The sequence below is a fragment of the Patella vulgata genome, chromosome 1 (genome assembly GCF_932274485.2).
Source record: "Patella vulgata chromosome 1, xgPatVulg1.2, whole genome shotgun sequence".
Lineage (NCBI taxonomy): Eukaryota > Metazoa > Mollusca > Gastropoda > Patellidae > Patella > Patella vulgata.
In genome coordinates, this window is record NC_065879.2 from 87,559,543 (window position 1) to 87,631,631 (window position 72,089).

Here is a 72,089-nt window from a genome sequence, read left to right on the forward strand (position 1 = left end):
CAGACTTTCCATTCATCTTTTACAAGTTTTGTTCAAATCGACCAAAACTGTAATTTGAGCTTTTTTCAAGAAGTTAATAAACATATATTATTGTACTCGTATCATTTCCAGATTTATTGCCCCTGATGTTTGATTATCCTACTAGAGCTCTCTCTCTCCCTCTGGACTGTCCAACTTTCACATAATCAGGATAAAAAATAACTACTTTCAGAATTATTGTCCATTACCTTCGGAAATCATCTGTCAACATGGCATCAACAACTTTTCTTATGCTGACGATACACAACTAATGTCATCTTTGAAAACAAATCAGATTACTAATGCCATAAATAACATAACACTGTGCTCTCAAGATATACAATCTTGGATGTCATCAAATAAATTAAAATTAAACGGTGATAAGACTGAAGCGATCATTTTTGGAACAAAAAAGCAACTACATGATCTATCGGAAATTAGTATAACCATTGGAGATTCCATCATCCTAGTTTCTGATGATGTTAAAAATTTTGGCTTAGTTCTAGATTCATCTCTTACTTTAGAAGGACAGGTCGATCATCTCTGCAGATCATGCTACTTTCAGCTGACACGTATAAGCGGAATACGAAACATCATCACTGTGGAAGCGGCTAAATCATTAGTTCAATCTCTTCTAAACTACTAGTGTCAGAAACAGTTTCGTTTTCAATGTTAAATTCATTGCAGACCTTCAACTCTGCCTTGGCAATATGCAACATTTTCTTCTTCTCTAAGATCTTCATCCTCGACAGCACCTCAGCCTCCTGTTCAGCAAATTCTAATTCCACTCTTGCAGCCTGTGCTTTCATTTCCATGTCAAGCAATAGGGCACTAGCCCTACTGGCGAGGCTAGATTTTGAACTGCTTTTCGGTTTAGATTTAATCTTGCCAAAGGCATCTTCTACTTTCTTAATATCGCTATTCGCCTTGTCTATGGCTTTAAATATAGTACCATTTACTTCCCTGACTACTTCCAAATCTTCCTGGCTCTGTTCTGTTTTATCTCTGGTCAGAAAAGATTCAAATTCAGCTGAAAGCTTGCTTAGTTGGTCTAAATTTATTTAGATTTACTTTTATGTCTTGTACAACATCTTTATCTTTAAACCCTGGTTGTTCAGGAATACTTTAAATGCTCAATGAAATATTATTTCTTAATTTCTCTAATTTGCTGTTAAATTTAGAAGTTGTTTCTTCATACTTTTCTAAGCCAGCTTCTGTAAGAGTTATTTTTCTACTTTCCTTTTCACTGGTAGTGGTATCAATTTTCTCAGCCATGTTAACCTTTGCTATATAGGCCTAACACACTGATGCTATCTATATAATATCTATCATTTTTTTAAACTGTGGGCCACATAAACACTATATCTATACTTTGTATGGTGCATACAAACTGTAGAAAATGTACAAATAATTGTCTAATAACATTAATAATGTCAGTGTGGGACACACTAGTATTATTTTATTACTAATACTACGGTAATATTTAGTCTATTTATAACCACAACATTATATTAATATTGTCTTCTACAGTTTTCTAAAATGTCTAAATGTTCATATGTGGGACACACAAATCTGTTTTAAGTTCATAAATTAAGCTGTGGGACACAGCATAACATCACTTTTCTTCCTAGAAATTATCAACAATACACATCTGACATCGACTGTTGTGGGACACAAACAGCTGCTGTTTTCAGTTTTTATATTTTTAATAATGTGGGTCACACAAAACCTCTAAAAGTTCCATATATCTACTATGTGGGACACACAAATACACATTAACAACTGTCTGTTCTGTTTTCTGATATGATTTGACTCCTTTTTAAAAGCGCTTTGAGCATGCTTATGGATGGATTTGGCACTCTAGAAATCGATATTATTATTATTATTATTATTATTATTGTCCATTACCTCTGATTGATGATTCTTACTAGGACTTAAATAATAACATTTATTTCTTGACTGTCCAACGTACACATAATCAGGATGAAAAAATATAAAGCTACATTTAGGTCTCTCAATGTCGACTCTTTGCTTCTCATGTATCGTTGTTGGCCCAACGTCTACTCTTTGCTTTTTTGCGTTTTTTTCGAAATATCAAACAGTATTTCGACTACTTCCGGTACACGGATTGTTGTTGAGATTGCTTTATCCAATGGTCTGACAATATAGCTTTATGTTCCAGGACTTTCAGAAACATTGATAGGTGCTTTAAAAAAAAATAAGGGTTGGAAAATGGGCAGAAAATTAAAAAAATAAAGGGCTATAACTCGGAAGGAAACTTATATTATTGGAATCGGATGGACTTAAGGTTCCAAAAATGTAGGTCAAATTTGAAAATTTTGAAAAATAACAAAAATTATCTCTTAAACAACATTTTTTCATTACTCGAACGCTAGAAGTCGGCGGCCAAGTTATGATATTTAGAAATTTTCAACTGCTATCGTCCGAGAAAAGACTCAGGGTTTCCGAAAATTTCATTTGTATGAAAATAGGTACAGAATTGACGGATCTACAGCCGTTTTTTAACTTTTTGGCACCGCACGAAATTCAGCCACTTCGGTCTGCGCAGAAGTAGTTTCAAAAATAGTTTATCAAGTAGCCACCACATGTTTTCCCGAGAGAAAATTAGGTCCCAGATTGGTATCTGTTACAGGCACTGAGAAATAGGTTCCTGCGGAAAAAAATTGTAATAATAATAATTTTAGTAAAAACAAGTCTTTCAGACTAAGTCTGAAAGCCTAATAACTGCTATTAGTAAGACCATCAGTAACATTAAGATTTTTTATCAACATGATAAATATGATAAATTACACAGACACAAATTAGCAGACACAAATCTACATTACGTGTAAGATATTTATCTAACCGTTTCATTTTACCGGTTCGTTCATCTTTAGAGTAGTCATTGGCTTCAATGGTTGTATTGTCTGGTCATTTGCTTTTTATTAATAATAAATTGTGTTCATTTACTTGGGCGTTCGTAGAAAAAATGTGCATTGCGTCTATTTCTTTACCAGTTTCTCGGCTACTGAATGAATTAATATCATCAACAGACATTCGGTCCGACTTCTTTTTCATACGTACTGTGTTTAGTGCTTGAACAAATGTCAAATCATCTCATTGTCTCATTATTTCTGTCAGTTGTATGATTTTAAAATTGTCCTCCCACAGATTATCTATTTCATTGTCGTTGTATAAAGATCTATCTTTAACAGGGGGAAACTGATAGAAATCTCCAACTGCAATAATAGAAACGTTTCCAAAAGGAACATGGTCAGGTGTTTGTTTGATTTGTCTTAATCTACCGTGAATGTAACATGATAATTTATGATCTATCTACCATAGATATTTCATCAATTATAAGAATTGGTAGATTACCAAGAGCGATTCCTTTCATTCATATATAAGCTAGAAATTAGACCTATTTACCATTTACAAAATTACTATATTGTTCTGGGAAAAAGATTATTCTATTTTCTCACAAGACATGATTGAAAGTCAAAACAATATCATTTCAACTCAAAAATCAAGCCACATTTTTCCTTACCTCTATCATAGTATGGCAAGTGCTATTTAAATCTTTTTTATTATTATATTCCCTCACTATAACACTTTTAATCGTGACCCTTGAACTTTGAGGAGGTATTTCAATTGATAAATGCTCCTCTCCCCATAGCTTCAATTTTATTACTTCGGTGTCATCTAGTACTTCCTTTACAGGAGATATCTCAATAAACTTTCTTTTCTTTTTGTTTTCATTTGTAAAGGTATCACCAATCTAAAATATAAAATTCCCTATTAAGACAGCCGTCTCTCTCTCCTAACTTAAAATCATGACATAAACATACATTTATTAGAGCTAAGTTGTTAGATCTATTGCAACATACATGTATAGATCTATTTGGAATAATTATAATATTGCCAATGACGCCATCATTCACTGTAACAATTCTCACTCAATTTCTTTTCTTTGCATGGAAAATACAGCAACGATCCATCTAATGGGTTTGTAAAAATCTATATTATTAAGTTGGCGAATTCCTTCTCGAATATAATCTTCTCTGTTCATTAAAACTATTTTCTCCATTATCCGCGGGTTTGAGAATACCTTTGTTGTTTCCGAGTTCTTGAGAATACCTTTGTTGTTTCCAAGTTCTTTGAGCAAGTTTTAAAGGTCAGTTTTTGAATTCCTCCCTGGTGTTGGTTTCTCATAATGATAGTCTCTCTCTCTCTCTCTCTCTCTCTCTTTTTAGATCAATACTTGATATGTATCAGATTGTTCTTATTGTTATCAATCGATAGTCTCTCCTCTGTTTTCCTCTCTTTTATTTCTCGTACGAAATGTTTGTAGCTTTTTACCTACAGTACAGAACATTTATCATTTACTTTAAACAATAAGATTATATCATTTACTTTAAACAATAAACTATCATTTACTTTAACAACTTTAAACAACAAACTTATATCATTGACTTTAAACAATAAGCTAATATCATTTACTTTAAACAATAAACTTATATCATTTACGTTAAACAATAAACTTGCATCATTTACTTTAATCCATTTAGCTTACATCATTTACTTTAATCCATTTAGCTTGCATCATTTACTTTAATCCATTTAGCTTACGTCATTTACTTTTAACAATACACTTTTAACATTGACTTTAAACAATCAAGTTATATCATTTACTTTAAACAAAAAAAGATTTCAAATACAAATAAAATATGAAGGGGGAAAAAAACCCAATCCACATTAGGTAGTTTTTTGTAATCTGAATTCTTTGTATGTTTAGAGAATAATTCTCATGGATCTTTATGTAATCAGTTTGTATCATTTTTTGATATCTGAATCTGAACACGTATTTTTATCCTTTTTTCTTGATAAGAAAGGTATTTTTTTCCTGATATCCATATATCTTCTAACTCAGAAAATGTTAAGATATGCCTAAAATGTTTATATTTTATACAATTATCTTGAATCATGACATTTCCATGTATGTTTAGAGAAAAGTTCTCATTATTATCTCATAGTCACATTCCGACATTTTTTAATGTCCGAGTTTGAATTTATTTGATCTTGATAGGAGGGAGCCGCTGTGGCTAAGTGGTAGATCCCTGCATTGACTGAGAAAGCTCATCAGGATTTTCCGACATGGTTTCCATGTGTCGGTGGTGGAGGCCGGAGAAGGTCGTTAAACCTCATTTCGTTTCATTTCATTTCCAACTGCCAAGGGATCTTTTACGTGCACGCCAATGTGTACACAGGACCTCAGTTTTCCGTCCTGCATCACTGACAAGGGGAAACCACGCTGGAAAATCTGGATGAACTTTCTCTGCCAATTTTTATTCCCCCGATTTCCATATATCTTCAAATTGAGTTTTCTAAAAATAGATTAAGCCGTGCCTTTATATAGTGTTAAAGGTGCAGTCTCATATTTCACAGGTATCCATTAATAAAAACAGGTTAAAGGCCAATCTGATTAAAACACAGATCCAATTTCATTTCATTTTTTACTTCAAAATAGATTAAGATGTGCCTTTGCATAATGTTAAAGGTGCAGTCCCATATTTCACACAGTAATAAAAACAGGTTTAAGGCCACACCATTTCAATTTTCAGGAACACCTGTTTAAAATTTTATTATTATTACTTTGGGGGAAAAAACTAATTTTAAAACCAAAAGAACTTGGTTCTACTTTAAGTTCCAAATTTAAAATGTTTGTAATTATAAAGTAAACATCTTTCGTAATTCAAGTGCTTGTTCAGTTATTAAGACCCTAAAGAACTGAAAATTAAATTCATTTGGCCTAAATATTCAACTAACACCAAAATAGTGAATAAATAGCATTATCAAAAATTTCAGCTCAAAATATTGCTTCAAGGGTAGTGTAACTGATTTAAGGAAATCCATTGTATTTGTGACTTGAAATGAAATGAAATGAAATTGGGTTCAACGTACTACTGTTCTGCTTTAAACTGGGGTAATGAAGACGAGCATACGCCATACAGTATGCTATGAGGGATATTTTGCCCGAACAGCGGCGCTATGGCATCAGTGACTTGAATAGGTCTCATGTATCTTATTGTGGACAGATTGTTGTATTTTTTAATGTCAGAATTCAAATGTATTTTAATCCTCTGTTTAGTAGTTCGGATGGGACGAAAAAACAAGGTCCTGTGTACACATTTGCATCTTGAATAGGTCATGTGTATCTTGCGGTAGTCTTTTTCTAACATTTTATTTAATGTTGAAATCTGATCCTTTGTTCTTGATAGTAAGAGTGCTGGATCGTCTTTTTTCAGCAAGAAATATTTACTATTGGTATAGTTCACATGTCTCTTTATATAATCAGATTTCAATATGTCTCTTATGCATGAAGTCAGATACTATTGTATCATTTACTTTAAACAATAAATTTGTATCATTTACTTTAAACAATAAACTTGTATCATTTACTTTAAACAATAAATTTACGTTGTTGACTATAAACAATAAACTTGTATCATTTAAGATGGCGGGGATTCTTTAATTTTATATATCCATAAAATGTTCATATTTTATACAATTATCTTGAATCATGACATTTCCATGTATGTTGAGAGAAAAGTTCTCATTAGTATCTCATAATCACATTCCGGCATTTTTTAATGTCCGAGTTTGAATATATTTTAATCCTTTGTTCTTGATAGGAGGGAGCCGCTGTGGCTAAGTGGTAGATCCCTGCATTGACTGAGAAAGCTCACAAGGTTCCGTAGTTTGGATGGGACAAAAAAACAAGTTCCCGTGTACACATTTGCATCTTGAATAGGTCTAATGTATCTTGCGGTAGTCTTTTTCTAACATTTTTTTAATGTCAGAATTTTAATGTATATTGATCCTTTGTGCTGGATCGTATTTTTTCAGCAAGAAATATTTACTATTGGCATAGTTCACATGTCTCTTTATATAATCAGATTTCAATATGTCTCTTATGCATGAAGTCAGATACTATTGTATCATTTACTTTAAACAATAAATTTGTATCATTTACTTTAAACAATAAACTTGTATCATTTACTTTAAACAATAAATTTACGTTGTTGACTATAAACAATAAACTTGTATCATTGACTTTAAACAATTAACTTATATCATTTACTTTAAACAATAAACTTATATCATTTACTTTAACCCGTTGTACTATGTTCTAAGAATAGGTTGGGGAAAATACCTCCAAGGCGTTATATTACGCCCTACACACAGTGAGTGGCAGTTGTCCAGGACGTAATATAACGACCTACGCACTTAACGGGTTAAACAATAAACTTATATCATTTACTTTAAACAAAAAAAGATTTCAAATACAAATGGAATATGAAGAAGAGGGAGAAAAAAAACAATCCACATTAGGTAGTTTTTTGTAATCTGAATTCTTTGTATGTTAAGAGAATAATTCTCGTGGATCTTTATGTAATCAGTTTGTATCATTTTTTGATGTCTGAATCTGAACGTATTTTTATCCTTTGTTCTTGATAAGAAAGGTATTCTTTTCGTGATATCCATATATCTTCTAACTCAGAAAATGTTAAGATGGCGGGGATTCTTTAATTTTATATATCCATAAAATGTTCATATTTTATACAATTATCTTGAATCATGACATTTCCATGTATGTTGAGAGAAAAGTTCTCATTAGTATCTCATAGTCACATTCCGGCATTTTTTAATGTCCGAGTTTGAATATATTTTAATCCTTTGTTCTTGATAGGAGGGAGCCGCTGTGGCTAAGTGGTAGATCCCTGCATTGACTGAAAAAGCTCACAAGGTTCCGTAGTTTGGATGGGACAAAAAAACAAGTTCCCGTGTACACATTTGCATCTTGAATAGGTCTCATGTATCTTGCGGTAGTCTTTTTCTAACATTTTTTTAATGTCAGAATTTTAATGTATATTGATCCTTTGTGCTGGATCGTCTTTTTTCAGCAAGAAATATTTACTATTGGTATAGTTCACATGTCTCTTTATATAATCAGATTTCAATATGTCTCTTATGCATGAAGTCAGATACTATTGTATCATTTACTTTAAACAATAAACTTGTATCATTTACTTTAAACAATAAACTTGTATCATTGACTTTAAACAATTAACTTATATCATTGACTTTAAAGAATAAACTTATATCATTTACTTTAAAGAATAAACTTATATCATTTACTTTAAACAATAAACTTACGTTGTTGACTATAAATAATAAACTTACATTGTTGGCTATAAACAATAAACTTGTATCATTGTTGGCTATAAACAATAAACTTGTATCATTTACTTCAAACAATAAATTTATATCATTTACTTTAAACAATAAACTTACGTTGTTGACTATAAATAATAAACTTACATTGTTGGCTATGAACAATAAACTTGTATCATTGTTGGCTATAAACAATAAACTTGTATAATTTACTTTAAACAATAAACTTATATCATTTACTTTAAACAATAAACTTACGTTGTTGACTATAAATAATAAACTTACATTGTTGGCTATAAACAATAAACTTGTATCATTGTTGGCTATAAACAATAAACTTGTATCATTTACTTTAAACAATAAACTTATATCATTGACTTTAAACAATAAACTTATATCATTGACTTTAAAAAACTTATCTTGAATCATGTTATTTGTATGTTTAGAGACTAGTTCTCATGAATTTTCTGATTATAGTCGGCTTTAGGCATTTTTGTATCCTTTGTTGCTGATGGGAAAGATTTTTTCCAGACTTTCCATACATCTTCGACTCTGAAAAACTTGAGATATACCCCCAAAAAATTTCTTAACAAGTTTTGTTTAAATTGTTATGAATTGTTATTTTAAGCTTTTTTGAAGAAGTTAATTATTAATAATCCTATCATGTAAACATTCAGGCATTTTTTAATGTCAGAATCTGAATGTGTTTACGATCCTTTTTTCATGATTGGAAAGATTTTCTACTAGTTGTGTTCAATTTGTGAAGAATTGTTTTTTTGAGCTTTTTCGAAGAAGTTAATAATCCTATCTATTTGTCATGTAAACATTCAGGCATTTTTTAATGTCAGAAACTGAATGCTTTTTTAGGTTAAGATATTTGGAGTGGATTTAAGGTAGAGAAGAAGTTTTTTCCTGAAAAGATAAAAGTTATTTTGGGGATGCTCGATTCACAGTCCAGAACATCCCGAATTGACAGAATTGCAATCGAGTAACGCGGAATTCAGTTCTGTCACAGTTCTGTCAGTCCCGACAACGGAGGTGGTGTGAGTAGAATCGTGACGTAATTAAAAGGTTTCGGCTGCATGGTTGGTTGAGATATTAACTTATTCAGTAGACGCATGCATTGTAGCCCGAAATCCACCTTTTCACTCGATTGTCACTATTTTGGGGATTGAAGGAATTCAATTCCGGAACGTTCAATCGAGTACCCACTTAAAGTTTTTAAAGTGCGTGGCAACAAATTCCAGCTATATTAATATTTGGTTTGAGAGTAGTAAGTTCATTATTTACTTTCCAGAGTTTGGTTCCTTTAAAACGTATACTGCTTTTAGCTATATTAATATTTGGCTTGAGAGTACTAAGTTTATGGTGTACTTCACCAGAGAGACGCAGTTGATGAATGCTAAACAGAGTTTCCTCCCTTTCACCATCATAAAATTTTTTATTTAACAATGGGGATAATCGATTGAACGTTCCAGAATTAAATTCTCGCAATTCCAAAAATAGTGTCAATTGAGTAAAAAGGAGAATTTCGGAGTACAACGCATGTGTCGACTACATAAAAATGATATCTCAACCAACCATGACAGCTGAACTATATTTGTTACTTAAAATACGTCATGATTCTACTCACACCACCTCAACTGTTGGGACTGGCAAAACTGTGACATGGCTGAATTCTGTATCACTTGATTACAATTCTGTCGATCGACAATCGAGCCCCCCCAATATGTATTAAAGCGTATAACCCAGCTAGAGCATTGTTGTGTCTCATGTTTTTAATGCCGCATTTTCAATCAGCAGATTTACATCATCTGTTTTGCCAAGGTTCATTTTAATTTGGACATGAATTGTTATTAAAAATTTAGTTCAAAAGACAAATATATCTTTTGGGGTTATTATTCGATTCCTAATAAAAAAAAGGGTTTCTTGTGATCAATGTGATCTCTTTTCAAGGTGGGGGCACGTAAGTAATCTAGCATATTCCCTGTACATCCACATGATCTGTCATTGAGTCAAGCTGATTGATTTCTATGCATGCCTTCCCTCATGGGTTTTCTCTGGTTTTTTCATGTTTTTCCCACTGCTAAAGACTGAATGGCCGTTCCCTATCTTTTAAGGAAAGTAAGTGGCTATTATCATTTGTAATGTAGCAGCATTTAATTTTTACATTGATATTGATTTTCTTTCAGTTTTAAACATGTCGATGTTTGGATTGCATTTCCTTATGCGCTTTTGCCAACTCCGATTTTAATCATCTGTTCTGATTTGTCAGTGATGCCGGACAAAGAGCCTGACAAGGAACAGTGTGTGGTTGTTCAACCGAGGTCCCGTGTACAATAGAATTTTTATTTCCATCCAGAGACATTGATTTTCTTTAGATTTTAAAGATGTCGATGTTTGGATTGCATTTCCTAATGCGCTTTTGCCAACTCCGATTTTAATCATCTGTTCTGATTTGGAAACTTTGTTTCTTATGCTAAATTCCCACTGTCGTGCAATGCATTACAACAGGATTGTCTCTATTGAGTCCATGATCTGGTGAGTTTCGATACGATCAACATGATCGCGAAGACTGACCTCAAACTAATTGAGTGACAATTGATTCTAATTAAGTGACAACATTGATTGTAATTGAGTGACAATTGATTGTAATTGAGTGACAAATGAAATGGCTTTTAATGTATGTCCCCTGATCATTCGTAATTTAGCAGCATTTTATTTTTATTCATATCCAGAGACATTGATTTTCTTTAGATTTTAAAGATGTCGATGTTTGGATTGCATTTCCTAATGCGCTTTTGCCAACTCCGATTTTAATCATCTGTTCTGATGAGGAAACTTTGTTTTTAATGTTCTCTGTTAGTTCTTTCACTACTCTTTTTGTAAGGCCCACTTCTGCTGTTCCCTCTTCTTTGCCAGTATAAATCTGGAATTCATTTACATAACCATTGAATGGGTCAGCTCTAACCCAGGTTTTGATGCCATACTTCACGGGTTTTGCCGTCATATATATTGTCTAAATCCTATTCTTCCCCCAAAAGGCAATCATTGCCTCATCAATTGATGTGTTCTGATGGTAATTATACTATTTCAAACAGTTTCTGGTTATCATGTCAATCAATGGTCCGGTATGATGTAACTTGTCATGGCCAGGCTGACCTCTTGTGGTATTGGTTGCATTATCGTTCACGTGTAAATATAGCTACGAGAACATAACTTAAAACGTTGAGATATACTGATGTGCTTGTTTTTAGCTACGATTGGATGCCTTTAGTTCCAAGTGGCAAATTCAATTTCTTTATTAATGTATTTACCATCTTAAAAATATGTTAATTTTATACTATTAGTACTTATTACACATACACAGTCCAATCTACTGAAACAACATTCATGTATCAGCAAATATTGACAATAAAGTAAATCAAGCATTGTTTTTATCAAAATTGATTCGGACGTTCAAAATTACGTCGTAATACCTACTGCGCAACTCTGATCAGATGGGTACTTTGATTGGCTATTGCACACGAGGCCCCGCCTTTATGTGTGTACAGACGTAAATTTAAAATGTCGGAAAAAGCGATCTACTGTCGCTTTGATTTAAAAAGAGGGGATTTGTACCCGTTTCAGGTAGGATTATATGCTTAATTGTAGTTGGGTGTGGCAGAAATATTATAAATAACAATAACCAATCGTTGTTTTGTTTACAAATGCCTGGTGCGAATCGCTCCCGCATGTGCTACATTGAAGGCAATGGCCTCATTGCTTATCTCAAAACACGGAGGGTTGAGAGATTAAGGTTTGTTATCTAGTGTAAATATTGCGAAATTTTATTAAATCGGTTTCTTACCATCTAACTAGAAATATCATATTCTTTGAAAATTGTATCCTCTGACCAGTACATAGAGACTCTCGGTAGTTGAAGAATGCTGATTAGGATTCTTATTCCCAAATAAACTTTTAACTTATCCTGCAGACACAGGGTACCATTTCATATCTCTATCGGCCAAATTCTTAATCGATTCGTATCTGTTAGTTTCGTCAGCAATTAGTTGATAAGTGGATGGCTCGAAAAACAATTCTACAACCTTTAGTTCACTCTTCTCTTCGTCCATCTCCGTTGCTGGGCCTGGTATGGGTACCGTTAAAATCAGCGACTCAATAGCTTGTTAATTATTACTCCATTTTCCTGTTATTTCTAAGTGTTGGTTGTCGCCAGAATTTTCCTCTTGATCTTCACTTGATAGCACCGAAAATTGAAAACTAAACTCGTTAAAATCAATAGAAATCAGTTGATTGATCTAGCGCTTTTGTTCGCTAAAGCCATTCCCACGTGTGATGGGTGCGCAAGTTGATTGGCTACCATCTTATCTTCATAGAGACGGGGTGGCCAGTAGAATCTATCACCCATCTTTCCATTTAATCTACATAGGTTCTACCGGCCACCCCATCTCTATCACCCATCTTTCCATCTAATCTTCATAATATCTGTCAAGGGGCATGGTTTCAATCACACACTAGTACCTGACAAACAGTGTAGAATCGGCTGTCTAACCTCGTGGGTTTTCTCTGGTTCCTCCAGTTCCTTCAGCTGCCAATTAAAGCCCTTTACATGTGCATCTAATTATTAAAATATAATTGAACGATATGTTAGTTCCAAAATGACCTAGTACTTACCGTTGTACAACTAGCAACATCACCAGTTCCAATACAGATTTGATCATCGCAACAAACATTGCCAATACATTTACAATCTCCCTTGTCACATGTCAAAATCTGAATGTATTTTGATCCTTTGTTCTTGATTGTAATAGGCTAGCATTGATTCAGCACCTGATGTAAATCTGGTCGGACCTATATTTAACATCTTGTCCTAAAAACTAGACACATCTTTCTTACAGGGAGCACCCGTGGCCAAATGAGCACCAAACTTTAAAAATCCTAAAAGCTCTCTTCTAATTTATTCCAGCACTTGGGAGCAGGGATGCGGCGGTTGGATGGCAGAATGGTTAAACGTTTACCCCACTAAATAATCAGAAAATGCCTCATGGCAGCCGTCTTGAATATTTGATATTCTTTGAATGGCATTTAGTAATTGGAACATAATCAAAAACACACTTTTATGGATAACAATTACTATGGTTTATTTCACTGCGACGTTTCAACAAGGTTTCACAAGTCGTTATCAAGCATATACACAAATAGATAAAAAATGAGAAAGATATGAATATATATATACAAACATCAGTGCGAACTATCCAATGGATATATATATATATATATATATATATTCATAAACCATAGTAATTGTTATTCATAAAAGTGTGTTTTTGATTTTGGCTTAAATATTTAAATTTCCCCAAGAGTGCCAGGGTGGCACATACTGTAGATATATAATCCATCAAAAAACATTAGGTGGACTATATTTCCAGGTTTGACGACCTGCTGCCGGACTAGGTTGTTCCCTACCTTTTAAGGAAAGTAAGGGGCTAATGTCTTCGGGCACCTCTGCGTGTAATAGCCTATTTTTTTTTTTCCATCATCTATTACAGTGACATCCGTTACTATATAGAGAATGTTCCCCAGAGCACTTTTACCAAGTCAAGTATTTGATCATCTGTCTGATTTGTCAGTGATGCAGGACGAAGGGCCTGACAAAGAATAGTGTGTTGGTTGTTTAACCGAGGTCCCATCTACAATCGAACGTCCAATCAATCTTAGAGATCTTCATGCACGGCTAGAAATTTGTCATCTTTTACAAGAATCTTAAGAGAATTCTCAAATATGCAATTTTTGACGTTTACATGACGGATCTCCGGTTTCCATTTCTTGGTATTTTATATGGCCTGCAGATGACATATGTCTTTCTAAATTTGCCTTCAGTATGTGACATGTGACGTTTTCACCGTAACTCTTCATATCTTTCACCAATGTACCTTTGTATGAGGCCTCTATTCATTTATGGTGCTTTCGGCACACCTTGACTGACATTCATCCTTGTAGATTCGTAGCGTAAGTTTTTGTGAGAATCCTTGCGCAAATTAGATTCAGAGATTCACTTAAATTTCTAGCCCTGTCATGAGGTGAATTTCTTGACTGACTTCGATAATTGGCATTTACATCATGATGCTTTGGACGATAATAACTTTAATTCTAATTGATTGACAATAACTTTAATTCTAACTGAGTGACAATAAATTTAATTCTAATTGGGTGACAATAACTTTAATTCTAATTGATTGACAATAACTTTAATTCTAATTGAGTGACAGTTGATTCTAATTTGGTGTCAATTACATTGATTCTAATTGACTGACAATTGATTCTAATTAAGTGACAACATTGATTGTAATTGAGTGACAATTGATTCTAATTGAGTGACAAATGAAATGACTTTTAATGTATGTCCCCTGATCATTCGTAATTTAGCAGCATTTTATTTTTACTTCTATCCAGAGACATTGATTTTCTTTAAATTTTAAAGGTGTTGATGTTTGGATTGCATTTCCTAATGCGCTTTTTCCAACTCCGATTTTAATCATCTGTTCTGATTTGTCAGTGGTACAGGACAAAGAGCCTGACGATAAACTTGACAAGGAACCTGCGTCTGCTTGTTAACCGAGGTCCCATGTACAGTAGAATTTTTATTTCCATCCACAGACATTGATTTTCTCTAGATTTTAAAGATGTCGATGTTTGGACTGCGTTTCCTAATGCGCTTTTGCCAACTCCGATTTTAATCATCTGTTCTGATTTGGAAACTTTGTTTTTAATGTTCTCTGTTAGTTCTTTCACTACTCTTTTTGTAAGGCCCACTTCTGCTGTTCCCTCTTCTTTGCCAGTATAAATCTGGAATTCTATGACATTACCGTTAAATATTTACTCATCTTTGAATGTTTAATGATTTTAATCATCTGTTCTGATTTGGAAAATTTGTTTCAAGTGTTTCTTATGCTAAATTCCCACTGTCGTGCGATGCATTACAACAGGATTGTCCCTATTGAGTCCACGATCTGGTGAGTTTCGATATGATCAACATGATCGCCAAGACTGACCTCAAACTATGATAAGACCTGATAAGATCACCATGATTACTCCATTAGCAGTGATATTATGTAATAGATAGCTAAGGGCTATTTCTTATGTAGGTATAGGCTTCAGGCTAGAAGCCACACTACAGGGCCATGATCAACATGTTGCATTGAGTGTTTTGCTAGTTTCCCCGCTGTTGTGTGACGCGGATGATTACTACATTAGCTGTGATAATATGTAATAGATAAAAGGGCTATTACTTATGTAGGTGGGTTACAATAGGATTGTCCCTAGAACCTATTACCCATCTTTCCATCTAATCTACATAGAGATGGCATGGCCGGTAGAACCTATTACCCATCTTTCAATCTAATCTACATAGAGATGAGGTGGCTAGCAGAACCTATTACCCATCTTTCAATCTAATCTACATAGAGATGGCATGGCCGGTAGAACCTATTACCCATCTTTCAATCTAATCTACATAGAGATTGGGTGGCTGGTAGAACCTATTACCCATCTTTCCATCTAATCTACATAGAGATGGCATGGCCGGTAGAACCTATTACCCATCTTTCAATCTAATCTACATAGAGATGGGGTGGCTGGTAGAACCTAATACCCATCTTTCAATCTAATCTACATAGAGATGGGGTGGCTGGTAGAACCTATTACCTTTCTTTCAATCTAATCTACATAGAGATGGGGTGGCTGGTAGAACCTATTACCTTTCTTTCAATCTAATCTACATAGAGATGAGGTGGCCAGCAGAACCTATTACCTATCTTTCCATCTAATCTACATAGAGATGGCATGGCCGGTAGAACCTATTACCCATCTTTCAATCTAATCTACATAGAGATGAGGTGGCCAGCAGAACCTATTACCCATCTTTCAATCTAATCTACATAGAGATGGGGTGGCTGGTAGAACCTATTACCTTTCTTTCAATCTAATCTACATAGAGATGAGGTGGCCAGCAGAACCTATTACCCATCTTTCCATCTAATCTACATAGAGATGGCATGGCCGGTAGAACCTATTACCCATCTTTCAATCTAATCTACATAGAGATGAGGTGTCCAGCAGAACCTATTACCCATCTTTCAATCTAATCTACATAGAGTAGGGGTGGCTGGTAGAACCTATTACCTATCTTTCAATCTAATCTACATAGAGATGGGGTGGCTGGTAGAACCTAATACCCATCTTTCCATCTAATCTACATAGAGATGGGGTGGCTGGTAGAACCTATTACCCATCTTTCAATCTAATCTACATAGAGATGGGGTGGCTGGTAGAACCTATTACCCATCTTTCAATCTAATCTACATAGAGATGAGGTGGCCAGCAGAACCTATTACCCATCTTTCAATCTAATCTACATAGAGATGGGGTGGCTGGTAGAACCTATTACCTATCTTTCAATCTAATCTACATAGAGATGAGGTGGCCAGCAGAACATATTACCCATCTTTCAATCTAATCTACATAGAGATGGGGTGGCTGGTAGAACCTATTACCTATCTTTCAATCTAATCTACATAGAGATGAGGTGGCCAGCAGAACATATTACCCATCTTTCAATCTAATCTACATAGAGATGGGGTGGCTGGTAGAACCTATTATCTATCTTTCAATCTAATCTACATAGAGATGGGGTGGCTGGTAGAACCTATTACCTATCTTTCAATCTAATCTACATAGAGATGGGGTGGCTGGTAGAACCTATTACCTTTCTTTCAATCTAATCTACATAGAGATGGGGTGGCTGGTAGAACCTATTACCCATCTTTCCATCTAATCTACATAGAGATGAGGTGTCCAGCAGAACCTATTACCCATCTTTCAATCTAATCTACATAGAGATGGGGTGGCTGGTAGAACCTATTACCCATCTTTCAATCTAATCTACATAGAGATGAGGTGGCCAGCAGAACCTATTACCCATCTTTCAATCTAATCTACATAGAGTAGGGGTGGCTGGCAGGACCTATTACCCATCTTTCAATCTAATCTACATAGAGTAGGGGTGGCTGGCAGGACCTATTACCCATCTTTCAATCTAATCTACATAGAGTAGGGGTGGCTGGCAGGACCTAATACCCATCTTTCAATCTAATCTACATAGAGTAGGGGTGGCTGGCAGGACCTAATACCCATCTTTCAATCTAATCTACATAGAGATGGGGTGGCTGGTAGAACCTATTACCTTTCTTTCAATCTAATCTACATAGAGATGGCATGGCCGGTAGAACCTATTACCCATCTTTCAATCTAATCTACATAGAGATGGGGTGGCTGGTAGAACCTATTACCCATCTTTCAATCTAATCTACATAGAGATTGGGTGGCTGGTAGAACCTATTACCCATCTTTCCATCTAATCTACATAGAGATGAGGTGTCCAGCGGAACCTATTACCCATCTTTCAATCTAATCTACATAGAGTAGGGGTGGCTGGCAGGACCTATTACCCATCTTGTCTCTGGTTCCTCCAACTGCTTAAGACCATGATCTAAATCGAATATGTTAGTCCCAAAATGACCTAGTTTGGGCCGAGTGGGCGTTAATCCCTTTCTCTTTCAAAGTACTTACCCTCTTTACAACTGGCAACATCACCAATTGTAGTGCAGATTTGACCATCGCAACAGACATTGCCATGACATTTAGTCTTCTTCATCACATGTTAGAATCTGAATGTATTTTGATGCTTTGTTCTTGATTGTAATAGGATAGCATTGATTCTGAACCTAATATAAATCTGGTCGGATCTCCATTTAACATCTTGTCCAAACAACTAGACACAACTTTCTTACAGGGGGCACCCGTGGCCAAATAAATAAGCACCAAACTTGAAAAATCCTAAAAGTCCTGTTCATGTGGTTTTTGGTATTCTGAATTCAAAAATATGTTTTTAATATCAAAAATATGACATTTCCTCGTATGTTTAGTGTATAATTCTCACAGATCTTCCGATAGTCAGATATTTGCAAATTTGCGGAGGGAGATGGACGACCCTGCTGAGTTGGACTCTAGTGATAGGATAGCTAATCGGTTTTTGTGTTCTCCGTTCTATATCAAATACCCTTTCCCCAGCACCAAAAAGAACAAACAAATAACGGATGGTGTACAATGTCATTTATTTAATGACTATTAAAATGGATTATGAATTTAGCAATATATAAAAGTATTTAACATAATATAAATATATACATTAAGAATAAAAATAAACTCATAATTCCATCCTAGAACTTTGGTTGGGCTTAACAATTTAATGAATGAATGGCACTTAATGAATGAATGGCATATATGGCATAAACAGTGAAAAGTTTCGTATAAAATTATAAAACAAAAAGAAATTCTAGGTGGAGCTGGGGAGGTGGAGGGTTATTAGAAAATATTGTTACAATTTACACATAACTTGTCTGCCTCGAAAATCTTTCTGTTATGAAGAGCGGGAATAAAAAGCGGGAAACTAACTCATTTGCATAAGGTGTATACAAAGAACATACAAGGACTGCACATGGTATGTCCAAACAACAGACGAGGAAAGACTACAACACAAAGATCATTATTAACATAATGTTTATTTGTGTTCTCCGTTCTATATCAAATACCCTTTCCCCAGCACCAAAAAGAACAAACAAATAACGGATGGTGTACAATGTCATTTATTTAATGACTATTAAAATGGATTATGAATTTAGCAATATATAAAAGTATTTAACATAATATAAATATATACATTAAGAATAAAAATAAACTCATAATTCCATCCTAGAACTTTGGTTGGGCTTAACAATTTAATGAATGAATGGCCAAACACATCACTTCTCGTGATGTCGTGCCCAAAACCAAAAAACACCATCCGAATTTTCATCTGAGAGATTAAAATTACAAACACAACACAAATGAGAAATAATATTGATGGACATTGTACAAAAACTAACCACACTGCGTCAATCGGCCCACTTTGTACTTACTTAACAAATGACAAAAAGCCTAAGCCTAAACAAGTTGCAAATAAAAGGAAACATTATCAATCGTAATATATAACATGCATAACAATAAAAGATAGGTGTGTCACTTGTCAGAGAAACCTAAAACCCACTTAAGCCTACGATGTCAATAGCTGGATAAAAAATACAAACATAAATACACTAAAACAGCTCATGGATAAAAAGAAATATGCGTTGGGCATCCTTCACTTTACTGGTTTCATAACTAAGAGAAAAAATCTGCCAGTCAACCTACGTTGTACTGGCTTCATCAATAAGTCATCTCAGCCTACGCTGTACTGACTTTAACATCGCAATATACAAGGAAAAAATTAAAAACTCGCTTAAAATATAATAACAGGCGTCATTCAGCCTACAAATATGTACATAAAATCATCTAATACAAGAAACATATAATACAAGCTTCAGCAATTCAATTACAAACACCGGTGTCAGTCAGCCTACGCTGTACTGGCGATGACGATCGTAACATAAATGAAGACAATCACAAAAATATGCATCAGTCATTAGTGAATACACACATAATAAAGTGAATACACAATAGGAAAATGATAATAAAATGCCAACCCAGTCCTTACTAACATAAATGACCCTAAACCCCGCAAATTCAAAAGTATATTTGGTCTACATCGACAAAACAGGAAGGCGGATGTATGATTTAACTGCAGAGCTTTTCCAGCGACCCATTTTTTGGATTGCCTCTTCTGAATGGCCCTGAATAAATGCGGTTGTTGCTGCACCAATTCTAAAGGAATGCAATTTGTATAGGCTAGTTGGCAAACCCATGAATGTCAAAAGTTTTTGCAACGACGCATTAACAAAGTTATATGTAACACAGGTGGAATTAGAAAACTGAAATAACGGGCCTGAAGAATGGGGGCAACGTTTCATGTATTGGAGCAAACAATACGGTGCACAAATAGGATTATGTGTACCCGAAACACATTTACAATAAATAAAAAGATACATAGGGGATGCTGTTGTTTTATGTTTAAAATTCTCCATAGCAATTTGAAGGAAAGTGAGGTTATTATGATCAAAGGAAAACTGTACCTTTTGGGTTAGAATGATATTAGCAACTGAAGAGGTAGTTTTGAAAACTAATTCACCGAGTCGAAAGAAACCAGCAAACGCTAGAGAAAAAACTGCTCGTAACAAAACACAATGAATTTCCAAAGATATAACTATAGGAAGAGCTTGAATAATTCGGGTCAAAATTTCTGAAGTAATTGGCAGGCGGGATTGTAAAGGGACATGCATTTTACGGGCTCCCTTTAAGAGATTTTTCAACAGAAAGGAATTAATTGTGTCGGGGTAACCTAACAATTTTTGAACAAAGGCAAGAACAGATGCGTGTGACGCTATGGTACTTGGTGCAAAACCTGAATCAAACATATGAGCAAAGTAATTAATAACAAGTTGATTAGGAAGAGGGAAGCAAGGGGACAACTGTCGTTCCTTACAAAAATCGACAAACCTCACCCATGCTCGGAAATAATTTGCTTTGGATGATGGGGTCAAAGCTGCACCAATTAATGTAAGTGCTGTTGGAGTTAAATCTTCAAAAGATCTTGATTCAAAATTTGAGGGTTGGTCTCTAACCATGGAGCCCAATGTCTGGCTTGCTGAAATTTAAAACGGGACAGACAATCAGCAACCAGATTTGATTTGCCTTGAATATGTTTAGACCTGATTAGTATATTATATTTTATCGCAGCTAAAATTAAACGACGGATTAACTTCATTAAATGTGGACATTTGGAGGTTGCTTTGTTGATAACAAACACAACACACTCATTGTCAGATAACACAAGCAATTTATGATTTCGCAATAAGGGACCCCAATGTTCAATTGCAAGCACAATTGGAAAAAGTTCCTGAACGTTAATACTCATAGTCTGCATTTGTGGAGGCCATGTGCCGTAAAACCATTTGGAATTCAACACCGCTGCATAACCCTTGGACGATGCGGCATCGGTGAATAACTTCAAATAATCTGACGCCAGCCAGGCATCACTCATAAACATGCATCGACCATTAAATCCCTGCATAAACTGGTGCCAAATCCTAATATCAGCTTTGGCTGAGTTATTTAATCTTACTTTGTAGTACGGCTTAGCAACCCCGATGGTAAGGTCATACAGTCGGCGAAGGAATGTACGTCCCGGAACAACTACCAACGTGACAAAATTTAGAAGGCCTAGCAGGGATTGGAGTTGTTTAAGTGTCACTTTACGTTTATCTAGACATTCAGACAAAGCAGCTCGAACTTTGATAACTTTTTCGTCCGGTAAGCGACTCACCATTTGAATAGAATCAATTTCGATTCCATAAATGGTTATTGTTGTTGTGGGATTAACAGTTTTGGAAGCTTTAATGGGAATATGTAAATATTGGGTAAGACTCATAAAATTTTGCAAGGAATCTGCACAAACGGAAGTGTTAGGTGGGCCAATAAAGAAAAAATCATCAATCATGTGACTAATAAATGAATTGTATTTGGTTTCCATTACCCAATGTAACGCTGTACTGAATCGCTCAAAAGTCTGGCAACTCATATTGAGGCCCATTGGTAAACACATGTCCGCAAAATAATAATGTTGTCCTTCCACCTCGACGGAGAAACCCAAAAGCTCATAATCATCAGGGTGGATGGGCAATAACCTATACGCATTTTGAATATCAGTTTTGGCCATGAGTGCACCTCGACCATGTTGCTTAACCAGGGAAACGACTGTGTCTATGGAGTCATAATGCACTTCGGTATAGAAAGGGTCGATTCCAGAATTTACAGAATTGCCCAGGGGAAATGACAGATCATGTATCAGGCGAAACGTATCTTTCTCCTGTTTGGGAATCACTCCAAGAGGAGAGCAACGTAAATTTGGAAATGGGGGTTCTAAAAAAGGGCCCATGATTCTCCCGGCTAGGAGCTCATCATTGATTTTCTTAAAAAGTATTTCCAGATTTAAATAACAAGATGAGTGATTCCTAGCCCAGGAGAAAGCCCGTTGTCCAACATATGGAATCCTGAAACCAGAAACAAAACCTTCATACAAAAATTTTATCTCATTTTCGTTGTAACCCGACAACACTTCCTGAAGTCTACTGGGGTCGATTGGTGTTGGCACCTTTACTTGCGGGTGGATTGTCTTTACGAAATGAGTACCGAGATTTTGACACTGGCAATCCTGTTTTGGCGTGCGGTTGTTTGGATGGAAGCTGTGTAGATGAAGAAAATAAAGGAGAGGATGAGAGTCGTGGCGGAACTGTATTCTGAACCGCCGCAATGTGCGATGGCATATTTGTGAACGTAGCGGGTGCAGCGGTAGGTTGAAAGTTCGCTCTGGCAGCTACAGCTGTCTGAGGACGAGAACTAGGCATGGATGGATAGGAAGAGGCAGCATATGAGGCTGGGTTCATGTAAGTATGTTCCACCCTGGTCCCATTTAAGGGAGGACTCCTAGGACGAACATTACCATAACGTGACGTTTGGTTTGCTGTAGCATAACAACGAAATGCAGGATGTTTGTATCCACAGCGACTACAAACATGTGAAAATTCACAGCGTTGACGCTTACATCCAGACATTCTGTTATAACCCCAACAACTAGGCCCCCGACCACCAGAACCCTGGTTGTAGGAAGCTTGGGAGGACACAGGCCTGAGAACCGAAGCACTAAACAGCGTGGTAGCTTTTAGCCAGAAATCGGCATGCATTATATCCCAAGGGTAAGGGCTTGATTGGCGTAACATTCTAAAATTAGTATCGTAATAATTAAACGATTTCCCGCCATAGGTCTGTGCTAACTCAGATATCAAAGATGAATATACTAACAAACTGGACGCCATGTGCGGATTTTTTAGAATCATGACGTCCATGAACACGGCAAATGCTTTCTGCCATTGATCAAACGAAAGCACTTTTGATTTAGGTGCAGATGAAATTTTTAATACCGGTTCTTCATTAAATTCCGAAATATTTAGTGCAAACTGAGTTTGCACAGGCCCAGGCAAGAGTAGAGCAAAATCTACAAATCTATCCGCCCAAATATCTTGGCGGAGTTTATCAGATAAGTGACGAGACACCGACATACCTGTACCCTGCATGTGTGGATGTTGAGGCACAGTGTCCAATAGTTGTGGCTGGGGTACAGGGCATTGAAACAATTGTGCTGCGTTCACAGAAAAAATATTCGGATCTGTAGAAACAGCTGATGGTTCATTGATGGAGGTTGAAGTTGATGGTTCTGGCGTGGAGGTAGAAGCAGTGGTCGAAGATGAAGATCCCTGAGTGGAGGTACACGTAGTAGCAGGAGGTGTGGGAACTGATGCAGGTGCCGGGGGTACCATGACCAAACCCCTTCGTAGCAATTTTTTGATTAACAACTCGGTGATCCGCTCTTCTGCGGTGGTAATCATAGGAGTGGATGAATCCTCCTCACTGTCTGAAGCGACGGGTTCAATGGGCGATTGCCGCTTTCTTTTTGACATCTTGTGACTGCAAAAGAAAAAACACAATTAACTCACACTGCCTGGAAAAATTGCAACTGTCGAGTTGCATCTAACAACCGACAACTCGGGTAACAGTTAAGCAACTCCCAAAATACATGGGTTATGCCAACAAACAAGTCTGTTCTACAAACAAATCAGTTTGTATAATTCAGATATCATCAGTCTGCTTAATCCAAAAACCTGGACTAAGCCAACAGACAAGATTATGCATAGACAAGTTCAACAGACAAAACAGTCATATAATATTCAATTCATCAGTCTGTATAAGACAATTTCAACAGACAAAACAGTCATATAATTTCCAATACATCAGTCTGTATAATCCAAAAACATGGACCAAGCCAACAGACAAGTTTATGCATAGACAATTCCAACAGACAAATCAGTCATATAAATTCCAAAACATATCAGTCGGTATGCCAAACACATGGATTATACTACCGGTATGAGGATTTGCATCAAATTACATATCTATAACACACTGTATGATTGTAAATTATAGAAAGTGGCTACTAACCGGGAAATACCAACGAATATGCCGCAATAACGCATCCCGGATGCTGCGCATGAATAACAGATTGCCCACTGTATTGGACAAGTGAATGCCGTCGTTGGTGTAAATATGTTGCCTTGGTTGCCACAACCCAGCTCGATGTCGCCAAAAACTCACATCAAAATTAGCCGCATGGCATAGTTCCATCAAATGTAAATTAGTGGATTTAATTGCATTATTAAATCCCTCGAACGGCTCAATAAATCTTGGTAACAGCTGGCTGATAATTACACATTTGGGGTGATGCCGAGTCATAAGCAAAGCGGCAAAATTTAAAACAGCGGAGGCTACTTCATATGGCAAAGACTCCGGTGATTCAATATCGTTCGAACCTAAATGTAAATAAATGATGTCTGCCTGTCTAAATTTGCTGCTCTCTGCCGCCCGAACCAGTCGTCCATGCGGGTCACTTCGGACTCGCAACCCGCCATGACCCCAACAACGAACTTGGCACAAATTCCCATCCAAATCTAAATTTGAATGTCTGTAAGTAGTTAAAAAAGTATTTAAACGCTTGATATACGATGTACCATAAATCACTATTTTAAGTGGGCTGGACAATACCCGATGTTCAATATGAATGTGTTTATTAACTGTAAACAAAGCGTCAGGCTTAACCGATGTGGCCGTATCACACGCCATGATGGATTCCAAAACGAGGCAGCCACAATAGATAAAGAAAACGATTCTAAAATCCTATTTGTTCGATTACGTTACGAAACACATCGAAAACGCTTTAACAACATAAATCTAAAACGTGCAGAACTCACGATCAGCATAAACAAGCACTAATACACCACTAATACACCAACCACACACTGTATTATTAGAAAATATTGTTACAATTTACACATAACTTGTCTGCCTCGAAAATCTTTCTGTTATGAAGAGCGGGAATAAAAAGCGGGAAACTAACTCATTTGCATAAGGTGTATACAAAGAACATACAAGGACTGCACATGGTATGTCCAAACAACAGACGAGGAAAGACTACAACACAAAGATCATTATTAACATAATGTTTATATTGGCTCTAGGGTTCAACTTTAATGGGTTTAGCTCCCTTGTCAGTGATGCAGGTCGTTCGGATGGGACAAAAAACCAAGGTCCCGTGTACACATTGGCGTGCACGTAAAAGATCCCTTGACAGTTAGAATTCGATATAAGAGTAGGCCGTAGTGCAGCTGTCTGGGCAAAATTTCCCTCATAGCACACTGTATGGCGTATGCCTGTCTTCATTAGCCCAGTTCAGAGCAAAACAGTAGAACGTTAAACCCAATTTCATTTCATTTTTTTTTTTTTAATGGTTTAGTGAATAAATCTTAAATATCTTCATATAATCAGATTCTGACATTTTTTTATGTCGGAATCTAAATGTATCTTGATCCTTTGTTCTTGATAGGAAAGGGTTTTTTGTGTCTCCATTCAAACTAACCCCATCCCCCAATATCCAAGGGAAGAACAAAATAACAAGTGGGAGGCTTAGTTTGACACCGATCTATTACATGTAGCACTAAAAAGAGTCGTAGCCTTTAACCATAGGTCGGCATGCATCAAATCTCATGGAAAGGAGGTTGATTGACGTAACATGCGAAACTCTACATCGTAATATAGAAAGGATCTGCCCCCTTAAGTCTGTGCCAACTCAGATATGAGTTACGAATATGACCATAACTTGGACGCTACTAAGGGATCTTTTTGTATCATAACATCCATAAAAATTGAAAATGCTTTCTGCCAGAGCTCAAAGGTCAACAATTTGGATTTTGGAGATGAAGATATCTTAATAGTTGGCTCAGTATCTGTGTCAGTAATATTCAAAGCCAACTGGGTTTGCACCATATTCCCCGGCAGGAGTAGCGACAGATCCACAAATTTATCCGTTCAAATATCCTGGCGGAGACTATCCGATAAATGGTGAGAAATTGACATGCATGTCGTAGTACCTTGGTGGTGCTGGACCGGTACAGAATTGGGAATCTGAAAAATCTCCGCCGCATCGGCAGAAAGGAGGGCCTGACAAGGACAGCTGTCTAGTCCTTCGGATGAGACGAAAAACCGAGGCCCCGTGTATACATTGGAATGCACGTAAAAGATCCCTTGGCAGTTGGAATTCGATATAAGAGTAGGCGATAGTGCCGCTGCCTGGGCAAAATTTCCCTCATAGCACTCTGTATGGCGTATGCCCGTCTTCATTAGCCCAGTATAGGAGCAGAACAGTAGGACGTTAAACCCCATTTCATTTCATTTCCGCCGCATCGACTGAGAAAATATTTGGTCCTGATGGCCCACTCTGGTTTGCAGTATCTGCAGCTGTTGACTGTTGCTCTCCCTCATCACATGTGAGGCGTTCAGCACATCTGCTTTAACCCAATTAAAAATGTAAAAAGAAAAAACATTGTTTTTTTAAAAATATGTCCATGTTTGGAATGAATTCCTTCTGCCTAGCTAAGCCAATTTCAAACTTCTGTTCTGATTTGGAAAGGTTGTTTAAGGGGATCACCACAGCCCTACATACGAAAAATATAATCTTTTCATTTAGTAAGAAGGGCCAATCCCGATAATATTTTGGAGAATAAAACTGCTTAATTTTTTGTTAAAATCCCCTCAAATCCTCTACCGCAAGCCGAACAACTAACTCAATATATTATGTGATACGTTTTCAAACAACTTAAATCCGTCAGTCTTCATCTGAAAATGGAGACCAGTGTCCCAACCGGTATTATACGGTGTCTGGATAAAACCAGACTTATTTTATAAAAATAATGTGTAGGTGAAATTTACCTTTCGTAATTAAGTACAGCACATGGGTCAATCAATGTATAGACCTCTAAAGGAACGGGAATCGATTATCAGGTCACCCAACAAAAAAATCGACCCAAAATCTTAAAAGGGTTACGTGTCCGGATAAGCAGTTTTGACGTTCATGTCCAAACGACTTAATATTTTGGGCTGAAATTTTTGAGACAAGCTAAATACACCTTTCCTCTATTTTTTTGCGCTTAAATTTCATACATTTGGACTTTTATTTTTGAGGCTCTGTTCAAATCGGGATAGTCCCTTTAATATAATCTTATACATTTAGAAATATTATCTTTCATTATTTATTTTAAAGTTACGGTAAGCTTGAGGATTTCGGGTCTGACAGTAAAAACATATCATTTGTTTTTAATTCACCTAGTAATTGTTTTCCTCTGGTGTTTCAGTTTTTATTGTCCTGTGGCCCAGTACACGTTTGCCCCTCCCCCCAACAACTTGCCACTAGACCATTCCGACATCCTGCCTGTAATGTCCAAATGTTTAATTATTTTCATTGTCTATTACAGTGACATTGTAACTATGAAATATCAAATATGTCAGAATTTAATGTCTTTTAATATTTTGTTGTTCATTGTAATAGTAGAACTAATAATTAAACAGATTTGGCCTAAATATTCAACTTTTAAACACCTGATAGCTTGTCTCAAATCATCCTCGGTATCGCCAGTGTTATCATTCCATTCTACTCCACTATACCCTGGGTTAATCCATAGGGTTTCCAGGATTTCAAATTATTTGCCCTGGCCTTGATCCTAGCTAAAGTCTATGAACCAATCAAAAAATCACCAGATAGCTTGTCTCAAATCATTCTTGGTATCCCCAACTTTTAAACACCTGTCATTGAGTCGACTGGCGTGGTTTCGAATCCCCGGTTGTACATGGCATGGAGTAGGGTCGCCTGTCCAATCTCGTGGGTTTTCTCTGGGTCCTCCGGTTTCCTCCCACTGCTAAAGACCCCTACGCGCAAGCGAATTATGTAAATAAAATTAAACCATATGTTAGTCCCGAAATGACCTAGTTTGTGTTGAGTGGACGTTAAACCCGATTTCTCTCTCTCTTTTTTACGGATTCTTATCCTTTTTTAAATTTAATTCTAAAAAAAAAAAAATGTTTATGATTCGTGATTGTTTTTAGACGAATAGCTTGTCTCAAAGTTTCAGCTCAAAATATTGAGTCGTACGGAAGCTAGCCTTAATTTTGCTTTACGGGGTAACAGAACTGATTTAAGGAAATCCATTGTTTATTTATATCAGTGACTTGAATAGGTCTCATGTATCTTGTTTCATTTTCTAATGTCAGAATTCAAAGGTATTTTAATCCTCTGTTTAGTAGTTCGGATGGACGAAAAACCAAGGTCCTGTGTACACATTTGCATCAGTGACTTGAATAGGTCTCATGTATCTTTCGGTAGTCTCTTTCTAACATTTTATTTAATGTCAGAATTTGAATATATTTTGATCCTTTGTTCTTGGTAGTAATAGTATAGTCTTGTTTTAGCTTCAATTTCTAGCTGAGGTGTGTGGGGGGGCTCAATGGGTAGCTTTGGGCCCTCAGATGAATTGGTTTCCTTGAGGCCCCCATCAGTAATAGATGACACTTGGATCCCTGTGTTCATTGGCATCTTCCCAATTTGTCGTGGTGCCAGACGGGGCGGGCCTGGTAAGGAACAATGTATAGTTGTTTGAATGGGACAAATAAAAATCCTTAGGTTCCGTGTACACATTGACGTGCCCATAAAAGACAGTGTCCATATTAGATATTCTCGGGGCTTATCAGATTCTTTTCATTTAGAAATATCTTCTACATTTGCAAGTGGCGTATTATATAGGCTAAGCCTGTTCCCCAATCCCATTCAGACATCCTGAATAAAAAAATAAATATATAATTTTGGGTTATTTATTTGAAAGTTACGGTAAGCTTGACGATTTCGGGTCTGACAGTAAAAACGTATCATTGTTTCTAATTCACCTAGTTATAGTTGTCCTCTGGTGTTTCAGTTTTTACTGTCCTCTGGTCTACAACATCTTTGGTGTCTTGGTTTTTATTGTTCTCTGGTCAAGAACACCTCTGAACCCCCCTCCCCCCAACAACTTGCCCCTAGAACATTCCGGCACCCTGCCTGTAATATCCCAACATTTAATTTTTCCATCATCTATTACAGTAACATCTGTTACTATATATAGAGTATGTTACCCAGAGCACTTTTTCCACCTCCAGTATTTCATCATCTGTTCTGATCTTGAAACGAAGGCTCCAAGGGGTTAATATTTCCATTTTGTGAGATTTCCCCCAATTTTTCACACAGAAAACAATCTACTTCGAGAATAGATCTCTGTCCTGATTGGCCGCCATATCAAAAAATGAGGATACTATTTTGTAATTCAGTTATACCCCATAAGTATGTCAATGTTACCTGCTACAGGTAAATTTCAACGTTAGACCATATTTCTATGAGCAGAAGCACTAAAATTAATCACAGCTTGTTTGTTGGCGGAAAGTTACGACTACTCACGGAGAACGGCGGAAAGTTACCAGTTGAGATTTACCTGTAGCAGGTAACATTGACATTCAGGATGTTATTTTTATGGAAAGGATATTTTGACATAATCTCTTGTCTTATTTAAAAAATTTATGAAGCTTTTCCGGTGACCTTTAAGTATCTGTTTTGATGTTGAAACTTAGGTTAAAGAGTTTATTATCTCCCTTTCTGTGATCAATTTCTTAATAATTTTGTCATCAATTTCGAGAAAACTCACCAAACAAAGAATACACACCGTGTCAGTTGATTTTAACCCATCCTTTAATTAACACACCCACTACAGAAAAAGCACCGTTGCAGAGATTTTCACCCCTAGCGATGAATAAATCACTTTTCAGTCATTTTTCCACCCCTGTTAATTAACACACCGTATCTACAGATTTTAGCCTCTTCGTATTAGATTTGTTGCGGTAATTAGAATTTTACCGATATTTATACAAATTTACCAAAATCGTTAGAAATCTATACCCTAAACGTACAAAAAACATGATTATTACTTCTCAGTGTAATGTGACATCTGTTCTATTTACAGTATGTTACCTAGCGTACTTTTACCATCGCCAGTTGCTCTCCTCTGTTCTCATATTTAAAGTGGTTACTATTTCGATTTTATGAGATGGTTTCCCCTCGTCTTTGGTGCAAAAAAAAAAAAGTTTACTATATGATTTCATTTATTATGGGCTCATTAGGTCTTATTGAATCAAATGGCTTGGTTTTGATTCTCTGCTTTGCTTATGACAAGGAACAGCTGTCCAACCTGTGAATTGTTAAGTGGGGGTTAAACCCACTCTCTCTCTCTCTCTCTCTCTCTCTCTTTTGCTAGTGGACCATAAACCCACTCACTCTTTCTCTGTATTGCCCAGTTAAACCTGGTAGCGGCCATCTTGAATATTCAAAATTTCCCCAAGGGTGCCAGGGTGGCATCATTGGGAATTTGAATCTACACATATTGATGATATATAATCCATCAAATAGCATTAGGTGGACTAATTTATTTCCCGGTTTGTTGACCTGCTGCTGGACTGTCATCATATCTTTAGTGTAAATACTGCCCCCCCCCCTCCAAAAAGATTACCATATTAACATTGCAAATACTAACATACTTTCCCTGCTTTACAAATTTGCTTCAAATTCTCTCAAAACTTTGTATTCGCTGGGCCATACCTAAAGCTATAGATAAACTGTTGTTTCAAGCCATGTTGTCCCCTGACTTCATTGAGGGAAGAGGGGGGCATTGTTCAGAATAAATTTTTCATTACTTAAGGTCCATGTACAATAATTATTTTCTGTCCGCTTCTTTTTCCGTTGTTTAATTACAGAGTCTTTTGTACGTTGACACCCCTGAATGTTCCCAAAACCACCTAACCATTTAATCAAGAAATAACAACCGATCCCTCAGTCAGCTAGCACACAATAAGCTGGCTAACACAACAGTCGGGTTGCCAGTCAGTGATACCCTGACATTTTTGCCCAGTGCTTGTCCCATGGGTGTTTTTCAGGTAATCCAGTATTTTTCTAGTAAGATTGGGGATCTATAATTTCCATATATAGGCTACCAAATTTTCCATACTTTTATAGGAAATAATCACCCGATAAACACATGAACCTTTAAGTTTTAAAATCAATGAATTTAAATTGAAATCAATTTTAACAGATTTATTATTTCATGAACATAAGACTGTTAAGTAGTGGCAGAATAATTGACATTCCTTCTCTGATAGCTATTTTAAAATAGGGGGTTGGGTGGCTGAATGGTTTAAAATGTATGTTAACCCTTTGAACAAAGAGACTCTTGACAGCTATTTTAAAGTCATTATGAATTTGGTGAATATAAGACTTCTAACTTGAGGCATGATAATAGATATACAGGTTGCTGACAGTTATTTTGAAGTAATTGTGAGTTACCCATAAAATGTATGTTAACCCTTTGAACACAGAGTTCCTGAGGCCTTATTCATGAGAATTTATACATTTTCGGAGGTTTGAGGGTTAAAATTCTGGCACAAATTTTTAACTTTTAGCCAATAAAAAGACATTCTTAATATAAATTGTCATTTTAAGATAATTGTTAGTTATGTATAGTCATGCCTGTTTTACACAGAGTTCCTAACAGCTACATGTATCTTGAACTGATTATGTGTTATCTATAAAATGTATGTTAACCCTTTTAACGCAGAGTTCATGGCAGCTATTTTAAAATCGTTTTGTGTTGTGCATAAAATGTAATTTATTGTTAACCCTTTGAATACAAAGGGTCTGAAAGCTATTTTTAAATCATTGTCAGATGTGTATAAGATATATATTAACCCTTTGAACACAGCTATTTAAAAATGATTGAGATTGAATATATGTGCTATGTATAGAATGTATATTAACCCTTTGAACACAGAGTCTCTGAAAGCTATTTTAAAATAATTATGTGTTATGTATAAACATATGTTAACCCTTTGGACACTAAGTTCCAGACCAAAGGATGAACCCTTGGAGTAGCTGGTATCACTTTATCAAAACTATTTTTGTAAAAAGGTCCTGAAAATTTTAATCTGTTTATTTTGCATTATCTATAATTTTTGAACTATTATAGCAAGGGCAGCCAACTCTTTATCTAAATCTTGCAAATGCATTTTTAATAGGTATGAATCGAAAATCAAATTATATTTTGTGTGTATGTATGTAACGCTATCTGAATTGTCTCTATGCATAATGTATAAATTTGTAACTGTATATATTGTGTGTATTTTATAATTTATAAGTTATTAAATATTTTGTTATTAATAAACAAACTGGACGTTGTCACTGGTTAAGTTGTTACCCTATATAATGTATAAGTTATTGATAAACAAACTGAAAGTAGCCACTGGTTAATTTTTATCTGGATATAATAAGGTTGTATATTGATGTCTGTCTGTCCTAGACATTTGTCATGTGTAACCTTCATCTGTCTATTTGAAGTGTGCTATGCAGGGCCGTAACTAGCTCAGAGCAACGAGGGAGGCTGGAAGTCTTCTCAGGGGTGCTGTAAAATTGACGGATATCTAATGTTTTTATGGTTGACAATTTTTTCAAAGGGGAAAGGGGGGGGGGGGGCGAAACCTTTTGGAGGTGGGGGCTTTGCCCCACCTGTGCCCCCCCTCCCAGTTATGGGCCTGGCTATGTAGTTATAAAGAGGTTGTATATCTATGTCCATCTGTCCTTGGGGGGGGGGGGGATCACGTGGCTAAGTGGGTAAGATGCTGGCTCGCTAGCCTGGAGGTCGGGTGTTTGATCCCTGTATTGGCCGAGAAAGTTCACCCAGATTTTCCGGCATGGTTTCCCTTTGTCAGTGATGCAGGATGGAGAGCCTGACAAGGACAGCTGTCTAGTCATTCGGATGGGACGAAAAACTGAGGTCCCGTGTACACATTGGCGTGCACGTAAAAAAGATCCCTTGGCAGTTGGAATTCGATATAAGAGTAGGCCGTAGCGCCGCTGCCCGGGCAAAATTTCCCTCATAGCACACTGTATGGCGTATGCCCGTCTTCATTAGGAGGGTATGCCCAGGTTAGGAGCAGAACAGTAGGACGTTAAACCCCATTTCATTTCTGTCCTTGGGAGCCATGGTGGCTCAATGAGTAAGGCGACAGTTCGCTAACCCCATATCTCTCTATCTCTCCCATCCCAGTGGTTCACCTTGTCAGTGGTGCAGAACAGATAGGGTCTGGCAAGAGACACCATATAAGGGGTTTAACGTCTTACTTTTATACATCCTAATATTAAATCATATGTTAGTCCCGAAATGACCTAGTTTGTGTCGAGTTGACATTAAACCCCACTAGCCAGGATGGCTAAATGGGTAAGACGCTGCCCTGACAAGGGACAATGTATGGGGGCGTTAAAGTCCTACTTTTATACATCCTAAAATTAAACCATATGTTAGTCCTGAAATGACCTAGTTTGTGTCGAGTTGACTTTAAACCCCACTGGCCACGATGGCTAAGTGGGTAAGACGCTGCCTCGGGAGCCTGGAGATCGTGTGTTTGATCCCTGCATTGGCCGAGAAAGTACATCAGGATTTTCCAGCATGGTTTCCCCCTTGTCATTGGTGAAGGACGCAGGGCCGGACAATGACAGCTGTCTAGTCATTTGGATGGTATGAAAAAGATCCCTTGGCAGTGGAATTTGATATAAGAGCAGGCCATAGTGCTGCTGCCCAGGCAAAATATCCCTCATACCACACTGTATGGCATATGCTCGTCTTCATTAGCCCAGTCAAAGTTGAACAGTAGGGGGTTAAATTTCATTTTTTCCCATTGAAAAATTTCATACTGCCAACTTATTTTTGTATCCAAATTAAACGTAACGCCATATTTTTATTTAATATAAATTAAACTTTATTTAACAATAACTACACATTATTAATAAAAGCATTTACAACCAGACAAAACATTATGAATTTCCACTTGAAACTACAGGCCTTAAACAGCCAGACCATACATGGTCATTGTTCCACTTGAAACTACAGGCCTTAAACAGCCAGACCATACATGGTCATTGTTCCACTTAAAAATACAGGCCTTAAACAGCCAGACCATACATGGTCATTGTTCCACTTGAAAATACAGACCTTAAATAACCAGGGCCCTGTTTCTCGAAATCTTAACTAAAGATAAAATCCAAATTTTAGTACTAAAATCCATCTAATATTATCCAATCAAATTACTAAAATTTGGATTTTATCTTTGTTAAAATTTCTTAAACAGGCCCCTGACCATACATGGTCATTGTTCCACTTGACTATAGGTCTGCGTAGGCCTTCTATATAGGCCTTCATAAGTAATCATTAGTTGTCAAGTGTGTGACTCTCATAGGCGTACGGGGGGGGGGGGGGGGTGTTGGTTGGTGCCCAAAAAATGTAGTTAGGTTCTTAGTATGTTACATAATAATAATAAAATTCGGTGTTAAATTGGACACATTCAAGAACACAATATCTTTTTTTATACAACTTTTACAAAGTACAATTGTGTGCCCAAATTTTCTCAGCATTTGGGGCTGCCGCCCCCCCCCCCTCCCTATCCCCCCCCCACATCTCCATCTCCATATTGGCTTCCTGGGTCCCCACCCCACAGGATCTGCTTCCTTGTGTAAAATCAATGGTCACCGCACCTATGTTAAAAGGTAATCATGTCAGAGATGGAATCTGCATGAAAATCTGAGAAAAATACAACAGAGAGGGAGAGATGGGGTTTAATGTCCATTTGACACAAACTAGGTCATTTCGGGACTAACATATGGTTCAATTTTATTTCAATAATTCGCTTAATTGTAGGGGTCTTTAGCTGTGGGAAGAAACTGGAGGACCCGGAGAAAACCCATGAGGTTGGACAGACGACCCTACTCCTTGTCACGTACAACTAGGGATTCGAAACCACACCAGTTGAATCAATGATAGGCCTCATGATACAGCACGCACGTGCTAACCATTTGGCTATCCAACCCCCCTAAAATACAACAGCCACGAAAGAAAGGCTAGAAGAAGTTTCAAGATACCTTGAACCAATGGTACTGAGTAAGTTTGTAAACAAGCTGATTAAAATTAAAAAATAAAAACACATTTGTAAATGAGATATTTTCATATTTGGCCTAGGGTTTTGTTTGATCTTAAATAGGCGTGTAATCCTTTAGAGGTATTTAGTTATTGGATAGAGAAATGTAACACATAGTCATGGAATAACAATTAATAATGTGTTATATTTTAGCATGTGTTACTATCCTTGAGAGGTATTTAGTAACTGGATAGAGAAATGTAACACATAGTTAGGGAATAACAATTAATAATGTGTTATTAGGCAACACAAATAAAATAACTTGTTTCTCGGGCACCGCCCGCACGCAAAATTGGTTGCGCGTGCAGTCTATTTATTAGTCTTGATGAAAAAAAATAAATATGTAACGCCCGCCCGCACATCGACAAGCAAGTCGTAAAAAAAATATCCCGCATGTACCTACATCCGCCATACATGTATATCTATTCAAATGTATTAAAACTGATTCAGATGAACATGCTGTCTTTTTTATCCGAACAATGGCGAAGTTTGGTAGATTTGCCTTTTTTATTGATATCGAAAGAACCTCCATTTTGTATCACGTGATATTAATTACCTCCCCTGATAAACTAGAATTTGATTCGTGTTAAAAGTCATTGGCGACAATATTTCAATCATTCGATCGTAATCGGCTCATTATTGCCGGCTTCAGTCGGTCCTTGTTTGGAAAATCCTATTGATAAAATAATGAACCGTAGAACAGGTTAATTAATTATAGCTAAGAATACGATACGATGACGATAGTCGTCATAATGCATACCTTAGAATCTGGGTCATTATTAGCACATTTACGGTAGTTTCGATAATCCGGAAAATAATAATTGGATTACCGATTTGATGGTTTTACTGACCAGTTGTTAGTTAGATTTAAATAGTCATTCAATATAAACACCGGATAGAACACCGAATATCCTGAGAAACACACCGAATATCCCAAGAAACAGTATTTCCGGCAATCTCCAATACCGATGACACGGGTGTGACATGCATTGGTTGGAATTCGGTAAATAATTATAAATAAACCGGCGATACTAGATTTAGTTTTAAATACTGTTTACCATGATTATTATTTTTGATACACCTGGTGAAAGAGGCTTAGTTTTTAAAAATATTGTTGTCTTTATGGAGGGCTATTACATAGTCGTATGGAATTTTATTTTAAACCAATTTCAATTATGTGAATTAAATATGGAAAATTATTTTCCTTTCAGTCAGTGTTCAGTCTCAGTGTTTTAGTAGACTTGATTTTGGGTTTATGTTTTAAGTATGTACAATAAAGTTGAATATAACGGAAAGCAAAAACGTAAACAAGTAATGACTTTCTCATTTAAAAAAAAAAAAAAAGAAAGACCGCCCTCCCGCCCCAACAATTTTCAGCAATAGCCAAATTTTATTTTGCACCATCAATGAGTAAAAAAAAAAAAGAAACCGCCCTCCCTCCCTACAGTTTCAGCTGTCAGTTGCCCGAGAAACAAGACATTTATTTTGTGTGGCCTTAGTAATGATTATTCCCTAAGTATGTGTTACTTTCCTTTAGAGGTATTTAGTAACTGAATAGAGCAATAATCTGTAACACATAGCTATGGAATAACAATTAGTAATGAGTTATAAATTAGTAATGATTATTCCATAAGTATGTGTAACACTAATTGTTCAGTATAATCTTTCGGAGGTATTTAGTTACTGGCAAGAGCAATGAACTATTCATTATTGAGTAACAATTCCTAATTTATAATATATACTTATGGATTAACAATTAGTAATTTTGTCCATGTGTTATATGTATAAGTTATAGACTAATTGTTTAATACAGATGAATAACAATATAATATAATTTATCACCCAATAATACATTCTACAGTAGATATCACTTGTGTGATATATTTCATAATCTACTGCGATATCTCCTTACATGAATTTGATTGGTCAGTTGAAAAGGAACTACTTTTTTTATTTTCAAAGAACAGTTCATTTCTTATTAAAAGTACCTTTTTTTTAAAATATAAATGAACTATTGTTATTCAATTGACCTTGATGGAAACACTGGGTCAATATAAAGGACTTTGCAATGGTTGAATAGCTGTCAAAAAATGATGTATCACTATGCGGTAATATTCAGTAAAAGTGAAATCTACAGCTAAGAATTATATTTATCTATTTGTGCATGTAAGAAGGAATTGGTTGATAAATAAAATCTCCTACTCGTCTTTTTTGATATCAAAAAATATCAACACTCGTTGATAAAGTAAATAAAACTCGGCAGAGCCTCGTTTTTTGTTACTTTATCAACATGTGTTGATATTTTTTGATATCAAAAAAGACTGGTGAGAGACTATATAATATAATATAATATAATATAATATAATATGGATTATCAATTAGTAATTTTGTCCATGTGTTATAAATTAGTAATTTTTACTCCATAGGTATGTGTTATAGTGTAATACAGATGAATAACAATATAATATAATATATACATAATAATAACAACAACATCATAATAATAACAACTTATTAGAAAAATACAAAAACAATGAATAATCTACAAAAAATGCTTCCAGATTTACATTGAAAAATAAAGTCATGATATAATAAACAATTTTTCCATTTGTTTTTAATGCTAAAAATACTACAATCTACTCCAGTTAGTTTGCAAAACTTAAAGGGAAAAGCAAACCATTTTACTTTCTTAAAGTAGCTAAGTCTCTAACTCAATATCATCCAAAGTCTTTGACATTGAAAACACAAATCATTTGTCATTTAAATCAATATTAATGTGTTGAGACCCATTTGTGTCAATTTCTAGATCACAAATATTAGCGATTTAGCTGCTTTAACATGTATCTGCTCATTTTATACAATTAAACAATATATAAATGAAATTCATCAACATATAGTAGGTGTAACTAATCATGTATCTGCCCATTTCTTTAAAGTTGAAGACATTAAAAGATAGAAATTCTTAACTTAAGCCTGAGAATGTTTTGTGAAACCCGGACCAGCAATAGGGAGATTTAGCTCTTACATAATGCATCTTTAATATGTAAAAAATGTTTAAGAAACACTCATTCTGCTCCTGTGAGCATCATATAGTATCTTTGATCCTAATGAAGGTGAAGTTCTCCTTTAAATAAGGTTTTAAACACTTGTTCATAATGAAAAAAACATAGCACTTTAATTGAGGTATATATACATGGCAAATTAAAACTTATTTTATTCATGAATAGTTTAAACATGATGTACAACTTGTTCTGTCTTCAATTCAACAAATAACCACCCCAGCTATGATGTTATGAGGGAAAATGCCATTCACCGTTAACAAGCCAAGCAGCGCATGTGCTTTGATAGTCTTGGATGCGACGAATTTCTTAGGGTATTCCTCTACTGCCAAGTATTTATAAAATATGAAGAGTATGATAGCTGTTACATGACTTTGTTTATAAACAGTGACTGACAGTTACCCACTTGACATCACAGCCAATGTCATTTGTTAATGTGAGGTGAAATGTGTACTATATATATTTAATGAATAATATATAAGAATCTGCAATGGTTAGTCTTCTCATTTAAGTAGTTAAATCTTTATTTTTTTCTGATAGAAAGTCATTTAAAACAGAACACTGGTCAGTTACATAGCAAGTTTAAAATAAATCGATTTTGAAATTTTAAATTGAAAACTATCTGACACACACACAAAATATATACAGAATATATACATTAGAGAAATGGGGTTTTATGTCCACTCGACACAAAGTAGGTCATTTCGGGACTAACATATGGTTCAATTTTATTTCAATAATTCGCTTGTGCATGGGGTCTTTAGCAGTGGGAGGAAACCGGAGGACCCGGAGAAAACCCACGAGGTTAGACAGGCAACCCAACTCTTTGTCACGTACAAGCAGGGAATTGAAACCACGTCTATGACAGATCTTATGATTTCATGCCAACCACACTACCCCCAGCAGTAATGTAACAATTTATTTGGGGCTTTAGGTGGCCGAATAGTTTAAAGTGTGCACGTTAAATCAAAAGGTCATTGAGTCAAGTGGCATGGTTTATGATTCCCCACTTGTACATGACAAGGAGTGGCATCAACTGTCCAACCGTGCAGGATTTCTCCAGGTGCTACGGTTACCTCCCATTGCAAAAGACCCCTACACACAAGTGAATTATTGAAATAAAATTGAACCATATGTTAGTCCCAAAATGAACCAAACCCCATTTCTCTCTCTCAATTTTTTTGAGTGTGTAGGTGGACGGACTTTTGTTGTTGACTGTCATCTACTGATATTTAGTTAGCTAATCGGACAACCCTGAATCACACCAAACACAAATAAAAATAAATATTTCGTGGGTGAAGTGTTAAAGGGGTGTATCTAAGAATTTCTAAAGATTAAGAAATAGAACTTTTTGCATTTCAAAATTTCCACAAATCAAGATACAACATTTGGACACATGATACCCAGAACAGTTCTAATTGGCATAGAGATACACAGCTTAGACAGAAATGTGCATATTAATTGGGAGATTTTAAAAATGCAAAAAAGTATATTTGATTAATTTCCCCGAGATACACCCTTTTGACACTTCACCGACGAATTGTCCTTTAAAAGGCTATATGGTTTCTTCTTCTCTGGTGTGTATGGAAGATTTAGATAAAGAACTGGTCGTTCTTTCTATAATGGTTCAGAACAGTAGGATGTAAACCCCATTTCATTCCATTTATAATAGTTGAAAAAAAGATAATTTTAAAAAAAAATGAATATATTGAAAATTTCATTTAAATTACTTTATTCTGGGCAATGTTATGGCTTCTTTGAAAAGCAGTTATTTTATCGTTAAATTTCTAAATCTGGCCCGTGTCCAAATCCATTTAAATCTCGGCCATTCGATGAAAGTTGATCATAGGCTTCTCAAGTGAATAAATGTTTAATTGAAGAAACATTCTGTAAGAGCTAAATCTGCCTATTGCAGGTTTTTTTATCTTGGCTTGAAATGTTATATAATCTATTAGTCGTTATTTATTGATTTAATTTAAAAATGGCGTATCGCGGCTAGGTTTCGAATAACAAGTACACAACTGTTACGATAACAAACAATCTATGCCACATCTTGTCACAACTTCAAACAATGATAACTTTGCTCAGAATAAAGTAATTTGAATGAAATTTTCAATATATTCATTTTGCATTATCTATTTTCAATAAACCGCCAGTAATTCTTACATAATGAATCTTTAATTAAATATTAAATAATTAATATGCATACATTTTAGATTAGATTAAACATACATTATGCAAGAGTTAAATCTGTCTATTGCAGGTCTTTCTTTAGGCCTGAAATGTTTTCTAAATTATTAATTAGACATTAAATAACTTATCCAGGCCATAACCAACTCTCGATGGCATTGGATTTCTCCAATATTAAATAGATTAGAACAGTTTAGCCATATTTTGATTTAAGCTAAAAATGGAGGAGCGAGACTTAGCTTCGAACAACCAGTACGGTGGTTGAAATTATTGTACACCTCTTGTCAAACCTTCAAATGCTAATATCTTTGCTCGCAATAGAGTAATTTGAATGAAATTTTCAAATTATTCATTTTACATTATCTATTTTTAAACTATTATAGCAAGAATGGTCAGCTCTTTATCTAAATCTTACATAATGTATCTTTAACTATTATAGCAAGAACGGTCCGCTCTTTATCTTAATCTTAAATAATGTATCTTTAACATAACTATTATAGCAAGAATGACCAGCTCTTTATCTAAATCTTACATAATGTATCTTTAAGTCACGAACACACCTATCAGTATATTTTGTTTGATTTATATTTTGAAATATTTACATAATGTTACAATGAGTATTTTAAATGCATAAAATTGAGAAATAAATTATTATGAAAACTAGCACGTAATTAAGACTTGTGCTATGCGAACTAGGGTGCAGATGTCAGAGGTGTGCATTATTGACCGTATACAATAGACCCATCTGTTAAACTCCAAATCTGATTAAAATACAGATCTATATTTCCTTTCTTTTTTTTAAACTTTCAATGGCCTACACTACATGAAGATCTGACAAGTTGTACTGGGAGGCTGTGTCAGAGGTCGGACGAGCGGCTTTTCAACCTATGGCATCAGACATTTGATTAACCAATCAGTGTTGATGTTTCAAGTGGGTATTTGGAAATACAACTTTTGCTTTGTCTTTGCCGTGAATGTCTACCCACAATTCCGTGCACCAAAAACCAAGAACTTGCCAAAACAGACCGTTCATTGGCTAATCCCTCCCATCAACTAGAACGCTGATTATATAATAACTCTTCCAGATCCTCGTGTATTGAAGGTAAGTAAAACAAATATTTGAACTTTAGAAACGAAACGAAATAGGATCTCGGGCCAGTTTCACAAAATTTTAAATAAGATAAAATCCAAATTTTAGTAATTTGATTGGATAATATTTGACTGATTTGAGTGCTTAGCCAATCAAAATTGAAGTATCTACTAAAATTTGGATTTTATCTTTAGATAAGATTTAGAGAAACAGGGCCCTGTGTTTTAATCAGATTATGAAATCAAAATATTTGAAAATTTCCAGTGTTACACGTCAGTGCTTAACATAGTTTCTACAAAACATCTGAAGTTGGCCTTGTCTGAAGTGCATATCAGTCTGGTCCTGCACATAAGCATTTAGCGTCATTTGGTTTGTCTGTAATTTGTTATTCAGTTCTCCTTCAAAGTGAAAATATTATCATGAGTTAGTTATCTACAGATGCATAGATTCACAATCACAATGATATTAAAGGAGTTGTCCCAGGATTAAAGGCACAGACTTGTTAGTGTCGATCCCGGTGTTGGCCGAGAAAGCTCTTTATCCAAGGATTACTTGGAGCCTCAAAGGGAGCCCCAAGGTGGCTCAGTGGTTAAGTGACAATTGAGTGAAAATGTTAATTTAGGGCTAGAACGCATGTAACCAACTTCATGAGAAAATATTTCAACTAACCATGACAGCTGAAACATATTCGTTGTGTTTAATTACGTTCAAAGTAAACTCACACAATCTTAATTGTTGGGACTGACAGAACTGTGGCAGGATTGAATTCCGCGTCACAAGATTGCAATTCCGTCAAGCATCCCCAATATTTAGTAACAAAGGGGAATAACTCTAATAAATTTCAGAAATATATGTGGATTATTGTAGTCTTGATTGTGCTAACAAGACGACAGACAGACGGGTTAACGACAATATTCAACTACATTGAGCATCTAAACACTTTTGTCTTCTTTTTTTAAAATATATGCTTCGTCTTACGCTGGAACTGGGTCTGTTGTTGCACGACTTGTACCTATGACGTTTTCTTCTTCCTCGGAGTATGTATAAAGAGGGAGCTCACAGCAACAGAGACATTTAAAGGGATTAGGTAGTATGGCGTAGATTGGAGGTGGTAGTGGTATTAACGGACTGGTTCTATTCTTGTACACAATATATGACTCTTGTCTGAAAAAAAAAATAAATATAAAAAAAAATACAATTTAATTAACCCTTTAGAAATTAGATAGCCCCCAAACTAGAAAGCCTTAGACGGTCTCAAACCGCCAAGTGAAAGAGAGATGGGGTTTAAGTCCACTTGACACAAACTATGTCATTTCGGGACTAACATATGGTTCAATTTTATTTCAATCATTCGCTTGCGTGTAGTTGTCTTTAGCAGTGGGAGGAAACTGGAGGACCGGGTGAATACACACGAGGTTGAACGGGTGACCCTACTCCTTGTCACATACAACCGGGGAATCGAAACCATTCGGCCATCCAACCCCCGGGTCACAAACAGCAGATTGATTTAATACAGTACATCATATCCTATGGACCGTTGGCAGAGAATCGGTCGTATAATGGAAATATAACCATTGTGTTGCCAGGCAACAAAAATATATGCCCATTGTGAAAGAAGGCAAAAGACATAGTATATGGTGTAATGTAAAAATAAGTTTAAAGAATTTGCTGCCAGGTGCAGTAACTCCACATGAAATTGATGCAAAAGTCTCCTTTAATGAATGATACATACTGCAAAAAGTTTAAAGACAGGTTTTCTTGCGTACAGTAAACCTAGTTGGACAATTAAAGGGAGATAACTCTGCTCTCTCTTTAAAAGGACAATGTCATTAATGAACTGAAATGCAGTTTAAATGGTTTATATCCATGTCGCATTTTATAACATCCCTAATTACACAGTAGTGATAAATTGTCAGTTACATATTAAAATTGGTGTTGGCACGATATATCGTTGATTCGATGTATCGCGATTCACCTTCTAACGATTCGCCTATTGAACTGCAAAGCGTTAACTCTAACTTACTTTCTATATCTCTCATCAGCTTTTTTCTCTAATAAAGGTATTCCACTCAGGAATAACAATATGGCCATTGTAAATAAAGGACTTAATACAGCAGCCCATTGTCCGTTCACCAATATACTAGTTGATATTATAAATAATCCCAGCCATAACGTTATTTCACCAAAATAGTTGGGATGGCGAGAAAGTTTCCATAACCCTGCAAAATAAAAATAATCATAATAAGAAGGGGGCTTAATTTCCTGGAGGTACACAGGGGCTTGATGTGTTTAAAACAGATCAAGTTCCTGGATGTACACAGGTGCCTGATGTGTTTAACAATGCTGTTTAACCCTCTTTCACTCAGAACATGTAAATATTGACTACCCAGTTCCTTCAAGAAAATACCGGTACATCCTCAGGCAGACCGAAACAACTGTTCCTTAGTCAAACAAAAATGAAATGAAATGGGGATTAACGTCCTACTGTTCTGCTCCTATGCTGGGCTAATGAAGAAGGGCATATACCATACAGTGTGCTATGAGGGAAATTTTGCCCGGGCAGCGGCACTATCGCCTACTCTTATATCGAATTCCAACTGCCAAGGGATCTTTTACGTGCATTCCAATGTATACACGGGACCTGGGTTTTTCGTCTCATCCGAAGGACTAGACAGCTGTCCTTGTCAGGCCCTCCGTCCTGCATCCCTGGCAAGTGGGAACCAGGCCGGAAAATCTGGATGAACTTTCTCGGCCAATGCAGGGACCAAACTCCCGACCTCCAGGCTAGCGAGCTAGCGTCTTACCCACGTGATCCCCCTTAGTCAAACGCCTCAATCCACCCAAGATATGTGAATAGTTTTTCATTTACCAGCTCGTGTTGGCATGACACATGTGAAAAGCTTTTCATATTATAGAACCATTTTGCATGCGCCACAGCCATGCACATTAAGGATCGGTCTAGGGAGCTCTAGTAAGGGCAGGTTCGGGCGTTCAAAGTGCAAAAATGGGTTAATGTCTAATCAATAATGCACATGTCATAACCATAGAAAGACAAATTTATATCTCTTGTTGGATTTCAAATTCTTCTTTGAAATTTGAACTTTGAACCCTGTTAAAGTTACAATTTCATATTTTTAAGTTACATTTTTAAAAGGTATATAAATAAAGCCCTAAAATAGATGGTATCTATAAACAGTCCTACCTTGTTAAAGAATAATGCTATTAATCCTATAATTCCCTATTGCCAGTTGAGAAATTGGCAAAGATATCATTTTTAACTGGGGGGTTGGATGGCTGAATGGTTAGCGTGCGCGCGCTGTATCATAAGGTCTGTCATTGAGTCGACTTGCGTGGTTTCGAATCCCCGGTTGTACGTGGCAAGGAGTAGGTTTTTCTCCGGGTCCTCCGGTTTCCTCCCACTGCTAAAGACCCCTACGTGCAAGCAAATTATGTAAATAAAATTAAACCATGTTAGTCCCGAAATGACCTAGTTTGTGTCGAGTGGACGTTAAACCCCATTTCTCTCTCTCTCTCTCTCTCATTTTTAACTTCAAATTCAAATGTTTGAAGATAGCTGATAGCTATTCCATGGTGGGGAATAGGAAAACAAGGGAGGTAATTGTGTTATTATTTCCGGTATCAAGATTTTTAAGTGTGAGAAAGATAACCTATGATCATATAATAGTGAGTTTACAACCTATTGAGCAAAAGACATAGAAATAATTATGTTCTGACTTTCTTAGAAAATATGAAATTGTAACTTTCAAAAAAAAAAATGACATACCTACTGCACACCATTTTCCTTTGTTGTCTGGATTATTTCTAAAATTAAATTTTTGAATATCTGCCACGGTTTCTGATAACAGACCGATGATAAATAAGGCAATGCCAACTCCATCTTGCGGAGTAAAATTAGTATTTCTTAAAGCGCTGGCTGGAGCGTTGACAAAGATTACTGGCAAACTCACTGTGAACACCCACACCGCCTACATATAAAGATAAACAAAAAATTTTAAAGATGCATTATGTAAGATTTAGATAAAGAGCTAGCCATTCTCGCTAAAATTAAGACCTGCAATAGGCAGATTTAGCTCTTAAAAAAGATAAATCCAAAAATTTAAACATACATTATGCAAGAGCTAAATCTGCCTATTTCAGGTCTTTCTTTAGGCCTGAAATGTTATCTAAATAATTAATTAGACATTAATTAACTTATCCAGACTATAATCAACTCTCGATGTCATTGCTAGTCTGTGATATTTACTGGATTAGGATCTGATGTGCTGCTCAACTTTCATTCATGATTAAATCATGAAATGGATAATCAAGACTGTATTTTATCGCACCAACTTTAGTAATGAAAGGCGGCTGAAAATTCAATCGTTAAATTCTCGGTTCAGAGTGGATCAATTTGACTGAAATTTTCAGCAAATTCAGTTTACATTATCTAGTTTTTAACTCCCATAATGTATCTTTAAAGATGCATTATGTAACATTTAGATAAAGAGCTAGCCATTCTCGCTATAATTACGACCAGCAATAGGCAGATTTAGCTCTTACATAATGCATCTTTAAGCACATATAAGCTCAATTTACACTCAATACTGCCAATAAAAAACATTATCCAAATAATAAAACATCATATTACTTTCAACAATAAAATTGAGCGCATAAAAGTACAATTTACGCAATGTTCAATGCGTCAGAGTGATTTTCATCTTGGGGAGTAATATTTGTGTTTTGTTAAGCACTGGTCGTAGCGGCAACAGGGGATACCAAGAATGTGAACATTATTAGATTTGGCCTACTAAGAGACGATTCGTTGTTATTAATACACTAAATGAAAGACCCAGAAGCCTGCAACAGGGGATAGTGAGTGATAAGGTGAACATTATTAGATTTGACCTACAACTTATTTATATTTAAAAAACACAACACAGTTTATATGGAAATACAATCACTGGTTTATAGGCATAGCACGACATTTCGACAAGTATTCGACACAACACAGTTTATATGGAAATACAATCACTGGTTTATAGGCATAGCACGATGTTTCGACACCATTTGTGCTTGATAACGATAAGAGAATACTTGTCGAAACGTCGTGCTATGCCTATAAACCAGTGATTGTATTTCCATATAAACTGTGTTGTGTTTTTTAATGTGTTCAATCGCTAATTGCCACTCAAGGATTATATTCAGATTTTATTTATATTTCTTATTTCCCCTTGATGACAATCTGTTTCAAATACAGATCTATATTTTTTTTTATTTTTTTTTTTATACTTTTGATGGCCTACACTACATGAAGATCTGACAAGTTATAGTGGGAGTTCATGTCAGAGGTCAAACGAGTGGCTTTTGACCCTATGACATCAGACATTGATTAATCAATCAGCGTTGACATTTCTAGTGGTTTACCCACAGTTCTGGTAATATAACAACTCTTCCAGAACCAAGTGTAGTAAAGACAATTAAAACGAAATTTTAAACTATATAAAACGAACGAAACAGGATTTGTGTTTTAATCAGAGTGCCTTGATGAGACACCTGAATTAACATCAAAGTCAATGGGAGAATATTGTTGGTGGTCTGCATCCTATGTATGGGTTATTTATTTCTCATTTATCTCCCCTTGATAAGAGAGGATTAATACACTACCTGAAAAACCCAGAAGCCTGCAAATGCTAAACAATTATCTCTTTTATCATCAAATCTTTTATCTTCTCCTATTTTAATGATCCTATAGAGTAGATAGCCTGATAGACGTAAACCCCATACAACCACAAACACTGTTACATATATCTGCCGAGTACCATATGTCTAAAATAAACAAACACATAAATCATATACAATAAAAATTTAATGGAGTTTACAGAGAGAGAGAGAGTTGGGGTGTAATGTCCACTTGGACAAGCAGCCCTACACCTTGTCAGGTACAACTGGAGAAAGGAAACCATGTCAGTTGACTCAATGACAGACCAATGACGCCCATCCACTGGACATAAACTATTTCATTTCAGGACTAACATTGTGCATAGGGGGTTTTAGGGTGAGAGAAAGAGAGAGAGAGAGATAGGAGAGAGAGAGAGAGAGATTTAACCTCCACTGGACCCAAACTATGTCATTTTGGGACTAACATATGGAAGAACAAACCCACAAGGTTGGACAGGCGACCCTACTCCTTGTCATGTACAACCAGGGAATCGAAACCACCCCAGCTGACTCAATGACAGACCGTATGATACAGCGCGCACATGCTAACCATTCGGCCACCTAATCTCATAGATGTTGAAATTAATGTATTTGAAAGTTCCCCTGTAATTACTTCATTCTCGGCGAGAGAGATAGAAATGGGGTGTAATATCCGATCGACACAAACCGGGTCATTTCATTAACATTGTGCATAGGGGTTTTTGCAATTCGAGGAAAGAGGAGGACCCGGAGAAAACCCACGAGGTTTGACAGGTAGTTGTACTCCTTGAGTCCTTGTCATATACAAGCGGGAATCAAAACCTTGCCACTTGACTCAATGGCAGGTCGTAATCTGTCATGTTTTTGCGAACCGACGAATCTTATATATTCTAAGTATAGACAATTATGCCTTTAAAATTTGCGTTTTGTTGTTATCTCTGTTTATTATCTCTGTTGTTATTCGTCGGTTTGCTAGAAAGCAGTAAAGCGCATACTGAACTTAAATTAATTCAAAATACTAATCGTAATACATACCTGCGGCAAAAAGAATGTTAAAACTGCTAAAACAACAAAATTAGTTCCTCCAGCGAAATCTGTAACTTTATCAAATTTACACGTACATGCTATTAGAAAGAAGGAAAATTGCATAGCAACCGTAACTATGGCACATATTGCCAGATGATTTTCATCTAAATACCATGTCATTGTGGTGATATTTCTTCACAAAATCTGGAAGATAAAATATAAAATAAAAATCAAAACACTTTAAAATCTTTTTTTTTAATATGCCTGCCTTCATCTATCAACAGTCCACAGTGGCTATAGTAAAGATACATTATGGGAGATCAGATACAGAGCTAGCAGCTCTCACTATAATAGTTAATAACTAGATAATATAAAGGCAATTTTCTAAAAATTTCAGTGAAATTGATCCACTATGAATCGATAATTAAGCGATTGAAATTTCGGCCTAGCCTCGATCATCATTATTAAAGTCTGTGTGATAAATGGAAGTCGAGCAGCAAATGGGATCATAATCCAGTAAATATCGCAGGCTAGCGATGCCATCTAGAGTTGATTATGGTCTGGATAAGTTAATTAATGTCTAATTAATAATTTAGATAACATTTCAGGCCTAAAGAAAGACCTGCAATAGACAGATTTAGCTCTTGAATAATGTATGTTTAAGTGAGTAAGACAATGGCTTGATAGCCTGGAGGTCACGGGTTTGATCCATACATTGCCGAGAAAGTTCATCTGGATTTTCTGGTGTGGTCTCCCTTTGTCAGTGGTGCTGGACGGAGGGCCTGACAAGACCTGTCTAGTCCTTCGGATGGGAGGAAAAACCGGGGGTCCTCATACACATTGTCTTGTGTCAGTTAGCCCAGTAGGAGCAGAACACTAGGTACAATTTTATGGATACACAATTACTGAGTTTAATACTAAGCGACGTTTCGACAAGGATACTCTCATCTTTATCAAGCAAATGATACAGGTATGTGAATAGTACAGGTATGTGAATAGTAGGCAAATAATATACAGAATAACCAACAAAAATTACAATCAAATGCAATTAAAACTTAACACCTTTGATTAAGGGGCCATTTACAACTAAACCTACACAACGGAAACTCTTGTAGGGATTTAAAAAAAGGGGGGGGGGGTATTAATATATTAACACCATTAAACTCAGTAATTGTGTATCTATAAAATTGTACCTTGTGTTACTAAATGCCAATCAAAGAAGATATTTTTTTAATGTTACATGCAGAAGCCTCCAAGGTTAAATTCCCCTACTATTATAATATAATAAGCCATGTGAGTTATTATTGTTATAGTGAATTACAGGTTAGATACGATTATTTTTAATGTATCAATATATTAACAATAGACATGAGATAGATCAATAACCTGTCATTGATACAGTATTAACTCAATAAAGGTCAGAGTATACAAAACAAACAGTGGTAATATATTATATAGTAATGGGGTTTAACATACATCCGACACAAAATAGGTCATTTCAGGACACAGTATACATGTACAGTAGTAATATATACTGAGAGAGAGAGAGAGAGAGAGAGAGAGAGAGAGAGTAATGGGGTTTAACATGTAAACTGGACACAAACTAGGATTAGGGACACAGTATTAACTGATTAATATATACAGTGACAGTATACAGAGAGAGAGGGGGGGGGTAACGTCCACTCGACACAAACTAGGTCATTTCGGAACTATCATGTGGTTCAGTTTTATTTTATGATACAACATATACTTTTAACTAGTTTTATTACCATGTGCGCCTCCCAACTAGTCTAAAGCCCGTCGGGATTGAATAGTACGATGTTAAACCCATTTCATTTCGGAACTAACATGTGGTTCAGTTTTATTTTATGATACAACATATACTTTTAACTAGTTTTATTACCATGTGTGCCGCCCAACTAGTCTAAAGCCCGTTGGGATTGACTAGTACGATGTTAAACCCATTTCATTTCCAACTGTATACACAGTCTATGTACAGGTTCATTATTAAAGCAATCTACAAACGTCTTACCTGATATCTTGACCCAAATGGACAATCATTAGTAGTATCTACCTGTTACTACAATATGTGTCCAACTATATAAGGGAGAGAGAGAGAGAAATGGGGTTTAACGTCCACTCGACACAAACTAGGTCATTTCGGGACTAACATATGGTTTACTTTTATTTACATAATTCGCTTGCGCGTAGGGGTCTTTAGCAGTGGGAGGAAACCGGAGGACCCGGAGAAAACCCACGAGGTTGGACAGGCGACCCTACTCCTTGCCACGTACAACCGGGGATTCGAAACCACGCCAGTCAACTCAATGACAGACTTTATGATACAGCGCGCGCACGCTAACCATTCAGCCATCCAACCCCCCAACTATATAAGGACAGAGATATCGTGATCTGAGTGGACTTAGTATCCATTCTACTACGATATAAAGACAGAGATATCTTGACCTAAGTGGACTAACAGCACTTAATATCCATTCTACTATGATAAGTGTCCAGCTATATAAAGATATAAATGAAATGAAATGGGGTTTAACGTCCTACTGTTCTGCTCCGAACTGGGCTAATGAAGACGGGCATACGCCATACAGTGTGCTATGAGGGAAATCTTGCCCGTTTAGCGGCACTACGGCCTACTCTTATATCGAATTCCAACTGTCAATGGATCTTTTACGCGCACGCCAATGTGTACACAAGACCTCAATTTTTCTTCTTGGCCAATGCAGGGATCCAACACCCGACCTCCAGACTAGCAAGCCAGTGCCTTACCCACTTAACCATCGTGATCCCCCTGTATACACAGTCTATGTAAGGTTCATTATTAAAGCAATCTACAAAAGTCTTACCCTTTATATATAAACTAAATGATATCTTGACCCAAATGGACAATCAGGTAGTATCTACCTGTTACTACGATGTGTGTCCAACTATATAAAGACAGAGATATCGTGACCTGAGTGGACTTAGTAACCATTCTACTACATATGTGTCCAGCTATATAAAGACAGAGATATCTTGACAACACTTAATATCCACCGATAACTTGTTTTACTATGCACTATAACACATACTTTTGAAACACCGCTACTAATTTAATTGGGTGACGTTTCGTAGAGTATTCTCTCAATGTAATCAGAATAATATGTATTGTTAAAGATGGGTTCCCGTGTACAAACTGGGTGATTTAATGGTATATACAAAATGTATGGATAAAAAACATATTCAAACTAATTAATTTGTCATAATTATGCTTCAAATCCTTCTCAAACATTGTAATTGCGAAGGAATGCCCATCGTTTACGTCACGTCTTGGAAATCAGAGGAGAATTCATTGCATACATAAGACGATGTTGTCTTTAATCGCTTACTATTTATTACAAATATCGAATCCTAATTAAATTCTCAGATTATCCACTACCTGCGTCTTTTTCCGTCATTTTTATCTCAGAAAGTGTTGTACGTCAACTCTTCATAAAGTTTACCAACTTGTACATCAAGTGCTCAATGTTCGCGTGTGACCTTTGACATCACGCGTGCAGAAATTCTTAATCGTCGGGCTGTTGATTAGGGGAACCCTTACATTTTTGTCCTGTATACGCTCCATGAGTGTTTTTCGGGGAATCCAGTATTTTTCTAGTAAGATTTGATATCTCTACTTTCCATATATACCAAAATTGCCATACTTTTATTAGAAATAACCACCTGATAAATACTTTTCTGGGAACCCATATTTAAGAGAATACTCTTTGAAAAGTCACCCAAATAAATATGTAGCTGTTTTCAATAATTATGTATTATACGATAAGGTCTATGAAGTTATACATGTAGTTTACTGCTCTATCTGGTTTCGCATACCCTTTCCATACTATGAACATCAGATAATCATTTCGCTAACCACACTACATTTTCTACTAGTTTCTGTACTTTAGCTAAATTATAATATATCCAATATAACTTTTTGATTAATTAAATGAGAGTAAACACTTATACCTTGGAACCAGTATATATATTATTTATGATTACAATCTTATACAATCTATTTATATTCCTCAGGAGATGGATTTATATAAGTCCCGGCTTATTTTCAGATCCCACAATCATATAGTGTACTTTTATGTTATGTAAATATTTATTGAATAAATAGTGTCAGAAAAATAAAATGTCTTTATAAAATTAGATAGTATGTTGTGTGTCCAACCGTTAAGTGCATACAGGTTCAATATTAAAGGGACAATAACACTCTTGCTGGCTTGACAGCTCCAGAAAATAAAAAATAGCCTTATTCTAAGTACTAGATGTGTTAGTGTCCTACCTGTTGTGTAAATTATCCATTAAATCCTATTTTACTTGTCCAAAGGGTTCAAAAATATTTTTAAATCCAAGTCACATTTGAAAAGCTTTACGTCAGGCTTTTCAAATCATTTAGTTGAATTTTTCCAATTTTTTAAATTAGGTGTGTTAAGATGAAATTTGTATCATTAATTAATTGGAATACTGTAAAATAGTACAATTTGTTGACCAGAATAAAGATTGGGACATATTATTCAGTTACAACAAGAGTGGTATTGAGCCTTTAAAGCAATGACAATCTACAAATGCTTTACCTTAGACTATATCTTGATACAAGTAGACAAACAGTAGTAGAACCTATAGGTTTACTATGATTTCAACAATGTCTTTCAAAATGTCCTATATTAAAGCAATACAAACAATTTACCTTTTATGAGTTTTATGAATAAATGGTAAATATTGAATCGTGATACGAATCTTATGGCAGCACGTGAATTGCAATATCGTATCCTAACTGTAGTGGCAATACCCAGCACTAATACAGGTTCAACATTAAAGCAATGACAATCTACAAATGCTTTACCTTAGATGGTATCTTGATCCAAATATATCTATAACTAGTTTTACTATGATTTCAACAATGTCTGTCCAAATGTCCAATATTAAAGCAATACAAACAATTTACCTTTTATGAGTTTTATGATTACTATGTTGACCAGAGTGGACAAGTTATCTCTACCGGTTACTATAGATTTACTATGATGTGTATCCAACTGTAAAGTCAATGTACAGGTTTATTATAAAAGCTCTGTGGGTTTTATATACATGTATATACACTGGCATATATCTTGACCTGGTTTAACGTTATACAAGTTAGAGCACATGACTAACAGTAACAACTTAAATAACAGGTTATATAAAGTGAGGTGGAGAAAGGGGGAGAGAGAGAGAGAGGGAGAGAGAGAGAAAGAGGGGAAAGAGAGAGGAGAGGGGGAGGGGGAGAGAGAGAGAAAGGAGGAAAGAGAGAGGACAGAGAGAGAGAGCACATCAGAGAGAGAGAGAGAGAGAGAGAGAGAGAGAAATGGGGTTTAACCTCCACTCGACACAAACTAGGTCATTTCGGGACTAACATATGGTTTAATTTTATTTCAATAATTCGCTTGCGCGTAGGGGTCTTTAGCAGTGGGAGGAATCCGGAGGACCCGAAGAAAACCCACGAGGTTGGACACATCAAATAGAAACACCTTAAATAACAGGTTTTATAAAGCCAGCCAGAGAGAGGGGGAGAGAGAGTGGGAGCGTGGAAGGGGGGGAGGGAGAGAGAGAGAGACAGAGAGAAAAAGAAAGAGAGGGAGAGAGAGCACATCAAAACAGAAACACCTTAAATAGCAGGTTATATAAAGCCAGCCAGAGAGAGGGGGAGAGAGAGTGGGGGCGTGGAAGGGGGAAAGAGAGAGGAGAGGGGGAGAGAGAGAGGAGAGAGAAAGGAGGAAAGAGAGAGGACAGAGAGACATCAAACAGAAACACCTTAAATAACAGGTTATATAAAGCCAGCTAGAGAGAGGGGGAGAGAGAGCATAGGCGTACGAGCTGGGGGGTGGCCGCCCCCCCCCCCCCCCATTTTGGGCACCAAATGCTGGGAAAATTTGGGCACACAATTGTACTTTGTAAAAGTTGTATAAAAAAATATTGTGTTCTTGAATGCGTTCAATTTAACAGCGAATTTAAATTCAGAGTGTCTATAGTTAGGCAATTAAATAGAAATCTTGAGACTCAAACCCCCTATTGTTTGGAGTACAGTAAGCCACGAATTACAGTTACATAAACAACTGTTTTTAGTTGTGTATATTACAAGTAAATAATATTTAGTTCTCTTTTATTGATGATTTAGAAATTATAAAGAACTTATTCATCACAAAAGAGATATTATGATTATTATGTAACATACTAAGAACCTAACTACATTTTTGGGGCACCAACCACCACCCCAAGTCAAAAATTTCCCCGTACGCCTATGAGAGAGAGTGGGGGCGTGGAAGGGGGGGAGGGAGAGAGAGAGAGACAGAGAGAAAAAGAAAGAGAGAGAGAGCACATCAAAACAGAAACACTATAAATAACAGGGTGTATCAATTGTATAAATGTACTTTTCTGCAGGAATGGGTTAATGAAGACAGTATTACAAGCATAAGCCATGCAGTATGCTACAAAGTATGAAGGAAATTTAGCCCAGACAGCAGTCTTCATTAGCCCAGTCGTAGAAGAACAGTAGGACGTTAAACCCCATTTCATTTCATTTATATATGTTTATTACTGTAACACTTATTTGTTCCCCGAAAGCTATAAATACAAAATTAAGTTTTATATAAATCAAAAGGATTATGCAAGGGAAATATTGTAAGAGAAAAACTGACAAACAATCGTTGATTTTCAAATATCACAGATTATGTAAATATTGATAAACTGTGGCTAGGTAACATAGGTTTATTATAACACTTATCAGTCCCATAAAGTTATAAATATAAAATTAAGTTTCATAAAAAAAAAGGGATTATGCAAGGGGATTGTATAAGCTTAAAGGGGCACAATGACTGAAAGAGAGAGAGATGGGGTTTAACGTCCACTCGACACAAAATAGGTCATTTCGGGACTAACATATGGTTCAATTTTATTTCACAGAGAGAGAGAGAGAAGGGGTTAAACGTCCACTCGACACAAACTAGGTCATTTCGGGACTAACATATGGTTTAATTTCATTTCAATAATTCGCTTGCGCGTAGGGGTCTTTAGCAGTGGGAGGAAACCGGAGGACCCGGAGAAAACCCCCGAGGTTAGACAGGCAACCCTACTCCTTGCCACGTACAACCGGGGATTCGAAACCACGCCAGTTGACTCAATGACAGACTTTATGATACAGCACGCGCACGCTAACCATTCAGCCATCCAACCCCCCAATTTTATTTCAATAATTCGCTTACGTGTAGGGTTTTTTAGCAGTGGGAGGAAACCGGAGTACTCTGAGAAAACCCATGAGGTTGAACAGGTGACCCTAGTCCTTGTCATGTACAACAGGGGAATCGAAACCACGCCGAACACAATGACAGAACCACATGGTTCCATAAATTAATTTTCAAGAAACACAAACTTAATGGGACAAAATGCCAAAATATTAGGTTTTTTTCCTTTTATTAATAGCCCTATTGAATTATTTTTAATCGTTGGGTTGCCTGTTAGAGAAAACCTTACACATTGTTCTGTATGCGCTCAAGATGGGTGTTTTTCAGGGAATTCAGTATTTTTCCAGGAAGATTGGATATTTCTACTTTCCATATACCGGTACCGGTATACTAAAATTGCCATACATTTATTGGAAATAACCACCCGATACATACTTTTCTGGGCAAGTAACTTTAAATGAAATGAAATGAAATGGGGTTTAACGTCCTACTGTTCTGCTCCTATACTGGGCTAATGAAGATGGGCATACGCCATACAGTGTGCTATGAGGGAAATTTTGCCCGGGAAGCGGCACCATCGCCTACTCTTATATCGAATTCCAACTGCCAGGGGATCTTTTTTTACGTGCATTCTAATATATACACGGGACCTCGGTTTTTCGTCTCATCCAAAGAACAAAAGTAACTTTAAAGATAACCAATTATTTTTTCAAGCTTTCGATCGATATTTATTCTCTTCTTACTCTTGGAGGAGATAAATATATAATTTAATTTGCAGAAGAAAAAAAGTTAATATCGAGACCGAATCCATATCAGGGCAGCCACAGTGGGTCAGTGGGTAGGTAAGACACTGGCTCGCTAGCCTGGGTTCAATACCGATGTTGGCCGAGAAAGTTCATCGGAATTTTCCGGTGTGGTTTCGCCTTGTCATTGGTGCAGGATAGAAGGCTAGGCAAGGACAGCTGCCTAGTCATTCGGATGGGTCAAAAAAATGAGATGTCATGTACACATTGGCGTGCACGTAAAAGATCTGTTGACAGTTGGAATTTGGTACAAGAGTAGGCCATAGTGCAGCTGTCCGGGCAAACATTTCTCTCATAGCACACGGTATGGCATATGCCCGTCTTCCTTAGCGAAGTCAGAGCAGAACAGTAGCTCGTAGGACGTTAAACCCCATTAAATTTCATTTCATCCATATCAGTGATACTAATGGCCAAGCGAATATATGCTGTATCATACGGTGTGTCATTGAGTCAACTGGCGTGGTTTCGAATCCCCGGTTGTACGTGACAAGGAGTAGGGTCGCCTGTCCAACCTCGTGGGTTTCCTACCACTGCTAAAGACCGCTACGCGCAAGTGAATTATTGAAATAAAATTAAACCATATGTTAGTCCCGAAATGACCTAGTTTGTGTCGAGTGGAGGTTAAAAACCCCATTTCTCTCTCTCTCTCTCTCTCTCTCTCTCTCTGTAATGCGTTGAGACCCATTTGTGTCAATTTCTAGGTACCAAATATTAGTGATTTAGCTCCATTCAGTTCATAAAAAAAGATTGTTTGAATTTTGAAGCTTTACATCTTGTGGATTAAAAATAAAATTGGATAGCTCATTCATAGACCAGACAATGGGACGGGCGGGGGCGACCACAAAAATTCAATCAAGACCATGCGATCCAACTGCATCAATCTACCATTAATTTGTAAAGAAATTCAACCTTTACATTGATTCAGTGTAAAAAAAAAAAAAAAATATACCATCAATATATATTAACGGTCTCATCCAGTCCATGTCATTTTTTAGAATCTAGAACAACAAACAATATTTACCTTCAACTTCTGCTGTCAGTTTCAGTTGTATTTACATGGTATATTCAAATTAAGGTTCAAAAATATAAACGAAACGAAATGACACATAAATTGTGACAAGGGTCAATATATATTTTAAATTTAAATTGATGATAATATTGCTCGCATCTAATAACATGTCTAATATCAATTTAGAATTATCTGCAACAGAAATATCCTTACTATAAATACACCGTATGGTTGATTTCTTTCCGTAAACCTGCATTATTATTTTTAACCATCGATTTTTAGCCTCAGCTTAAAACAGGTTGTCTTGATTCATGATTGACGCATGCACACCGTCATTGATTCAGGCCTATTTAATTATTATGCAAAGATATTTGTTACGTATTGAAGTCACTTATAATTTCACTGACACTGTATATAGATGTTAGCCTGTGTCAGAATCTAAGAGTTCAGTATGAGTTTTGATAATTTGACATGGCTTTTTGGCGGGAAAATTGTTCAGTTCCGCATGAACACGTGTTCACTCGGGAGCATTCAAATACAGAGGCGGTTAGGCAATTAACCGCCTACCCTGCCCTCATAGCAAAAGAAACTTGAATTGGTTTATAACGCTCGAATCTGATGCGATTTCCTACCAGGTTTAGGATGACCCGTGCACTTTACAGAAAGTTGGTCTCGACACGGCTAAATGTGCACGCTTCAGTTGCGTGTCTCGAACTGATTTCTGACTACCCCGCACTCGCTTTGAGTCGATAAATAGCCATGGCACGTGCAATTCTCTACAAATATATCAACTATTACAGCCGTAAAAAATCTAATGTTGACGATTTTGAATAGCAGTAAAATTTAGCTTCTTGTTTATTACAGCAGCTTTAGTAATTACGTTTGTTTTATTTTTTAAATTGCTTTATCATTAACTGTAACGTTAAGAGCAGCATCTTTTGGTTTAGTACAAATACTATCTCTGAATCACTTTCTTTAGCAGGAACATGATACTAGCAGTAGTTTCATTTTACTTTTACAAGTTTCTTAAAACAATTGTTGAGTTGTCTAAAGTGCTTATTTCTAAATTCAATTTCTTGTTCTAGCTTTCTGTTATGTTTCGTAAAAAAGTAGTCTTGATTATCCCGACCTGTCAATCAGACGTAGAATGGTCGATAGACTGGTTAAGCGAGACTAATTTCAAAACAAGGGCACGTAACCTATATTTTACTCAAAAGTGTCTGGATGTTATGGACGCAACTTGGAACCAGTTTTCAGTCTATTATTTATAGATGATTAATGGTCATAGCTTATTAAGTACAACATGATCGTTTATTTAGTGACTATAATTGTGTGAAACTGATTTGAGGCTTGGCATATATATAAATATTGTGGCGTAATTGTCGAGATATTTGGAGATATTTATTTATGGTGGGCCACCCTACCAGGTTAAGGTGGTGTGTGTGTGTGTGGCTATGTGTCCCCCCTTCCGAAAATGTGCACTCTCGACCTTCAGAAAAGGTGCCATCGAATTTCGACAGAGTTACCGCAAATACTCAAGGAAATGGCCTAACGTCCAATCACAGCATTGTGCCCAATTTTTATGTTGTCTTTCCCTTGTTGTTGCAACCAAACCCATATGTGAAAACCCGAACTGGTTCAAACATTTAAAATATGTATCACGACTACCATTATGATGCCCCCTCCCAATCTGTTAAAACACAGATCCAATTTTGTGTGGTATTCTGTTCTTCAAAATTTTGTTTAAACTTGTCACTACACCAGGATCTGGAAGAGGTGTTAAATACATGTGACTCATTCGTTCTGTTAAGGTAGGATGATCCGTGCACTCTACAGAAAGTTGGTCTCGACACAGCTAAATGTGCACGCTTCAGTTGCGTGTCTCGAACTGATTTCTGACTACCCCGCACTCTCTTTGAGTCGATAAATAGCCATGCACGTGCAATTCTCTACAAATATATCAACTATTACAGCCGTAAAAAATCTATCGTTGACGATTTTGAATAGCAGTAAAATTTAGCTTCTTGGTTATTACAGCAGCTTTAGAAATTAAGTTTGTTTTATTTTTTAAATTGCTTTATCATTAACTGTACCGTTAAGAGCGGCATCTTTTGGTTTAGTACAAATAATATCTCTGAAACACTCGGGTTAGACAAGAACATGATACTAGCAGTAGTTTCATTTTACTTTTACAAGTTTCTTAAAACAATTGTTGTGTTGTCTAAAGTGCTTATTTCTAAATTCAATTTCTTGTTCTAGCTTTCTGTTCTGTTTCGTAAAAAAAGTAGTCTTGATTATCCCGGCCCGTCAATCAGACGTAGAATGATGGATAGACTGGTTAAGCGAGACTAATTTCAAAACAAGGGCACGTAACCTATCTTTTACTCAAAAGTGACTGGATGTTATGGACGACACTTGGAACCAGTTTTCAGTCTATTATTTCTACATGATTAATGGTCATAGCTTATTAAGTACAACATGATCGTTTATTTAGTGACTATAATTGTGTGAAACTGATTTGAGGCTTGGTATATATATAAATATTGTGGCGTAATTGTCTAGATATTTGGAGATATTTATTTATGGTGGGTCACCCTAGTTAAGGGGTGGGTGGATGGCCGAATGATTTGCATGTGCTGCATCATAAGGTCTGTCACTTAGTCAACAGCTGTGGTTTCGATTACTCAGTTGTACGTGACAAGGAGTAGGGTTGCCTGTCCAACCTCGTGGGTTTTCTCCTGGTCCTCCAGTTTCCTCCCACTGTTAAAGACTCTTACATGCAAGCGAGTTATTGAAATATAATTGAATCATGTGGTAGTCCCGAAATGACCAAGTTGTGTTGAATGGACATTAAACCCCATTTCTCTTTCGCTCTCTGTTAGGATGTCCTCACCGTTCCTATTAAGCTGTGCTAAGTGGGAGGTCGCGTGTTCGATCCCTACATTGGCCGAGAAAGTTCATCGTGATTTTCCGACGTGGTTTCCCCTTGTCAGTGATGCAGGACGGAGGGCCTGACAAGGACAGGACCAGTGTATACATTGGTGTGCACATAAAAGATCCATTGGCAGTTGGAATTTGATATAAGAGTAGCACACTGTATCATATGCCCGTCTTCATTAGCCCTGTTGGGGGTGGGGAGAACAGTAGGATGTTAGTCACCATTTCATTTTATTTTTATTTCTATTAAGCTGCAATATGAGAGAGATAGAGAAATGGGGTTTAACGTCCACTCGACACAAACTAGGTCATTTCGGGACTAACATATGGTTTAATTTTATTTACATAATTCGCTTGCGCATAGGGGTCTTTAGCAGTGGGAGGAAACCGGAGGACCCGGAGAAAACCCACGAGGTTGGACAGGCGACCCTACTCCTTGCCACGTACAACCGGGGATTCGAAACCATGCCAGTCGACTCAATGACAGACTATGAAATATCTCTCTACCCCCATCTCTGTTCTAAGGCTTTTTTTTGAATCCTTACCTTCTTTTTTTTCACTTTTATTCTTCTTTTTTCGCCAAAAGAAATTATTTCTCGCCACATCTGACATAAATTTACAATAATTCACCACTATTTTTGAGTAGAATTTCGCGATTCAAAAACATAAAACAAATTACGTTTCAATAGGTCCGACATTATGAAACTTGTTTTTACGCAAACCGGAGGTTGTGGGATCGTGGCATAATCGCAAAATTCTACTTGAAAATAGGGTTGAATTATAAATTTCCCCACGAGGGTGGACAAAAGACCCAAGACCGGGGATGATGTGGCTAAGTGGGTAAGAGTAAGACGCTGGCTCGCTAGCCTGGAGGTCGGGTGTTCGATTCCTGCATTGGCCGAGAAAGTTCATCCAGATTTTCCGTTGTGGTTCCCCCTTGTCAGTGATGCCGGACAAGGACAGCTGTCTAGTTGTTAGGATGGGACGAAAAAACGAGGTCTTGTGTATATATTGGAATGCACATAAAAGATCCCCTGGCAGTTGGAATTCGATATAAGAGTAGGCAATAGTGCAGCTGCCCGGGCAAAATTTCCCTCATAGCACACTGTATGGCGTATGCCCGTCTTCATTAGCCCAGTTCAGAGTCATTTCCTGTCAAGTACAAGCTGAGAATCGAACCCACGCCACTTGACAGGCCTTGTCATCTAATACCCATGCATCCATCCAACCTCCCCGGGGGCAAATTGGAATTCAAAGAGGACACACATAGAGAGTAGACTAAAAAAAATGACCCAAGTCAGAACAAAATGGGAAATCTAATTTTATTTTGATTGCTTGAAACCAGATCAAAATAGAGGCATCATGTATAATATAAAGAGTGCTGTAAATTTTATATAGAAGTCACTTAACCCATTAAGCGTGACGTTTTTAAAACGTTAACTATCCCCTATTGTGTAATTGTGACGAAGAACTATGTACTATGTTCTAAGAATAGGTTGGGGAAAATACCTCTGAGGCGTCATATTACGTCCTACACACAGTGAGTGGCAGTTGTCCTGGACGTTATATAACGACCTACGCACTTAATGGGTTAAAGAGCTAAATTTGCCTATTGCAGGTCTTTATCTTGAATTCAAATGTTATAAATTATTATTTAAACATTTATTGGCATGACAAGCCCATAATCAACTATCTGGCCCATTGGGTGGCTCCGATTTTAAGTAGATTAGAACGCTGTGGCAATTTAATGAATTAATTAAAAACTGGAGAAGCGAGGCTAAATCTTGAATAACAAGTACCGTTGTTACAATTATGAACAACCAATTCACACATCTTGACAACTACCAACAGTGATAATTTCGCTCAGAATATAGTAATTTTCAATATATTCATTTTACATTATCTAATTTTGAACTATTACAGCAAAGACAGACAATCTTCATTACGCATCTACCTGGATCAAACACAGGACATTCAGGCTAGCGAACCAGGGGGGTTGGATGGCCAAATGGTAAGCACGTGCATGCTGTATCATACGGCCTGTCATTGAGTCAACTGGCGTGGTTTCGAATACCCAGTTGTACGTGACAAGACGTAGGGTCGCCTGTCCAACCTCATGGGTTTTCTCCGGGTCCTCCGGTTTCCTTCCACTGTTAAAGACCCCTACATGCAAGCGAATTATTGAAATAAAATTAAACCATATGTTAGTCCCAAAATGACCTAGTTTGTGTCGAGTGGACATTAAACCCCATTTCTCTCGCTAGCGAACCAACGTAGTGTGAATTTTCATGTGAGCTTTAAAAGAATTACTGGAAGTGAACGATACGCTACAAGTCTCACATTTATAACCTTTATCTTTAGAATGAACTCTCAGATGTTGTTGAAGATTGCTATTAGTATAAAATGTCCTACTACAAACATCACATCGAAACATCTTCTCCCCGGTATGACCTCTCATGTGGACTTTGACCGAACTATTTGACGTGAAGAATTTACCGCAAACATCACATCTATAAGGTTTTTCTCCCGTGTGGATCCGGATGTGCTGTTGAAGATTTCCATTCGAATTAAAAGATTTTCCGCAGTATTCGCACTTAAAGAGTTTTTCGCCCGTGTGAATTTTTACGTGCACTTGGAGTCCGCCATTAGTATTGAATGACTTGCCACAAACATCACAATTATAGTTTTTCTCACCTGTATGAATTCTAATATGGCGTCGAAGAGTGCTGCCGTGAACAAAAGCCTTCCCGCATTCTTCACATTTATTGTATTTTTCGCCCGTATGAATAGCTAAATGATATTTGAGGTTGCAGCTTTCGCTGAAAGACTTGCCGCAAGTAGGACATTTAAAAAGTTTCACACCAATATGAGTGTTATTTACATGACGCTGGAGATGACCTTTACAAAAAAATGCTTTACTGCATATTTCGCATTCAAACTCTTTGACGCCGGTATGAATCTTAAAGTGTTTTTGTAATCCAGAACTAATGTGGAACGCTTTACCGCAAACAGAGCAGACGAACGGTCGCTCGTTCGTATGAATTCTCATGTGTCGCTCCAAAGATCCGGATAATCGAAAAGATTTGTTACAGACACCACAGATAAATGGTTTGTCTCCGGAATGAATAGATTTATGAATTTGTAGATAGCTTTTCAGTGCAAATGATTTACTACAAACATCACATTTATAATGTTTTTTCCTGGTATGAATTTGAACATGCCTTTTAAGATCTCCATTTAAATTAAATGATTTACTACAAACATCACATTGAAACATCTTTGAATCTGTTGCTGGTGCATCTATTTCGTTACAGTTTCATCATTTTTCTTCAGTTTAATCGGCAAATCGTTAGATTTAGTAAAATTCTTATCACACACAATTATTTCTTGGTTAAGATCCATGGTTTCACCATTTTCAATCTTTAATATGTCATCATTGAGTTTTGTACAGGTATTTGGTATAGTTGTATTTTCACTCATAGTATTTGGTATAATTGCCTCGTGGTCTCTTCTATTAGGATTTTCTCTCAAATTATTGTGTATACCTGTCTCTGAGTGTCTTGTATTATAATCTGCACTCAAATTATTTTATGTATTTGTCTCTGGGTCTACCATTTTAGGGTTTCCACTCATATTTTGCATATCTGTCTTTGTTTTTTTTTTATTTGTATCTCGGTCTCTTCTTCTAGGACTTTCACTCATATTATTAGCCTGGAGTTTATCAGAATTAGTGTCTATTCTTTTAGGACTTCCACTGATGTCACTGTTGTCTTTATGACTGTTCTTTTGGGTCTTCCACTCATGTCATTGTTGTATTTATGACTGTTCTATGAGGTCTTCCACTCATAGTATTTTACACATTGTATCAGGTTCGCATCTACTCTTGGAGCATTTTTTTTAGAACTTTCATTTGTATTTTTTTCAAATTGTCTCTCGAAGTATTCTTTTAGGACTTTGACTGATAATCAGTAACAGGCTGGTGGTAGAAATGATGTTTTTCTTTTAAATTTTGAGCGTCAGTCATTGAATATTTCCAGCTCTGTATTTCTCAATAAAATCTGTTCCCTGAAATCAAAGACAGAATAAGAGATAATCAGGAGCGTTTTGAGGTTTATCATGGCGGAGGCTATACTATTTTGAGGGCCCTCTTTTGCGGGGGTGGTCTGGCGGGTTCTCTGCCCCTGGCCACCAGAGGTCGAGAAATTTTGCGAAATAGAAAACATTTTGGTGCATTTTGACATATCTTCCAGCCTCCTCAAAAGCGGATTAATCTGAGGGCCGGGGCCGGATCAATCTAAGGCCCGGGCCTAATTCAGCAAAGAAATGATTGCTCTGCCTAGCCATCTCTTTCCTGAATAGCTTATTAGTAGGTTTTCAGAAAAGGTGATTGATTGATGATTTTCATGCCAGTGCAATGACTGCATTCTCATTCAGTAGTGGATTCGACAGTAACAACAGTGTATAGAAAACAATTGACAAGAACTCGGGGGCCCTTTGCCTTGGCCAGAGGGGCCCTTTTGTCTGCCTTTAGGGCTCTCCCTAACTAGGGTACATTTTAATTTGACTCATCGGTTTTAGCATTTTTCTCCCGTTTTATTTTTCCAACTTCTTTGATTTTTTTTTGCGAGGAGACTGGCGCCTGCAGCGCCTTAGCTATAAACGCTTTTGGAGATAATTTCATAGATGACGATATTTTAGTTTTAAAGGAGCTAAATCGCTAATGTTTGGGACCTAGAAATTGATCCAAATGGGTCTCAACGTATATAATAATGTAATCTGATTGTATATAAACTAATTTACATTCAATTGTTTCCGTTTTGACTCAAATTTCAAATCAGTTATCTCCAGCGAAATATGGCATGAGTCTCAACCGAATCGCTATTTCTAGCGTCTGGTTATTCCAGTCTATTGCGCATGCTCTCTAGCGTCACGGTTTGACATGAGTTGTGGAATATGTCTAGCCTCATTCTTTCTGGTCACTTGTTACAAATGACACTGAAACGCACTATGGTACACGATTTGTGTACCAATGGTAAAATGTTTATTTTGTCTTAAATATTGGATTTCAGAAGCATACCTTTTCCCGGTAAGATCACAACATCAATGTTAATTTGAATTGACAAATATATTGTGTTTTTAACGTGTGAGACTTTAGATGATATTGAGTTAGAGACTTAGCTTCTTCAACCACGACGGAAAATCCTGATGAACTTTCTCTGCCAATGCAGGGATCAAACACTCGACCTCCAGGCTAGCGAGCCAGCGTCTTACCCACTTAGCCATCGTGGCCAATGCAGGGATCGAACACCAGACCTCCAGGCTAGCGAGCCAATGTCTTCAACACCTAGCCACCGTGGCTCCCATAAAAATATGAAAGTGGTGACTAAAATTTGATTTTGGGGATAGTTTTGGGATGTTGGTCATTCACGGAGAAAGCTTCCGGGAATTTTCATGCGTAATTTCTCATTGTCAGTGGTGCAGTACTGACGACCTTGCGAGGAATAGTATCTAGTTGTTAGGATGGGATGATAAAAACGTGTGCATGTAAAAGAACTCTTGAAAGTTGGAAGTCCAAATAACTTGATACGATTAGGCTACCTCGAGAAGGCTAGCCTACTGGTAGGCTGTAGTGCCTGCATGCATAGTGCCCACTGTTCAGGCAAAATTCCCCTCATAGCACACTACATGATGTATGCCCATCTTCATTAGGTCAGTCGGAGCAGAGCAATAGGACGTTAACGCCCATTTCATTTCATTAATTCTTTTTGATTCAATGACAAAATTTTACTTTTACTTTCAACAGCCAAGGGCCATATATTCACTATAATGTTTGAGACTGGATAACCCTACCTACTTTCCTGTGACCTAAAATCACCGCTTAAAATTGCAAGTAATATCTTAACCTGATGTCTAATAATCGATATATATCTACCAATTATTACAATAACCATTTCCATAAATCAATTTATGAATAACAAGTCCAAAACATGTAGATTTAAATGATAAAAATACTAACCTATATTGTCGTGATAAATGATGGACCAATATGGCTCGATTTAACTGGTAATCTTCGGGTGTTTTTTTTTTTACAACTTTGAGCGAAATGTCACCACTTTTGAAACAACGTACATAGTGCGAACTAGTATGTAAAATAAAATGTTGAAATCACGTGGATGTGTTGTACTTTTTTAAAAAAAAACCAACCCGCTTCCTGAAAAAGTAGCCGGAATATTTTAATCTAATGTCGCTCGTCCGCCAAGAACCTCCATTTTATCTTTTGTATACCACGTGAAATCTTCCCATTTTTTTTATATTTTACCTTTTGTATTCCACGTGCAATCTCCCCATTTTTTTATATTTTATCTTTTGTATTCCCCGTGCAATCTTCCCTTTTTTAATATTTTATCTTTTGTATATACCACGTGAAATCTTCCCATTTTTTATCTTTTGAATCGCGGTGAAATCTTCCCATTTTCTATATTTTTTCTTTTGTATACCACGTGAAATCTTCCCATTTTTTGTAAACACCGCGAAATCGTCCTATTTTAAAAATTGATTTCTACTTTTTTTTTTACACATTTTAATTAAATTAGGGCCCAAAGTCCCACTTTGCATCATAAACAGTGCCGGATTATGGTTTGGTGGGGCCAAAGGCCAAAATATTTCACGGGGCCTATAACCCAGGCATCCACCCATCCATCCATCAAATACAAAATATCAAAAGAAATAAATAACACTGGCTTCAAAATAACACGTGAAGAAATTCACAATGTAGATCCCGGATACATGCAAAGCCTACATACTTCAAACGTCTTTATTTATTTTTCTAATACATAAAAAAAAGAAATGTTCTAGAATCTAATTTGTCGGAGGAAAAAGTTATTGTTTGGGGCTCATTAAGCCGCATCGATGTCATCCTTATCAGTGATTGTTCGTAGCGGCCTAGCGAATATTCACTGCTGATCAGTGTAGCAAAATCCGGAAAATATATGGGGTTTAACGTCCCACTGTTCTGCTCCGAATGGGCTAATGAAGACGAGCACACGCCATGCAGTGTGTTATGAGGGAAATTTTGCCCGGGCAGCGTCACTATTGCCTACTCTTGTATATGCCTTTTTTGGGCCAAAGCTGAGTGGCTGTCTGAGATTACGACTATACGTTGTACCTTGCAGCAGACCCCCTCCCCACCCCTAGTGTGTATAATAAAGGCTTATAAAGGCTGGATTTTCTGGCCCCAGGTTTCAGCCGACCCAGCACTCCAGTCAGGTATTTCCTATTGAGGAAATTTAAACTCTTCTAGTTAAACTTGACCAGCGCCGGATTAACCATTTTGGGGGCCCTGGAGCCTTGAGATTGTGCACCCCCCCCCCCCCCGCCCCAGAACTTTGACAATATTATTTCACACACGTGAATGTAACTACATCAAACCTAAAATGAACTCGGCAGGGGCGGATCCAGGAATTTTTGCAGGGGGGGGGGGGTATGTTCCTGAGACAATGTATCTCCCCCCCACCCTCCCGCATGGTCTCTATCGTTATTTTGGCGTATATACATACACATTGAGCTTTTTAAACAGAGAAATCCAACACCTCGTTTGACGTCAATTTTTATTATGAATTAATACAATGACATTGTGATTCAATTTCATGGATGCAAAGCATTAATTGTGATATCACATAATGTCTATATCATTATCTCGTGCTTTGAGCGCCCATCCTGTCTTAAATCTGACGATAAAGGATAAAGCACACGGCCGAGAAACCTTTCTCATAAAAAGTGTTGATTTACAAAAAAATTTATGTAGATGAGCAGGGGGGGGGGGGTCGACCCCCCCCCCCCTCTGGATCCGCCCCTGCTCGGTGGGTTATTATTATTGGAGGGACCTTTAGTCATATCCGCGAAGGCCGTAACGTTCCGACACAGTAACCGACTGGAGTTGATTTTTGACGAACGTTAAACACGGCGGACCCAAATTTAAGTGCGTTTTGTTGGACCAAAGCCTGAAATATCTTACGTATTGTCTATACACAAATTACACTTGTAACATGGACGGGAAATCATCTTCCATTGTTCTTTTCGTTGAATAAGCAGGTCGGTTGGAGGGGGGGGGGGTCGAAACACCCCCCTGCTCAGCTACAGAAATTTTTTTGTAAATCAACACTTTTTTATGAGAAAGGTTTCTCGGCCGTGTGCTTTATCCTTTATCATCAGATTTGGGACAGGATTGGCACTCAAAGCACGAGATAATGATATAGACATTAAGTCATATCACAATTAATGCTTTGCATCCATGAAATTGAATCACAATGTCAATGTATTAATTCATAATAAAAATTGACGTCAAACGAGGTGTTGAATTTCTCTGTTTAAAAAGCTCAATGTGTATATATATACGCCAAAATGACGATAGAGACCATGCGGGGGGGGGGGGGCAGATACATTGTCTCAGGAACATGACACGCCCCCCCCCCCTGCAAAAATTCCTGGATCCACCCCTGAAGTCATGTTCAATGTTAATGCTCTCTTTTGCTGGCTTACACTAGTTTTAGTAGAAATCATAAGTGGGGTGTGTTTTCTGTGCAATGACAACAATCATGTTGAGCAAGTCATTTATAGCTCGCTAGCCTGGAGGTCGGGTGTTCGATCCCTGTATTGGCCGAGAAAGTTCATCCAGATTTTCCGGCGTAGTTCCCCCTTGTCAGTTATGCAGCAATTCGATATAATAGCAGGCCGTAGTGCCGCTGACCGGGCAAAATTTCCCCCATAGCACACTGTATGACGTATGCCCGTCTTCATTAGCCCATTTCGGAGCAGAACAGTAGGACGTTAAACCCCATTTCATTTCATTTCACCCTCTCTGTCTGTCTGTCTCTCTCTCTCTCTCTCTCTCTCAATAACGAACAGATAAAATACAGATTTTACCAAGACATTTAATAGCCATTTTAAGCACAGTTCACAAATACAAAGTTACACTTAAAATTAGAAATACATGTTAAAATTGGAAATACAATTAAACAAAAACATAATATTAAATTTATGTAGCTTAGCCTTATACAAATGACCTTGTGATGAATTTACCATAAGCTTTACAATTTGATTATTCTGTTTCTATCTTCAAGCCTTTTGAAAAAATTAAACATACAGTATGCAGGAGCTAAATCTGCCTATTGCAGGTCTTTCTTTAGGCCTTAAATGTTATCTAAATTATTAATAAGACATTAATTAACAGTTTTTCGAAAAATAATTAAACGTCATAATGGATAATCGAGACTTTTTTTCTTTAGTAATGATGATCGGGGCTAGCCTAAAATTCAAAAGCTAATATCACTTTTCAGAGGGAAGAAATTTGACTGAAATTTTCAACATATTCTATTTACATTATCTATTTTTTTTAACTATTATAGCAAGAACTGTCAACTCTTTATCTAATCTATCATAATGCTTTTTTAAGAAAAGATTCTAAATAATTTCACCGGTTATATGGTTTACAGCAATCTGATAAAAATATATCTATATTTCGTTTCGTTTTTTTTATACTTTCGGTGGCCTCTACTACATGAAGATCTGACCAGTTGTTTTGGGAGGTCGTATCAGAGGTCATACGAGCAGGTTTTGACCCTGTGACGTCAGACATTTGATTAACCAATCAACATTGATGTTTCTAGTCAATTACCTATATTTCCGTGCACCTCACGTCAAAAGATCGCCGTAACAGACCACCTCATTGGCTAATCCCCCACATCACCCAGAACACGTCAATGATAACAACTCTTCCAGATCTTAGTGTAGTAGACAAGTAAAATGAAATTTTGAACTATAAAAAACGAAACGAAATAGGGTCTGTTTTTAAAACAGATTGGGTTTCCTGTGAACTTTCATGGCATATCCTTTTAAAACAAAATCTAACATTTTGATCGGTATGATTTACAATCACAGTCACCATCGGGAAGTGAAATTGTAACTTTCTTGATTTGCCATGTCCATACCCATTTCCATCCCAAAAAGACTCGTACACGACAAAACGCCCAAACATTGTGTTTACTATATTTTGTTGGTCGACACAAGTTACGACGCCCATTTATTGGTTTGCATCCTGTTAGACATTCGTTGCATCTAAAATAAAACGAAAAAAATTTATTATTTGGTGTGTGGCGAGAAGAATGTGTGTGGGTGATGTGTGTGTGGGTGGTGTGTGTGTGGGTGGGGGTGGGGGGGCGGGGGTATTGTGTGTTATTAATTAATAAGTACTACAAAAACCACCGCCGTTTAGCATATTCCTGAAGCAATGGTCAGAGAGATCCGTCTCCGGCCATTGCTAGATTGGCGTCTGATACTTGAGTTTTTGAGTGAGTTTGTCTATTCTTCCCGTCCAATCAAATATATCCCAAGTACCATAGTGCGTTTCAGCGTTACTTGTAACAAGTGACCAGAAAAAACAAGGCTAGATATATTCAACAACTCGTGTCAAACGGTGACGCCATATCATTACTGGAGAGCATGCGCAATAGACTGGAATAACCAGACGCTAGAAATTGGTATTTTGTTGAGACTCATGCCGTATCTCACTGGACATAACTGATTTGAAATTAGAGTCAAAATGGAAACAATTGAATGTAAATCAGTTTATATACAATCAGATTACATTATTATATGCGTTGCGACCCATTTCGGTCAATTTCTAGGTCCCAAATATTAGCGATTTAGCACCTTTAAGGTATTAAAAACGGTGAAAGTATGTTCGTCTCCAAACAGTATTGTTTACATTGTTTTCGATTTGAGAGCCTCGTTTGTCACGCAATTAGTTTTTCTGCAATATTCTGCTATGCACTGGTTAATTGGGCATAATAAAATCGTGAGTCATGACGTAACGTTATGTAAACATATTTGGTCCAATTTGGATCTCTGTTTTAAGCGTAATGCTTTTGTAACGCAGTTAGCTATTGGTTATTAATCGGACCATTGACCAGTCATAATTTGGAAAAGAAATTTGCCTTCGTTAAAGCAGTGTTTAGTGGGTTTACGTATAATCAAACGAAACACTGCGAGGAGTATGCCGTTTAGTAACTTATCAGCTTATTTTTGTGCTCGCTATTGTTCTTGTGGATATGGATGTAATTTTGCGTTTAGAATAATGGTTGCCATGGTGATTCTGCTTTGTGTTTGGGCAGGTTCAGAAACACTGGCCGAAGGGTGTTGTACGGAATGTATGCTTACGTTTGTTGTGGACTAATATACTACAATAATAAAGGGGCGGATGCAGGAATTTTTGCAGGAGGGGGTTTGGCAGGCTCCTGTTAAGGAAATTTGACAGTTGTTGACAATACATGATCCCATCATTGTCTCTTAGTTATACGTATACACATTGAGCTATTTAAAGAGAGAAATCCAACACCCTGTTTTTATAATGAATTAATACGATCACATTGTGATTCAATTTCTTTGATTCAAAGCATTGATTGCGATATCGTCTATATCATTATTTCGCGCTTTGAATGCCAATCCCATCCCACCATCTGATGATAAAAGATAAAGAACACGACTGTGGCACTTTTCTCATAAAATGTTGTTTTACAATATTTTTTATATAGCTGAGCAGGGTGAGGTTTGGACCCCCTTCGACCCCCCCCCCCCATAGATCCACCCCTGTAGTTGATATTGGATTAAGTCCACCTTTCCTGTACGGCGTTTTAAATAAGTTTG

General features: G+C 36.6%; 3 protein-coding genes and 1 long non-coding RNA gene across 6 annotated transcripts in view; all 4 read right to left on the reverse strand.

The window, feature by feature from the left end:
• Window positions 1-20,522: 20,522 nt before the first annotated feature.
• On the reverse strand, window positions 20,523-25,393 carry LOC126808959 (uncharacterized). 3 transcript variants are annotated; one of them, XM_050534042.2, is made up of 2 exons: window positions 24,340-24,626; window positions 20,523-23,808 (listed from the first exon to the last, which is right to left on the reverse strand). In XM_050534042.2, the coding sequence occupies exons 1-2, from the start codon at window positions 24,372-24,374 to the stop codon at window positions 22,413-22,415; spliced, it is 1,431 nt and encodes a 476-aa protein (XP_050389999.1). In that variant the 5' UTR covers window positions 24,375-24,626; the 3' UTR covers window positions 20,523-22,412. The 3 variants fall into 2 exon arrangements, with proteins under 3 accessions (XP_050390000.1, XP_050389999.1, XP_050390001.1); XM_050534043.2 differs by lacking the exon at window positions 24,340-24,626 and adding an exon at window positions 25,146-25,393.
• A 15,686-nt stretch (window positions 25,394-41,079) lies between these two features.
• Window positions 41,080-48,603, reverse strand: LOC126815898 (uncharacterized). The gene is made up of 5 exons (XM_050542001.2): window positions 48,388-48,603; window positions 47,320-47,481; window positions 45,440-45,641; window positions 43,679-43,874; window positions 41,080-42,819 (listed from the first exon to the last, which is right to left on the reverse strand). Exons 1-5 carry the CDS (start codon window positions 48,556-48,558, stop codon window positions 42,630-42,632), a joined length of 921 nt encoding a protein of 306 aa, XP_050397958.1. The 5' UTR covers window positions 48,559-48,603; the 3' UTR covers window positions 41,080-42,629.
• A 12,282-nt stretch (window positions 48,604-60,885) lies between these two features.
• LOC126814531 (zinc finger protein 234) lies at window positions 60,886-66,453 on the reverse strand. The gene is made up of 2 exons (XM_050539775.2): window positions 66,406-66,453; window positions 60,886-64,454 (listed from the first exon to the last, which is right to left on the reverse strand). The coding sequence occupies exon 2, from the start codon at window positions 63,664-63,666 to the stop codon at window positions 62,650-62,652; it is 1,017 nt and encodes a 338-aa protein (XP_050395732.1). The 5' UTR covers window positions 63,667-64,454; window positions 66,406-66,453; the 3' UTR covers window positions 60,886-62,649.
• A 2,850-nt stretch (window positions 66,454-69,303) lies between these two features.
• Window positions 69,304-72,089, reverse strand: part of LOC126816212 (uncharacterized) — a 7,000-nt gene continuing 4,214 nt past the window's right edge. The window contains exon 4 of the long non-coding RNA XR_007678273.1: window positions 69,304-70,502. This is a non-coding gene — a long non-coding RNA (uncharacterized LOC126816212). The remainder of the gene's footprint in view (window positions 70,503-72,089) is intronic.

Coding starts and splice junctions, on each gene's coding strand:
- LOC126808959 (XM_050534042.2), bottom strand. CDS start 24,374: ATGCGTTATTGCGGCATATTCGTTGGTATTTCCCG. Junction 23,809..24,339: donor ATATTCGTTGGTATTTCCCG/GTTAGTAGCCAC, acceptor TTTCTTTTGCAG/TCACAAGATGTCAAAAAGAA.
- LOC126815898 (XM_050542001.2), bottom strand. CDS start 48,558: ATGACATGGTATTTAGATGAAAATCATCTGGCAATATGTGCCATAGTT. Junction 47,482..48,387: donor TAACATTCTTTTTGCCGCAG/GTATGTATTACG, acceptor TGTTTATTTTAG/ACATATGGTACTCGGCAGAT. Junction 45,642..47,319: donor CAGGCTTCTGGGTTTTTCAG/GTAGTGTATTAA, acceptor CTTTATATGTAG/GCGGTGTGGGTGTTCACAGT.
- LOC126814531 (XM_050539775.2), bottom strand. CDS start 63,666: ATGTTTCAATGTGATGTTTGTAGTAAATCATTTAATTTAAATGGAGAT.